We start from the raw sequence: 72089 nt of genomic DNA, 5'->3' as shown, positions 1-72089 counted from the left end.
AGACAGGCGGAGATGGACCGTCGTCAGAGGAGGCCATGGCAGCCATTGAAGCAGCCCTCCAGTTGGCTAGGAATCAGGCTGCACCTACCTCGCAGCTTGATCAACCCCCAAGTGGGCCACCTCAAAGAGGTCCCAATCCTAGCCCTCCGCTCCAGCCAACAAGCCCTCAAAGGCCAGAGCAACCACCGCTACATCAGGATGATGTCCCACCTAGGGGCCCTGAGACGCAGCCTCCGTCCCAAGCTGGTCAAGGAAATCCCCCGTACCCAAGGCATAATAGGGCCGGGCAACTGCCCCGCAGTTCTAGATGCTCAGGGGGTGAAGAGCCGCACCCACTGATCAGGGAGCAGTGTCCTTCTGCCAATAGAAGGAACTCAGAGGCAGGCTCTGCAGTCAGGGGCCCTCCACGGCATGACAATGCACGGGGACCCACAGGCCAGCGCAGGCCTCCCCCTAACGCTTGGGAAATTCCAGCCCAAGGAGGCAACAGAGGAAACAGTCGGTCCCACCATAGTCAGTCAAGGTTCAGAGATGGCCACGGATACAATGAGGCCGACTCAGGTAGAGGGAATGCTGGTCGGAGAAATGAGGAGAGAGGTGGAGGCAGGAGCCCCCCACCTAGAGAAGACCGACAAGCAGGACATAATGTTGGGGGGCAGCCCAGAAAAAACAACGTCTTTAGTCGGCTCGAAGCCAGTGAGCAGCGGCGAAGAGACGATGGCTTGAGGGATGTACTCATCGATCGCCGAGAAAGGCACGATGAGTACATTCCCCCGGCACCAGAAGCCCCAGCAATTTCGGAAGTTGTTTAGGTTCAAATCGATGCCCTGAACCAAGCTGTACAGCAGCAGGTCGGGGGGCGGACATCGTATATCGAGTACGATCGGAGGAGAGGCCCCCTTTTGTACAAAGGATTGCTGTGGAAAAAACCCCCAGCAAGTTCAAGATGCCGACCCTGCCAAACTTTGACGGGTATGGAGACCCGGTATCTCATGTAAACAAATTTGAGATACAAATGGATATTCAGAAATTCTTTGAAGGCGCTCGCTGCAGGATCTTCCCCGCGACCCTTTCTGATGCCGCTTAGGAGTGTTTCTTTAAGTTCCCTCCTGCAAGTATAGTATCTTGGGAAATGTTCGTGAAGGAGTTTTACGGACAATTCTATGTGGGTCGAGTGCACCCCACCGAGGCAAACCAACTGGTTGAGATACGCTAGAAAGAAGGGGAGCCTTTGAAGGAGTATGTTCAGAGCTTCATGCGAGCCGCAACAGGAGCCAAGACTGTGGGCGATGAAGGCAAGATGATGGCCCTAACTGCTGGAGTTAGGCACCATTCTCCTCTCTGTAGTAGCCTCAGGAAGCATGGGGTTAGCACTACCTAGGAGGTTTTAGATCGAGCTGATCGGTACATCAAGCTCGAGGACGCGATTGCCAACGAAGGCAAATCGCCAGCAAAAGACAAGGGGTCCAAAGAAGAACCCGCCAAGGCCGCCAACTGGTGTAAGCCCAATGGCAACGGCAAAGGCAACAGGAATGGCAACAGTAAAAATGGTGGAAAGCGGGCGAATGGCAAACCCTCGACCTCCGAGAATAAGCGGCCCAAAAATAATCAGTATGAACCAACATTCACCAATAACACCGCCCTTGTCGAAAGCTGAGCCGAGGTTTTCCAAGCGACCAGCTCGAGCGTGCCCTACAGGCGACCCACGCCTATAAGAAAAGATATCTCCAAGAGAGATTCAACAAAGATCTTTCGCTACCATAATGACTACGGGCACGACACCAATGAGTGTAACCAGATGAGGACGAGATTGAGTTCCTGAAAAGACAGGGACACTTGAGAAGATATGTACGAGCCGCGAGAGGTTCTCAGCTAGAGGCTCAAGGTGGCAATGAGTCGGCGCCTGCATGCCAGCGCTCGCCACCTTTACAACCAGCTCCCATTGCAGGTACCCTACTTACCATCTGCGAAGGCTCGCATCTTGCAGAAGATAGTGGAAAAAGCGAGGGAACGATACGCTCGAACCCTACACCATGACCAGGACATCGAGATGATGAGTGTTGAGGATTGTGCACCCAAAAAGGCTCGAACAGAGGAGGAACCGATCACCTTCTCTGATGACGACGCCCAGCATGTGCAATTCCCACACTCCGATCCACTGGTCGTGGATGTCCAAATCGCAAATATGATGGTGAAAAGGGTGTTGGTCGATACACGAAGTTCAGTCAACATCCTATATAATTCCTCGCTGGAAAGGATGAAATTTTCCATCAAGGACCTAGAGCCATGCAACCAAACAATTTATGGTTTTTCCAGAGAAGGGCTCGCCCCAGCAGGGTCAATTAGACTCCCAATCACAGCAGGTACCACGCCTGCTAACAGGACATTACTCACCACTTTTATAGTGGTTGTTTGTCCTTCGGCGTATAATGTCGTGATTGGGAGACCTGTCCTGGTTGACTTTCGAGCCGTCACTTCTGTATGGCACCTCGCCATGAAATTCCCAACAGACGCAGGAGTAGGATCCATACTGGGAAACCAGCGAGAGGTGAGAGAATGCTACAACGCCTCAATCACCAAGGAAAAAAAGGGTGTATCGAGGGATGCCGCCGGAAAAGAGTTGCAAATGGCATCTGATGTTCAAGCCTGCTCAGGTGATAATCTTAACAAATAGGGCATTGCCCAAAGTGAGGATAGAGACTTAGATCCTCTCTTTGGGGATTTCGAAGAAGAAGTAGGCCCCATCGAGGACCTTGAAGAAGTCCAACTCGATGAGGGAAATCTGACTAGAGTTGTGAAAGTCGGTAAAAACTTAGAGACAACAACAAAACAAGCACTGGTGGAGTTCTTAAAAAAGAACCAGGACGTCTTTGCCTGGTCGCATAAAGACATGGTTGGGATAGATCCTGCAATCATCAGCCATGTCCTGAACATTGACAAAAGCTTTCCACCTGTGCAACAGAAAAGAAGGCTGCTCGATAAAGACCGATCGAAAGCTTTGAAGGAAGAAGTCGAGAAACTGAAGGAGAATGGGTTCATCAGGGTGGCGTTTTATCCATCATGGATTTCCAATCCCGTACTCGTGCCCAAGCCGAATGGAAAGTGGCGTACGTGCGTGGATTTTACACACCTCAATAAAGCCTGCCCCAAAGTTATTTCCCACCCCCGAGGATCGACCAGATGGTCGATGCCACTGCGGGACACGAGATCCTTTCATTCATGGATGCATACTCTGGGTATAATCAGATTAGTATGCATCCCCCTGATGAGGATCACACTTACTTTCGAACCGATACAGGGCTCTACTGTTACAAGGTGATGCCCTTTGGTTTGAAAAACGCTGGTGCGACTTACCAGAGGCTCGTCAACCTCATGTTTAAGGAGCTGATCAGGGCAAACACAGAGGTTTACGTCGACGACATACTGGTTAAGTCGAAGAAGGCAGAAGGGCATGTAAGGGATTTGCAGGAATGCTTCAACGTCCTTAATAAATATAGGATGAAGTTGAATCCCCTTAAATGTTCCTTCGGAGTTGGATCAGGGAAGTTCTTGGGATTCATAGTTAACTCAAGAGGAATTGAAGCTAATCCCGAGAAGATAAAAGCCATGATCGAGATGAAGTCGCTAGTGAAGATTAAAGATGTCCAAAGTTTGACCGGGAGAATTGCCACCCTTAGTAGATTTATTTCAAAATCAATGGATAAGTGTGTCCCATTTTTCAATCTACTCAGAGGCAATAAGAAATTTGAATGGACAGATGAGTGCAAACAGGCCTTTCAAGCACTAAAAACGCATATGGCGCAGCCTTCCATCCTATCGAAGTCGGTCGATAAAGAGACTCTGTTCATCTACCTGGCAATCACAGATTACGCTGCTAGTGCCATTCTGGTGAGAGAAGAGGAAGGTGTGCAGAAGGCTGTCTATTACATAAGCAAAAGGCTGATCTGAGCAGAATTTAGATATCCCCCCATTGAAAGGTTAGCCTACTGCTTAGTTTTGGCCTCTAGGGAGTTGCGACCTTACTTCCCAGCCCATTCGATTACGGTATTGACCAACCAGCCTCTTCGGCAAGTTCTGCAAAATCCAGAGGCTGCCGGAAGATTTCTAAAGTGGACAGTCGAGCTCGGGCAGTTCGACATATCTTACTTGCTGCGAACAACGATAAAGGGACAAGCCTTAGCTGACTTCATTGCCGAGTTCACATAACCGCAGGTGGCGAGTAGATCGAGGACCCTAGCGAGCCTGGATGTCAAATCCAAGCACCCTTGGGAAATTGTTCACCGACGGATCATCTAACGAATCTCACGCAGGAGCAGGAAAGACATTGATAACGCTGGAAGGGCATCGATTTCACTGTGCAATAAGATTTGACTTCACTACTTCTAACAATGAGGCTGAATATGAAGCACTGCTCGCTGGACTGCGGTTAGCCAAGGATATGAACATAAAAGTGCTTGACATTTATAGTGATTTTTAGCTGGTCGTGAATTAGATCTTGGGAGAGTATCAAGCGTGAGGAATAAATATGGTCACCTATCTGAACAAAGAAAAGGATCTGTTAGCCCAGTTTGGCAGATACACTCTCCATCAAGTACCTCGTAATCAGAATTCCAATGCAGATGCTTTGGAAAAGTTGGCAAGTGTAAAAGATGCTGATACTCTGAACATAGTGCCAGTCGAGCGACTACCCGGACCTAGCATCCAAGCAACAGAATCCACTTTATTCGTCCAGATGACGGATACATGGATGGCACCATATGTAGAGTATCTATCAAGCGGTGTGCTACCAGCGGACAAAAACAAAGCTAGGACCCTTCAGCGGAAAGCTGCTAGGTATATCCTGGTCGATGGAATCCTATACCGAAGGGGATACTCACTGCCACTCCTGAGGTGTATTACAAAGGAGAAAGCCAAAGAGTTGATGAAGGAGGTACACGAAGGTTTTTGCGGGGACCACGCTGGGGGGCAACGCCTGTCAAAAAAGATCCTAAGGCAGGGATATTTCTGGCCAACAATGAATGAAGACTCCATGGAGTTTATGCGTAAATGTGACAAGTGCCAAAGGTTTTCCAAAATCCCGCGAGCAGCTCCCAATGAGTTAAAGCAGCTGCAGAGTCCATGGCCCTTTGCCGTTTGGGGAAAAGATCTAATCAGATCTTTGCCTACGGGGAAAGGTGGTGTAAAGTACGCAGTGGTTGTCGTCGACTACTTCACCAAATGGGCCGAAGCTGAGCCACTCGCGACCATAACGACGAAGAAAGTGCTTGACTTCGTAGTAAAAAACATCATCTATCGCTATGGATTTCCAAAGAAGATAGTCTCAGATAACGGCACCCTGTTCGACAGTGATCTATTCACAGACTTCTGCAAACGTCACGACATTATTAAAAGCTTTTCTTCAGTCGCTCATCCCCAAGAAAATGGACAAGTCGAGGCGGTCAACAAAACGCTGAAGGATACACTGAAGAAAAGACTTAAAGAAGCTAAGGGAGCATGGCCAGAACAGTTGCCTGAAGTCCTCTGGTTGTACAGAACTTCCCACCGAACAGCAACAGGTCATACCCCGTTTTCCTTGGAATACGAGTATGAGGCCATGTTTCCTGTTGAGTTGGATCCACCCTCTTACCGCAAATTAACATACAACCAGGATTCTAACAACCAGCTACTGATGGAATCCTTGGACTCAATTGATGAAAGGCGTGAACAAGCCCAGCTCCGAGTAGCTGCATACCAGCAGAAGGTCGCCCGGTATTTCAACTCCAAAGTTCAAGAAATAAAGTTCAATATTGGAGACCTTGTGCTCCAAAGAGTTTTTCTTAACACCCGCGACCAAGCTGCTGGAGTACTCGGCCCAAACTGGGAAGGGCCTTACCAGATTGATGAAGTCCTTCACCCAAGCACTTATAAACTTGCACGCTTAAACAGAGATCTCGTTCCTCGATATTGGAATGGAGAACACCTGCGCAAGTATTATCAATGAACAATTCTTCTTAAAAAATTGGCTTGTATAAATTTTACTTTTTACAAGTTTTGTGTAAGATCTTATTGTTCACTCGTAAAGACATGTTTAGTCCATTTACTACGAGAATAAAAGGGAGTGTGCTTAGCCAGTCATTTCTTGCCAACTATTGTATTTATGACAAGTATTTGCTCCTTACGTGTGTTGTTTTGTTGTATTATAATTCTAATCGCATTGCTACAAGCAGTAACGTTCGGGCAGGTTCTAGTCAAGGCAAGTGACCGAGGACCTAAAGCTCCCCGATCACTTGGGGGGCATACAAGGTACAAGTAAGCAAAGCATATCGTTAAAAGGTATGTAAACACATGAGCAAAATAAGTGAAAGCATGCTAGGGCACTTAGAGTATTTTTCAAAATTTTGATATTTTGTTAAATTAAACCAAAGTGCTATGCTAAGTTCGGTCATGCGAACAATTAGATGTTATAATAATATGCAAACATATTATAATATCAAAGCGATCCTTTTACACCGCAAGCAGTAACTGCTTGGATGTAATTGTTCAAAATAAAAGTAAAAGTTGCCCGTGCACCAAACCAAAGAAAAATTATATTGTCTTTACATCACAACCCGTAGGCTGTGTAATTAAAAAAGAAATATAAAAGATAAAAAACTAAGGAGCTTGAGGAGCTAGAGGATCCTAGGGAAGGTTCTGGTTGATAGCTTCATTGTCTGCACCCTCCATCTCGGCGGCCAGCGAGATTTCGGGGGAAGCAGGAACCCTCGATCCTTCTTCTTCAGCCAGTTGAGCCGCGCAGTGTCACGAGCCGGCTATTTGGGTACTCCAACTAGACGGAACGTGCGGCACTTGCAGACTCTTCAAGCTAGCAAGTCAGCCTACAACACACACCTACAGGCAAACAAACTCAGCGGTTAGCCACATACACATCTCGGACATGCAACGGGCAATAACGAAGTATGAGCAAGCACAAAGCAAGTCATTCCTAGGAACGTCCACACAACACAAAGCACACAACAAGGCAAGTGGCACGCAATGGCCCAACGAAGGTAGCAAACAAGTAACACATAAGCAACAAGGTAGCACACAGGGGCAAGTATGGATAAATGTTATTTCATTAATATATAGCCTTGATAGGGCAAGGGAGTACACAACTTTGGCCCCTATCTGCTGATGGCCACGGTGCTTCCCTAAGTCACCAGGTCACCCCCCCCTAAGTAGCCTTCTAGGGAAATAAAGTCTTCCTAGGAACATATATGATTTTTGTCTGGGAGACATATGCAATATTACAAAACTGCCACTACCCTATCCCATGAGGTTGCTTGGTGCAAGACTTGACTAATGATCAAGCACCAAGGCATGCTCATTAACAAAATGGCCCCATGTGGGTGTGCCAAAGGGGCAGCATGCTACACGCAGCGGGCCAGCTTAGCTTCCCTCGCGTTCTCAGGAAGATAGTCAAAATTGGCACCCTGATTGTGCTTCCAGAAATCATAGAAGCACCTCAGGGTGGCATTTTTGTACCTCTCTAAGTTGGCAGCGTTAGTATTCTCCAAGTCCTTAACTCGGTCCTCCAAGTCCCTGGTCTCTAGCCTGCTCGCGATCAAGTCTAGCTCGAGCTGCTTAGCCACTTTATAGTTAGAGCGATTGGTCTCCTTGTAATTGTCCCTCAGCTCGCGGGCTTTTTCCAGAGAGTTCTGCTTCTCCTCCAACTCCTTAGCAAGTTGGGCCTTCTCCGCAGTCATTGCCGCCAGCTGATTAGCATGTCTAGCCTCAACAACTTTCAGTTCGTCCTCGTGTTGTTGATCCGAGGTCCTGGCCTACTCGGTGACAGCACATAGGCGGATGCGGCCGGCAGTAAGGGTTAGCATGGCCTGTATTCAGAACAAAAATTAGACAAACAGTAAATTACCGAAGACCTGATTTCACAAAAGGAGACAACTTACACTAGTGAACTCATTCAGGGCTCGGTTCAGAATTGGGTCTATGCCCATCGTCACTGTAGTCGCCATTGCCTCTCGGCAGCGTTCGTGCTTCACGATTTTGGTGACCCTTTCCTTGATCAGCTTAAAGGCGCGACCAACCATCAAGTTCTCAGTTGAGGCAGGGTCCTCCCGCTGAGGTTGGTCAGATGGGACACCGAGAGAAGGAGTCGACCCGGCCACAACAGATGGAGTCTGTTGCTCGCAGGGGGAAGGCGGAGTCGCGATGGCAGAGGGCCCGTCCTCCGAAGGGCCTGCATTCTGGGCCTTCTTCGCCTGAGGCTCTTTGCTGCTCTCCCCAGTATGTTTCTTACTGGTTTTCTTCTTGCTTGGAGGGGCAGCAGCAGCCTCTGGGGTGCTGTAAAGGTCGAACACGTTGGTGGAGTCCATGCCTGAAAAACAAGAACAAAGTCAAACAATGAGATAGCATGGATAGCCAAACACATTACATCAGAAAAAGAAACAAAAAAGGATTGCAAAGTCCAATACCCGAGCTATTATTACTGGTCGCAACACTACAGACTCTACTAGTCTTACACTCATTCTTTGACACGAAGAAGTCTGGCCCTAAGTGTGGAGCATATTTAAAATTGCCGTCCCCGTCGAATAGATGATAGGGAATGGGAAAATTGTTTAAAAGTGAAATTACTATATCGTTGTCATCCGATGAGTCGTCAGAGATGTCGGCAGGCTCGGTGGCCTTCCGCTTTCCTTTCCCTAAGGGGACCGAGGGTCTCTCTTCTCGAGGAGTGATAGCAGGTTCCCTGATCGTGACCCCAGTTGGCCTTCTCCATGGAGGAGACACTTGAGGTTGCCGCTCGGGTTCCTCTTCGGTGCGAGCACTCCCTGCCGAAGGCTCCCTCGTATCCGTTTGAGAGGCAGAGGCCAACCAACCTAAGGTTAGCCTCTGTAATCAGATTCTTGACACTCTTCTCAGCATCTGACATGCTGGCTAAGAGTGTCGATCTTGACCCCATTCTTGGAGTTGGGTTTGGTCGCAGCCACGGGCCTGGAAGACATCAAAAGTTTAAGACATTGTGGAGGAAAATACTAAGTGAAGAAGTCAGTTAGTGATACGAAAGTTTTACATCCTCGTGCGAAGGCCAGGTTGTCCGTGACCAGGTTAGCCGTAAGGAAATACTCTTGGTAGTACCTCCCCACGTTTGAGATGTGGGTAGTGTCAGTCAGGAAAGTGCGTCCAGTTTCCTGATGACAAAGGTGGAAGAACCCCGTGCCTTCATGGTTGGAGTTAGATTTGAGGTCGAACAGGTAGTTGACCTCATGAGGCGACGGCGCGGGCCATTTTTTCTGGCTGTACAGGATATAGAGTGCAGCAAACATCCTATATCCATTTGGGGTTATTTGAAAGAGGGAAACTCCAAAATAGTTGACCACCCCCTGAAAGAATGGGTGAAGAGGCAAGGTGGCCCCTGCCTTAATATGAAACCGCGACCAGGCGCTATAGACGCCCCCAGGCAGATTAGCCCTTTGGTCTGGGTTGGGGTTGAGTAGGGTCACCCCTGGCAGACTATATTTCCTTAAGTACTTGGCGATCATTCTGACCGTCACCCTACTTTCAGAGACTACATGCCACTCGACATCCGGCTGAATAGCGTGTCGAGGACGGGCATGTATTTGGATGTTTGGATCGGGAGCATTTTCGTCTCAACCACTGGTCGAGGGAGCATCAGCTGTAGCAGCAGGTTGATGGGAAGTGTCGTGGTTTTTTCCTTTCTGGGCCTTGGTTTTGGTGTGAGCCATGTTTCGGGTCAAGACTGGGGAAGTGTTTTGATTAATACGAGAAAATGGAATATCGGGTATTAATGTCGAGGGTTGTTCTTCGTCCTCAAGTAGTTGAGCTAGCAGATCGTCGTCGATGGGTCTTTCTCCTCCCCACGGGTCTTGCAAATAAACTGCAAACAGACAAAGGAGGAGATATGACGCACAGCCTGGAAGCTTATGTTGAAAGTTGGAATAACGTTGCTCACATCTATCGACCAGCAGCATTCTAACCGAAACACTAAGCTTTTTCAACTCCAAAGGGGCGGGAAAAACCTAGTTTTTCAGCTTGCCTAAAAATCAAATTTTTACTTCGATTTTACGCCCTAAACCCATGATCCTGACTATCAAACTGATTCCTAACTTATATAGAGAAAAAGTACACTACCCTATCAAGCATCAAACGGTATATACAAAATCTCCACAAATTTCTACCCAAGAACACAAAAAGATCCAGAGCAAAGAAGCAACATGCATGGCATCTCGAAGGGTTAAATGTCGGAGAAAATTTACCTGAATGAAGATTGGAGATCCTGAAAAGGAGAAGCTTTGGGTTTGCAGGGGAGAGATCCTCGGCAAAGTGTCTGAAAACTTTAAAGTCCTGGGCTATGGAATATAGTTCTTGGGAGTTCTTAGCAAAAGGATGGCGTGTAAAGATTTAAAAGAAGAATGTGGGGATTATTTATAGAACTGAGGTGTGCCGAAAAAGGGTAATCATGAGTTACCTTTTTCAAGGCATGGGGGAGTGTAACAGTCGTTGGAATGATTGGACATGATTAGGTCACTGTTTTCAAGAACGCATGAGGGCTCTTACAGATTTCGTGGGGCATACGAAAAGTTATTTTCCTAAGTTTACTTATTGCTGGTCGCAATAAATAAACTTGGGGGAAAATGTTTAGCTATAAATCAGTTGCTGATGACGTGGCAATGATTCTCGACATGTGGCGTCACGTAGCAAAGATACGGCTCGCCTATCGACCAACATTATTTTTACACGAAGAGATCAAGTTCTATATACGACCAGCTTGGTCGTATATTTCGTTTATTTATGTAAAGATCTGTATAGTTGTGATGATATCCGAGAATAACTCTTCATTATGACCTGAAGATCCGACCATAAAGGATAGATATTATTTCCTAATTCATGTAACTCTTCCTGAGCCTATAAATACACAAGAGATAGCTCAAGGAAAGGGATTGATCTTTTTTCTTGGAGAATTATATTACTATTATCCATCGTTGTACTATTTTCTTCTTCGAAGGTCCGTGAAACTCAGGAACCCTAGTTCTTTGATCACACCTTGGGAGCTCAATATTAATAATAGTATCAAGTGGACGTAGGTCATTTCCAATCAATGGGGTCAAACCACTATAAATCTATGTGTTCTTTATCTTTCCATTAGATTACTTTCAAGCTCTATATCATTTTCTTGTCGTTTCCTAAACTACGTGTCATTGACCAAAATCAGGGTCAACACGTAATAAGAAAATGATACTTAAAAATACTAGAAACGAAATATCAAGAACACTCGTTCCTTTTTACGTGGTTTGGAGGTTAAAATCCCCCTAGTCCACGAGTCTGTATTATTACTATATATTTCTCTATATTTTGATAGAGTATTTGCATTACAGAAAAAAAAAAACCAACCCCTCCCCCTAGTCTTGGTATTTATAGAAAAAACAATCCCTAGGTAGGCATAGGGGTCTTCACGTGAATACAAATCTCTCATGTGACCTGTCTCGCACTAATGATGAATATTACAATTTATATTAAGGTATGGTCTAATCATTAGTTAAAACTGACCTTGGGTCATCTGGCATAATCGGACATGTGATGTCTGATCATGCACGATTATATTATGTGTTCGGGAATTCAGGGATAAACGGACATATGATATCTGATCACACATGTTTAGATAACGTATCCAGGTTTATAAAGATCCATGGACATGGCAGATCTTTAGCGTACCCCGAGCTGAGCGTAGCATCAACTCGTGTCTCGAATGTTTTGCTTCATAAGTGTTTTCAGATCGTGCCTATTGCTTTGTATTCATCGCCTCATGTTATTTACCTGGGGAATCGCGCTGCCCTTACAGAGGAAATATGAGCTTATGGATCATCCATTACAGTCCTTGGCTAGCCCACTGTACCCGAGTTGTCTAAAAGACTCGTGCTGAATTTCAGGACGTACATTCGCCCCCCAAGTCCTTGCTCGTGTTCTATGACGTCATTTTCTGACTTACACGACGGAGACTTTTAAACCTCTAGCGCGATTATTCAGGTTTTTCCCATTACTTGAGTACTGGACACGTGGAATGCTGCGATTGGCGTCTGTTCGGGTTTCGAGGATTGCATTAATGGCCTAGCCAACTTTTTGCCGCCGCTTCGTCTTTTGAAACACTATCCTTAGATCTTGCACTAGTTTGATCGAACGGTCCACGTCGCTTTAGGCCTTTTACGTATAAATAAGGTTGGCAAATTCCAGGATTCACCACCTTTCATTCAAAATCTTTTCACATTTTCTCTCTTCTGCATTTCCAACCGTTCTTCTTTCTCAGAAGAATCCAAAAACCATCTGTTGCAAAAAACCTTAGAAACCCAGTCGCTCAGAAGTCTTCCAGGAACTCTCCCCAGCAAAGTCTACTTCCCTTAACTGAAGAACATACTGTAAGTCTTTTGGTTTTTAAGAAACTCTTATTTTACTGGTTTCTGGTTTTATATATATATATACCATGCCTATCCGCACTTCTCCGTAGTGCATATTAGATTATTCCCCAAATGTTTTTGGCACACAGGCTTCAGCTTAGTTTTTACTAAGTAGGTCTTAAAAATACCTCTAGAACTGTGATATCCATAAAGCTAGGTAATTTCTGTGATACCACGAGCTGGAAATCGCTATAGCATTGGATGGCCCTGGCCTTCAATTCCTTCGCCATTCTAAGCCCGACCAATAAAGCTTCGTATTCAGCTTCGTTGTTGGACGCCTCGAACCCAAACCGTAGCGTGGAGTGGAACCGATGGCCTTCCGGAGAGATCAATATGATCCCAGCTCTAGACTCGTTCTCGTTAGATGAACTATCCACGAATATCCTCCACAATGCCTGTACTGGTTCTCTCAAATGCTCCTCTTGAAACCCAGTGCATTCAGCCATGAAATCAGCCAGGGCTTGACTCTTGATCATAGTCTATGGTACGTATAGTATTTCGAACTGGCTGAGCTAGATTGCCCATTTTAAGAGACGTCCCGATGCTTCAGGTTTTTGTAACACCTGCCTTAAAGGTTGGTCGGTCATGACGTGGATTGAATGGGATTAGAAATACGGCCTAAGCTTCTTGGAGGCTATAATAAGGTAGAACACCATCTTTTCCATTAAGGGATACCTCGATTCAACTCCGAGAAGTCTTTTGCTTATATAATATACCGGTTTTTGAATCCGGTCCTCTTCCCGGACTAGCACGGCATTGGGACTTAGGCTAGTTAGGTTGTACCCAGACGGCTTTGTTTTTGGGACTTCGCAGGCACGCTCTTATCCAAGTTTAGGGTATGCATGATCACACTCGGACTTATCCCAACCATGTCTTCATGAGACCAGGCGAATACATCAAGATTTTCTTGTAAAAATTTTATCATCTCTGCCTTCGTCTCATCGTCCAGATTTTTCCCGAGTTTAACGATTCTTGAAGCATCTTTGGGATTGATGTTTACTTCTTAGAGCTCTTCAATAGCTCGGAGCTCAAATCTATCTTTGCCTACTCGCGGATCGATATCATCAGTCGGGGTAATATTCGCACCACTGGCTTATAGAGGTTCTTCCATTCCAGGAGCAGTCCTTACTTCCTGGGATTCCTCGCCTTCGTCCTGTATGGCCATCGTTTGCTGCCGAGGTTGTGATTTTCCCTTCATGGAAATGCTGTAGCATTCCCTGGCAGCAAGCTGATCGCCTCGAACGGTGCATATTCTCGCAGATGAGGGGAACTTGATCACAAGGTGGCGGACAGATGTTATGGCTTTGAACGCCATTAACGTAGGTCGACCCAAGATTGCATTATACGTGGTTGGACAATCAACGACCACAAACTCGAAAAGCTTGGAAACAGTTCGCAGTCCTTCACCCAGGGTTATCACTAACTCGATTGTTCCGATAGCTGCCGATCCCTCGCCGAAAACCCATACAGCATCATGAAGGTTGCCTTCAACTCAGTCACAGACAATCCCATTTTTTCCAGTGTGGACCTGAATAGTAGGTTCACAGAACTTCCATTATCCACTAGTGTCCTAACTCTCTGATTGGCGAGCTGGACGGTTATGAATAGAGGATCGTTATGCAGGAATTGGACATGACTAGCTTCTTCTTCAGTAAAACTGATTGGTTGTTTCTCCAATCGTTGTTGCTTAGACAAATGCTACCCCAGGACAAACTCAACTCCGTTGTGAGACCTCAACTCATTGATATACCTCTTCTGGGCACCTCTGCTCCTGTCTGCCATATGAGGGCCTCCGAAGATGGTTGTTATCTCTCCCCCTATTATCGGAGGAGGGGTATCCTGATTCACCTGAGCTTCGGTCTGATTCGCCGAGGCCTCCGGAGTTGATGGAATATTTTGTTTAGCGAGCTAACTGGGAGTTATTCGATTCTGGGCATACTGAGCCAAAGGTCCAACCCTAATGAGTGTTTCATTCTTATCCTTCAAGTGTCTGCAATCATCAGTGTTGTGACCTGTGTCATGGTGGAATCGACAAAATTTTGAAGGATCTCTCTTCGCCCTTTGATTTTTTAAAGGATCCGGCTTTTTCCATGGGAGGCGGGCATAATTCGCCAAGAAAATGCGCTCTCTAGTATCCGTGAGGTCGGCATAAGTCGTATAGATCAACTTGAACTTCTCCACAAGCTTGTTTTTCTTCGAACCGCTCTGGCCGCCCTCACAATTTCCTTTCCTCTTGCTACTTCCCCCTTGGTTATTCTGGGTAACGGCTTGATACGTAGCTGCAACATCCATTACCGCTCCAATGAGCTGGGCAGGGACTTGGCTGAATCCTACGATCGAAGCTCATGCCTCTTCCAAGTTGATCCACCTTTGAGTCCTGTTCAAGAACTCATCCACGGTGTTGACCCCCTTTCTTTGGATTTCCTTCCATAGGTCACCCCCAACAAGAATTCCTATTCTCATCGCCATGAGCCTAGTACTTTCATCCGCGTCTCTAGCTCACGCAACAGTATTAGCGACTCTACTTAGGTATGCTTTCAGAGGCTCTCCGGGCTGCTGCTTTACATTTGCAAGGGAGTCCGCCTTGATGCTAGCTGCCTGAGAAGCCCAGAATGCCCTTTTGAAGTTAGTGGAGAAACTCTTCCACGAGCTGATAGAATGCTTTTTGTATTGCTTGAACCATTGCCTAGCCGGCCCGACCAGAGTCGAGGGGAATACCAGGCACCTCAGCTCGGGTCCAATATTTTGGGCCATCATCAGGGTGTTGAACATTCCCAAGTGGTCGGACAGATCTCCATCTCCATTGAACTTTGACAAATGGGGCATCCTGAAACCCAGCGAGTATGTTGTTGCTGCGATGTTAGGGGCGAAAATTTCAAGCTCATCCCTTGAGTCATATTCGTCTTTTTCCTTCTCTGATATGAGTCTTTTCATCAGCTCCTCCATCTGGGCTAACCTCTCGAGGGTTTTGTCCTTCGTTCCCTGGGGCTGTTCAACAGCTCTCATTCGGCCGTACGCATTTGGCAGGTTATTGTCCCTCCAAGCTCAAGCTTGGTTTGGTGGGACATTTCCATTATCACGTACTTCAGAAGGACTTCCCTCGTGGTGAGTGCCACTGACTCCACCACGAGCTGGATTTTTCTTTTGTGAATTCAGGCGATCTCGTAGATCAGTCTGTGGATCAACTCGAGGGCTCTGAGCCGAACTCAGCTGATTTCTCAAATCTGCACCAGTCCTACCACTTCGATGGCCCTCCATCCAATAACTTCCATTAGAGAAACTTAGAGCTTGTGGTTGAGGATGAGGATCTGGGACATTTCCGCATGCTCATGGGGCATATGCAGAGGCAGCGGGAGGAGGATTTCTCCTGCTGTCCCCATAGGTAGGAACGTTTTGAGTGAAATAAGGTTGTGTTAGATGTCTTATGGGCGACGGGGGATGTCTAATTGGTGAGGCAATTCTTATCCTGTTAGGACGTACCAAATTTGCCCCCGGTCGCTCTACTTTGCCATTTATGACTCTCTGTTTCTGGCGATCTGATCGTGGCATAGGGAGGTCGGTTGGAACATGCCGTCTTTGCGAGTTTCCCCTAGACCTTCTTTGTGGATTGCTGTGGGCATTTCCAGGTGCATTCGACGGTGTTACTAAACTTGGGGTCGAGGTTCTAACCGACCGACTGATTTGCTGATGATCCCTGGTAAAGCCATCAAACGGGATTTCTTGGTGATCTTGCACCATGGGCGCATAACTCGAGGTTGAGGTTTTAACTGACCGACTTGGCCTGGGTCGACCATTCCAGCAGGACTAATGAGTCCCACCTTGCCTCTTTCCGACGTTAACATTGGTTGCAAGAGGGGGTAGCCGATCCAAAACCTCCTCGATTTGTTTGTTTGCTTTGGCTAAATGGCTCCTTAACTTCATGTTTTCCAACTCTACCACAGTCAGGTAATTCAGGTTCGGATTCGGCGGCAATGATGCTGAACTCCCGGTGTCGCCGTGGCCCATCGGTTGTTTTCCCGACCGTTGCTGGATCTCAGGGTTTTGTTCATCAGAAACAGTGGTATGGTGAGCCGCCTGCCCACCAGGCTGATCCGTCTCAATACCATGTCTCGAGCAAGTAACCACCATGATGAACTTTGAGCTGAATCTTCCACAATAACACTAATCTCCAGCTCTCAATGAAAGCACCAATCTGTTGACCCAGTTTTTCTCCAACAGTGAATTACGTAAATAGTTGGGATGGATTAGTGCTTAAGGATAAACCGTAATAAGAAAATGATACTTAAAAATACTAGAAACGAAATATCAAGAACACTCGTTCCTTTTTACGTGGTTCGGAGGTTAAAATCCCCCTAGTCCACGAGTCTGTATTATTACTATTTATCTCTCTATATTTTGACAGAGTATTTGCATTACAGAAAAAAAAAAAAAAAAAAAGCAAACCCCTCACCCTATCCAAGGTCTTGGTATTTATAGAAAAAATAATCCTTGGGTAGGCATGTGGGTCATCACGTGAATACAAATCCCTCATGTGACCTATCTCGCACTAATGATGAATGTTACAATTTATATTAAGGTATGGTCTAATCATTAGGTAAACTGATCATGGGTCATCTGGCATAATCAGACATGTGATGTCTGATCATGCACAATTCTATTACGTGTTCGGGAATTCAGGGATAAACGGACATGTGATGTCTGATCACGCACCTTTAGATAACGTATCCAGGTTTATAAAGATCCATGGACATGGCAGATCTTTAGCGTACCCCGAGTTGAGCGTAGCATCAACTCGTGTCTCGGATGCGTTGCTTCATAAGTGTTTTTAGATCGTGCCTATTACTTTGTATTCATCACCTCGTGCTATTTAACAGGGGAATTGCACTGCCCTTACAGAGGAAATACGAACTTGTGGATCATCCATTACAGCCCTTGGCTAGCTCACTGTACCCGAGTTGTCTAAAAGGCCCGTGCTGAATTTCAGGACGTACATATATATTTATATATATATATATACTAGACTAGGTAGAAGTAACGTGCAATGTATGTTTGCTTAGTTTTAAAATTGTAAACATTGTCTATAATTTTAATAAAAATTGGTTAACTGTTTTTAAATATATATATATCGAATAGAATGAATTATATGACATTTAAACACAACGTTAACATAAATATATATTTACATGGCTACATGACATATATATATAATAAAATAATATTTAAAACGAAATTAATAATAGAATTAAAATAAGAATAGAAAAAGTCAAAGTATAGAAGTAGTATATACGCCTCAATTATTTTTAGTTTCTAATATATCTCGCAATGTCATTTAGTGAATTTGATGAAGAAAAAGAGCTTCAATCACTTGATAAAAAACAACTATCACACAAATTTATAGGATAAAAAAATGATATGTGTGTATTTATTATTTTTAAATAAATATGATTTAACTATTTAAATTATCATAAAATATCTTAAAAATATCATATTTTAATTCATTTATTTACTTTTGTTTAAGTTTATATTTGTTCTAGTTTTTTAATTAGATAGTGACAACAAAAGATTATATATTATATGTTTAATATAATATTAAATTAAATTAAATTTTATTTAAGTTATAAAATGTATGGTTTTATTATTTTTAAATAATTATCATTGTAAAATATCTAAAAAATATCATATTTTAATTTTTTAATTAATTATTTATTTAATATTAATTAAGTTTAAGTCATGTTTACACTCTACTGTTAAATATAAGAATATTACATTAAAGTTGACGGGAAAAAATAAAAAACTGTTAAAACCAAAATTTTTCGTTATCTACACACTTTTTATACAGAAGAGATACAAGCAACGTACAATGAACGTTTGTTTGGTTTTATTTATAGAATTTATTAATTATTTTTATTAAATTTGTATCATTGTTATATAAATGTTAAATAAATAATATTATATATAAAAGAATGACATAAATATATTAAATAAAAAATTAAACATAAACATTGTTTATAATTTTTAAAATATATATAATATGATAACCTTTTTAGTCATAAATGATAATTTTTTTAATAAAAAAATTAAACATAAATTAATTACACACTCACGACACACACAATAATATATATAGACACACACACACACACATATATATATACTAAGTAGAAACAACGTGCAATGCACGTTTACTTAATTTTAAAGTTATAAACATACTTATTCAAACATGTGTTTTTTTAATTATTATATAAATTTTAAATAAATAAACAATATCATAAAAATAAATAAAATATGTTTGATATAATGTATAACACAAATTTATTAAAGAAATTAGGAGAAAACATTATATATAATTTTAATAAAAATTAGTTCACTTTTTTTTAATATATATAATAGAATGAATTACATTTCTATAGTATATATAAATATTTATATCAATAATCTCTACATATATGACATATAAATAAAACAATGACATATATATATATATATATATTTACATGGCTACATAACATATGTATAAATTACAATAATATTTAAAAATAAATTAATAATATAATAAAATAAGAATAGAAAGAGTATCATATAGTGTAGAGTAGTATTACATGCATCAACTATTTTTAGTTTCTAATGAAGAAAAAGAGTTTCATTGACTTCATAAGAAATAAATATCACACAAATTTATAAGATAAAAAAATTGCAACGCCTTACTGCCTTAGAGCTATTACTAAGTGAGTTTTAAACGTGCTATTAACTCGCTAATCGAGATTTTAGGTTAAAAGTGTAATTAAACCATAACAAAAGTCACATAATTTGAAAATGTAGTCATTCATTAAAAATTATAAAGAGTTAAACATTTGGGATCCCAAAGTACTGTATAGAAATATTTACAACTCAAAAATATAATTAAAGTTGACTAAACGACAAAATTAAGTTTAATACAAACATCTCCCAAAAATACCCCTGGCCGTGATAGCCGGACAGGCCAAACATGTACACGTCGCTTCATGCTCTCCACACTCATGGTTGGTCAATCTTCCCCTTGTCCTTACCTGCACCATAGAGCACCTGTGAGCCGAAGCCCAGCAAGAAAACTCCACACAAGCAATCAACATATGCATATCTATCAATCAGCATATAATAAAATCGACAACAGGCTAAACATATAAAGACCATGCCGTTCCAAGCGCTTTACCAGGCCCTGGGTTCACGGTCTACACCATGAGGATATCCCAGGTATCCTATAGAGGTCTCACCCTGGCAACTCGCACTCCACGTGCTTAATGCTGCTCCCGGCCCTTGTCGTACTCGGCCTTGCCGTTCTCGGCCTTCGTCGTTCCTGGCTCTTGTTGTTCATTCACATATATGCACACATAGCATAATTAAAAAAATACTTAAACACATATAAACATAATCAATGGGGGGCTACGCCCTGCAACACAATCATATAGGGTCGTGTCCTGTAACACAAACTATAGGGCCTCGCCCTACTCTACGGGTACAACTGTTTTCTTACCTGTGTCCCGAGCATTCCGAGCACCGATATCCTGAGCACAGTTCCCTAGTCCGAGCCTTGCTGAAAACCTAGTCACAACACATCAACAACATCCATCCATAAAGTTCTAATCCATTAAACAGCTTTGGGTTATAATTCTAGTCTTCGGGACCTTGAATTTTATTAATCCTGGTGATAAAATCCATCTCGAGCCTTAACTTTTGGGTTCTCGAGCCTAAAACCTCCTTGGAGTCCAAAAATTCACTAAGCGTCGCGGCCCCAAGAACCCATGCCGCGGCCCGCATCAACCAGAAACCCCAACCCCCAAAACAAGGCATGCGCGCCGCAGCCCAATCCATGGTGTGCCGCAGCCCGCCCTTCTTCTTGTCCTCCAAAGTGTTCTACATGGCCGCGACTCAGCAAGAACAATGCCGCGGCCCGACCCTTCGAACCTAGAAAAATCTTCCATTTTCACCACCAAAACCAAGCCAATTTACCCCAAAATCATTCCAACAATTCAATTCAATCACCACAGAAGTTCTATTATGGTCTCAGCAGCAAAACCTAACAAGAAGCTAGCTTAAAACTTCATCAAATCCCAAACTAAATCTTCAATCCTCAAAGACTTAATAAAACTAAAACCCAGCCAATAAGTTACATAATTTAATGGTTAGAATCACAGTTAAGAGCTTACCTTAGCCTCTGCTTGAATCCACAAGTTGAATTCACCTAAACATGCATTTCTAATCGCATACTCAACAAATTCACATATTAACATAACAAAATCACTTATTGCCCTCCAGGCACACTAATCAAGGCCCTAAGCCTTATTAGCAAATTTGGGACGCTACAACTATCCCCTCCTTACAGAAGTTTCATCCTCGAAATTACCTTAACAACTTGGGATACCGCTCCCGCAAAACTGATTCAAGTTCCCACGTCGCCTCCTCAACCTTGCTGTTCCTCCACAGCACTTTCACTAAGGCGATGGTCTTGCTTCGCAAGACTTTATCCTTCCGGTCAAGAATCTGAACTGGCTTCTCCTCATATGATAAATCCTAGTCCAGCTCCAAGTTCTCATAACTTAATACATGCGTAGAATCTGATACATACTTCTGGAGCACGGACACGTGAAAAACATCATGAACCCTTGATAGAGCTGGAGGCATCGCCAATTCGTAGGCTACCTCTCCAACCTGTTCCAGAACCTCAAAGGAGCCAAAAAACCTAGGGCTCAACTTGCCCTGAACACCAAACTGGTTTAATCCTCTCAAATGTGAAACCTTAAGGAACACATGGTCACTGACCTGAAACTCTACGCTCCTGCGTTTCAAGTCTGAGTAACTCTTTTGGCGACTTGTGAACGAGAAGGTTATAGCTTATGCATAATGACAGCTGAAGGAGTATGAGCAGTGGTATCCTACCTATGATTTGGAGTTACCAGCGGTGGTATTTGCGCTGAAGGTTTGGCGGCATTATCTGTACGGGGAAAAGTGTGAGATATACACCGATCACAAGATTTGAAGTACCTTTTCACGCAGAAGGACCTGAACATGAGGCAGAGACGTTAGCTGGAGTTGGTGAAAGACTATGACTGTGATATTCTTTATCATCCAGGGAAAGCCAACGTAGTGGCGGATGCGTTGAGCAGGAGGGGCCCGGGTCAGTTATATAGTTCCACCAAGATTTCGAGAGAGTTAGCTGAATAGATGGCCAGAGCAGGGATATAATTGGTGGTGGGCCGGTTGGCCAACATTACTCTGCAGTCGACTCTATTAGAGCGGATTGAGGAAGGTCAGCGTAACGCCCTAAACTCCAGGGACCGTTACGGTGCACATTAGAAACAATGCTAAACTCGCTAATCGAGTCATTTGGCCATAAACGTGTAACTAAGTATGATTAGCGGTTTAGGGATTAAATTTTTTGGTTAAGATATAATGTTTCACTAGAACATTTAATGTATACATTGGGATCCCAAAAATATAATTTAAAAGTCCATTACAAGAAAATATTTACAACCAGCCGATCTAAGCGGCAAAACAGGGTTTAACCCTAGTTCCTCTCCTTCAAACCTCGGCCGTGGCGGTCGAGCAGCTGCATATGTACACATTGTCACCTAAGCTCTCCAACTCAAGGATGGTCCAGCTTTCTTTTGCCTTTACCTGCACCACAAAGCACCCGTGAGCCGAAGTCCAGCAAGAAAATGCTCATGAACAGTCATATCATGATATCAAATCATATCTAGCATGCCTAGCAAACATAGCTCTATTCAAGCATGCAAATAAACTCAGATAATACTGGGGAATCAAGGATAAGAAATCCTGCCCTCTTGATTGGATGACTATCAAGTCAATCCTAATCAGATGAGTGTTTCAACACTTGAGGTTCTGGTAAACCATAGTGAGTGACCAACAAGCAAGTCACTACGGGGCTCAGTACCCAAAGCCATGCAAATGATGATCATAATGATCATACAGAGCTCATAGCTCTGAACAGATGAGTGAATATCACTTGGAGGTTCTGTTAACCATACTGGGTGACTGATAAGCAAGTCACTATGGGGCTCGGTGCCTATAGCCGTGTAATGAAACCGTTACCTGGGCTTTCCTGCAATGGCTCTAATCAGATGGGAGACTGATGGGTAGTCACTAGCTTTAACAGATGAGTGACTGATGGGTAGTCACTAACTTAAACAAATGAGTGATTGCTGGGTAAGTCACACAAGCGTTTTTAGTTTTCATCGAACTTGAGGTCGGTCCGGCATTAATGCACTTGTTGAGTCATCTAATGCAGATGTCGATTAGATCTAATCTTTGTTGGCTTACGTTGAACACGCTAAGGCCGTCCTGACTTATAAGTCAGCACTGTGTGACTAGTGCTTAGTACCACTGTCGAACTTGACTAATAAGTCCCAGCTTCACAGTTGATACTGGCACCTTTGCCAAATCTGACTAATTAGTCAGTACCATGCATAGTAAGCAATGCTACCAAGCATATGTCATATGTCGAATATTTAAACGTAGGGCATTCAGCATGGTTACTTAACAGTTGCTAGCACAACTATGATCATGCACAAACACAGAGACTCAAGCTCTGATCAACCTCATAGTCAATATTCATGGCATGCCATAATCACATGTTTCTCGTGCATCACATGCATCACACTTAATCATCCAGCATGCCTCAATAATAACCATATGCAAATGAGCAAGATTGCTAAGCATTCAATATGCTATCAATGTTTACATTTAAACATCCAACATGCATCAAGAATAACCATGCATGTCACATATGGCGTGCAGTTTTCTTACCTTTGGTCCAAGCACAGGTTACCAATAAACGAGCCACAAGCACAATCCCGATTCCAAGCCTCTAGTGATAACCTAGTCACAACCACAAATGGTGATCCATAAAGTTCAAGTTCTAAAACCAATTCTGGAACCAAAACCTAACCTCCAAGACATCAAATCCCACTAAACCGGGTAGCAGGAATGATCCTGAGGCCTAAGGTTTGAGTTCCCAAGCTTAAGACATCATTTCGGTCTTAAATACCCTCAAGCGCCGCGGCCCTAACTCCCAAGCGCCGCGACCTACCTCCAAACAGAGGCAGAACCCTTTTCTGCCTGAGCCTAGCAACGTGGCGCTCCTCCTTGCGCTGCGGCCCTAACTGCCCTGACAGCAAGCCACCTCCTTCATCAAGCCTAGGTCGCGATGCCCTAGAATAGAGTCGCGGCCCTACCACGATCCCAGCCAAAAACCTCATTTTCTCCCTTTAAAAACCTTCTAAAAACCTATCCAAACATCCCCAAATCCCAAGATCAAAGTTCCCAAACATCCCCATGATCGAAAACCAACAAAACCCAAGTCTCAAATCTATCAAAAACTCATCAAAACACAAAATACAAGTCAAGCTTAAAAACTTTTAAAAAAAACTTAGAACTTAAAACTTGAATTACCTCTGATTGAGTTGTTCCCAACTAAATCCTTCAGCTAATAAGCTTCTAATCTTCCCTAGGATCTCTATGCCTCGATCCTCACTTGAATCCGAGTCCTAAAACTCAAGTTATCTTCGAAAATGGGATCGGGAGACGAAAATGGAACCTTGAGGGAGAGATAACTTCTTGAACGTTCTTTTTATTTCTTGAAAATGGAATCTCGTTGTGACTTTCCCAATAGCTTACCTCCTAGGATAGTCTTGTGCTGAGTAATCCTAGCATAACCAAACAATAATAAAGCACCACACACATATCACATATATGCCAAATATGCCCGAAATGGCCAAAATATGAAAATCACCCAATTACTCAGAAATGAGCTCACATGCATATTTAATACACCTAAACATGTATATTATCATTTAATAACACAATAAATCAATTATGGCCCTCCCGGCCTCCTAATCAAGGTCCTAAACCTTATTAGGAAATTTGGGCATTACAGTCAGTTGGTAGACGCTCAATTATAGGAGGTTAGAGAGAATGTCTTAGCGAGAGTAGCTAAGGACTATTCTATCTCTGAGGTTGGTTTGTTACGGTATGAGGGGCATATTTGTGTCCCAGCTGATGTGGGGATCAGACAAGAGATATTGGATGAGTTGCATACTACGACGTACTCACTTCATCCGGGTACCACGAAGATGTATCAGGATCTACTGACGTTATATTGGTGGCCCAGGATGAAGAAGGATGTGGTGGAGTACGTGGCCAGATGTTTAACCTGTCAGCAAGTGAAAGCTGAGCATCAGCGACCAGCAGGGTTGCTTCATCCTTTGGGTATTCCCAAGTGGAAATGGGAGGATATTACAATGGACTTTGTGGGAGGTCTACCCAGGATTGCAGGGCTTCATGACTCGGTGTGGGTGATAGTGGACAGATACACCAAATCAACTCATTTCTTTCCAGTGAAGACGACATATACGATGGATTAGTATGCAGAATTATATGTGAGGGAGATCATACGTCTCCATGGGGTTCCTAAGTCCATAGTGTCAGACTGGGATCCTATTTTTACCTCCAAGTTTTGGGGTAGTTTGCAGAAGGCTATGGGGACTCAGTTGAAGTTTGACATGACCTTTCATCCTCAGACTAATCGATAGTCTGAGAGGAAGATCCAGGTGTTGGAGGATATGCTTAGGGCATGCGTTATCGATTTCGAGGGATCGTGGAGTAAGTATCTCCCATGGATTGAGTTTTCATACAACAACAGTTACCAATCAACGATTGGAGTGGCTCCCTATGAGATGTTATATGGGAGGAGATGTAGATCACCCATTCATTGGGACGAGATGGGTGAGAGGAAGTATTTGGGACCAGACATGGTTCAGAAGACAAATGAAGCTATTGAGAAAATCCGAGCTAGGATGCTCGCCTCACAGAGCAGATAGAAAAGCTACGCTGATCCCAAGCGTAGAAACGTGGAGTTCCAGGTTGGGGACCACGTGTTTTTGCGAGTTTCACCACTGCGAGGGGTGAGAAGATTTGGGAAGAAGGGCCAGCTGATCCCTAGATTCATCGGACCTTTTGAGATCCTGGAAAGGATCGAACAGGTGGCTTACAGGTTAGCTTTGCCACCATCGTTGTCAGGAGTTCATGACGTATTCCATGTTTCTATGCTCTAGAAGTACGTCTCAGATACGACACATGTGCTGAATAAGAAGACTTGAAATTGCAGATAGATTTATCCTATGAGGAGCGACCGGTTCAGGTTTTGGATCGAAAGGATAAAGTCCTACGGAATAAGACGATTCCTCTGGTTAAAGTGTTATGGAGGAATAGTAGGGTTGAGGAGGCAACCTGGGACCTTGAGTCAGCGATGCGGGATCAATATCCCGAGTTGTTCTGGTAAATTTCGAGGATGAAATTCTCATTAGGGGGGATAGTTGTAACGACCCAAAATTACTAATAAGGCTTAAAGGCCTTGATTAGTGTGCTGGGAGGGCAAAACTGGATTATGTGTGATTTAAATGATTAAATGCATGATTATGTGATAAGCATGCTTATATGATTATTTGGATATATGAGATGCATGATTATGTGTATTTGTATGCATGTAGGCCCTGATTAGATTAAAAGGGCATATTCGTAATTTTGGCCCGTTAAGGGCATAAATGTAATTATTTGTGATAAAATTTTGAGACCGCATTATTATGTGGATATATTTGTAGCTTGTGACTTGAGGCGATCCTAGTGAGCGGTTTAGCGAAAAAGTCACAGTGGGGATTTATTCCCGGCTTGGGGGAGCCTAAGGGTATTTTTGGGAATTCGGGAAATATATTGGAGACTATTTGACATTGAGGGAAATAGTTGGTGATTAGCTATGTTGGGGTTTTATGCTCTAATTAAAACCCAAATTCTTTGTAATCTCATTTTATTATCAATAAAAGAATAGAAATCATTTTTTGACTTGGTCAATCACTTTGCTCACATGTTTTATTTTCATGATTATTTGTTTAATATAAACTTCTATTAAATCCAGAGCATATAGCTAATTTTATTTATAGTGACGTAATCACAGTGGAATATAAATATGATTATATGTTCAAAAATAAGTTAGTCCTAAGATTAGTCAGTGCACCGGATTTACACTGACTTGCCAATCTACGATATGATCTACTTACACATTACAGTGTTATGTTCTTTCCAGAACATTAGCAAAGTAGATAAGATCGGATGTATTTGTTACATCGGACAGGACCGATATTGACAGCTGATAAGATGAGTAAACATATCGTTATTATCTATTCTATTCATATCATATAGTTGACCATAGGTCAATTCAATCTCAATTCTGAGTGGTTAGTATTCTAACTTATTGTATTATTTGAGTTCTTTGACTTGTTCGTTACCAGCTTACCCTACGGACTAGCCCATACTTACATCTTGGGAACTCGGTAGTATAATTGAGTGGGAGTGTTAATCATAGATATGAACATCTATAGCTTATGTTGAAGAAGTGAAACGATGGTTTCCTTTTAGTTTGGTTCAAGGTGATAAATGATAGAGATCTCATTTCAGTAATTAAATTAGTTTACTGAAATATCATTTACAAGGAACTAAGTGTTTTAAGGATAAAATACAATGAGGGGTAAAACAGTATTTTAGTCCTGTCTCATTGTAGACCGTCTATAGAGGATTGAGTGACAATTATGGTTGTAACAATGGATAATTAATAGCGTATCTATATTTGTTATAGAGTGTTCTATGAATTCAAGAGTGCAATTCCAAGTCTATAGTGGAGTCACGAGGAATTAATAAGTTAGTAAATTTATTTGTTAGATTTATGATAACTTATTGGAGCTTGATTTCATAGGCCCATGGTCCCCAATGTACCTTGGATAAAATCATCTAGATAGTCTCAATTAATTGATTTAATTATCAATTAGAATTATCAAAGTTGACCAGGTCAATTTTGGATAGTTTCACAGAGTTGTGTAATTTTGAGAAGAAAAGAGAAATTATGGCAGATTTATTAATTAAGATAAATTGGTATCTAAATTAATAAATAAATTTAAATCAAGGTTCAAATTATAAATAATTAATTTGATAAAGGATTTAAATAATTATTTAATTAATTAAATCAATAGAAAATAATACAGGCCTTGATTTTAAGTCCAATGGGCTTATAATCAAATGGGAAATTTCACGGGCCTATAGCCCATGATAATTTTGACCTAGGGCTTCAAAATGGCTGTTATTTTATTGATTTTTTAATTAAATTAAATGGCCTAATTGAGTCTATAAAAGGAGTGCTTAGAGAGAAGATTTTAGAGACAACAGATAAGTCACAAGTCAGATTTTCTGATAGTTTTATATTCTCTCTAAACACAAGTCCTTTTCTAAGCCACTTTGTTATTTTCTCTTCTTCTCTCTATATCTATCTCATGTGTTGAGAATTGCCCACACTAGTCTAGGTGGTTCTAAGGATACATTGGAAGATCGTGAAGAAAATAGAAGATCGGTTCAGTTTCTTGATAATACTCTGCGACAGAGAGGATACAAGAGTTAGAAAAACTGAAGGAAGGACTCTTTAATTCCGCTGCATATACTGTAAGTATTCTATTCTTTGTTTCTCTTGAATTCAATTTTAGAAACATGTTTTAGGCTATCTCGTATTAATTTGTTTAATATTAGATATACATGAAAATAAATAAAGATCCTGTATAAGCTTTTCTAACAAGCTAGGTGTCGGTGTAATGACCCGAATTTGCTAATCGGGCTTAGGGCCTTGATTAGTGTGCCTAGAGGGCAATAAGTGATTTAATATGTGTTAATATGTGGATTTATGTGTGTATATATGATAATGATGCATGTTTAATTGAGTTAAATGTGCATGTGGGCCCCGTCTGGATATTAGGGGTATAAATGTGATCAAAGTTATATATGTGATATGTCTGTGCATCACGATCCGAGACAGTCCTGGGAAGCGGTTAGCCAGGAAGTCACAACGGGGTTGAGAATCCGACTCGGGGCGAGTCGAGGGGTAGTTTGGGCATTAGTTATTATATGGGGTTATCGGGTTATGAAAATAAATATTTGGAGATATATTTGAGGATATAATGTTTAGGAGGGAATATTGGGGAAATTTACCATTTTGCCCTCGGCGACATTTTGGTACCCCGAGCCTTGAGGTAACCCTTTAGACTTAAGTTAAGTAAAACAAAAAGGAGGAATTATTGAGAAGTTTTAGAAACTGACATTAGTTTTTCTCCCAGCTGAAGGCAACTCTTATATCTTTCTCTCTAAGCAAGTGGATATCTTCTCTTTGGAAGCCTAGGGAGAAACTTGGAGGAATTGGCTAGAAACTAGAAGGATTTCAGCTGAGAAATCTTGGGAGCTTGGAGCTTGAGAATTAAGGATCAACTTTAGAGTTTGAATTCAGCAAAGGTAAGCTTTAATTATAAAGGTTATGCTGAGAATTGTAGTTGGTTTGTTAGAGTATGCATGTTAGTCAAGCTTGATCTGTGTTTGAGTATTTTAGTTGGGTTTTGGAGCAGATTTTTATGGGTTTTGATGCTGATATTGAGCTAAAATGATTGTGTTGATTAACTAGGATTGTTAGCTAAGTTTTGGGTGAATTGGCTTGAGGAAAAGTGTAGAAAGAAGGTGAGGAAATCTAGGTTTGGAGGAGAGGGCCGCGGCCCTAGAAGGGACGCGCCGTGGCCCGTGTGCGCGCGCGGCCATGGGAGGCCGAGAAGTTCATGCGCGCCGCGGCGCTTGGTGTGCGTTCGGCGGCCCGTGTAGGGGTCAGTGAGGTGCTAGCCTCTGTTTTGAGGCTAGCCGCGACGCTTGAGGGTGGGGCCGCGGCTCTTAGTGCCAGTTTGTGTTTTTAAGGGTGTTTAAGCTTGGAAATTCAATGGTTAAGGCTTGGGATGGATTTTGTCACCCGGATTGATAGAATTCAAGGTCTTGGAGGTTAGGGTTATGACTCAAAGATATTTATTGGATTAGAACTTGATGGATGGATATTGTTAATGTGTTGTGACTAGGGTTTCGACAAGGCTCCAGTTAGAGGACTGTGCTCAGGGCATCGGTGCTCGGAAAGCTCGGGACTCAGGTAAGAAAACCCTTGTTCCCATAGAGCTTGTATGCAGGGCTGGGCCCATTGTGTCTGAATAGAACTGATATTCAGGGCTGGGGCCAATGTGTTTAAACTGCAGGGCGTAGCCCTTTGATTGAATTAGCTAGTATTCTGTAATTGCTTGTTATGCTATGAATGCTATTGTGTGAATGATCGGCAAGAGCCGGGAACGGTGTTGACCGAGAACGGCGAAGGGCCGGGAACAGCGTTGGGCACGCTGAGTGCAAGGCCGAGGATGGAAAGGGGCCGGGAGCAGCGTTGAGCACGTGGAGTGCGAGTTGCCAGGGCGAGTCCCTAAAAGGATACATGGGATATCCTCACGGCGTGGTCCGCAAACCCAGGGCTTGGTAAACGCCTGGGACGGCTAGGCCGTATGTGTTTAGCCAATTGGTGGCCTGTTTATATGCTTGATATATGTGTTGCATATGTTATCTGTTTGTGGGTTTTCTTGCTGGGCTTCGGCTCACAGATGCTCTGTGGTGCAGGTAAGGGTAAAGAGAAGATCAGCCAACCATGAGTGTAGCAGGCGTGAGGCGGTGTGTACATGTTGGGCCAGCCTGGCCGCCACGGCCAGTGGATTTTGGGAGATGTTTGTAAATAAACCTAAATTTTGTCGTTTAGTCGACTTGGTTCAGTTTATGTATTGTAAATGTTTCTAAATTGTATTTTGGGATCCCAGATGTCAAACTTTTATGGTTTTCAATGAAATGGAATTATTTCTAAAGTGTTTCCTCTGTTTATGGCTTAATTACACTGTTTATTCTAAAACCTCGATTAGCGAGCTGATCCCACGTCTTTAAACTCACTTAGTAACGACTCTAAGGGAGTAGGGCGTTACAGTCGGGGTTAAGCGATAATTATTAGGGACACTCGAGGAATTAGCGGGAATTGGGAACAAATGACCAAAATGCCCTTAAAATGTTTTAAGACTTAGGTTTTAATGGGAGGGCAAAATGGTCTTTTAGGTGGCTAAAAGAAGATAAGTGATATTCTGCCTTTATAGACTTAGTGGAATTTTTAGAAAGTAGTAGAGGCTGAAGGAAGAAAAAGGAAAAAAGAAAGAGGAAAAACAAAGACTCTTTTTCCCTCTCCCTATCGATCACATGTTCTCTCACTCTCCTTGAAGATTTTTGAGGCTGTAACTCAGAGGAAGCTTAGGCTGGAGCTTGGGGCAAGGGACCTTAGTGAAGCTAGAGGGTTTAGCAGGAATGAGTTTTCCGAGCTTTGTTAGAGATGATTTTTGAACTTGGGTTTTGGATGAAAGTTAAAGGAATTAAGCTTTGGGAACTGAGGAGTTAAAGGCTGGAAAGGCTTGGAGGACAACCTAGGGTCGAATTCCCCATCAAAGGTAAGGAATTCTGAGCTTGATCATCTGAGTTGCTGGGTTATCTCTAGTTTTTCTTAAGTGTTGGGTTTAATTCTTGTTTTCTTTGTTTGATGGTGCATGTGGCTAAATTTGAGATTGTTGGGCCATGTGGGATGAGATGTGGTGAATGGTAGGCTTGTTTTGAAGTGTAGTTGAGGTTTGGAGGGGTTCTAGGGAGTTTTGGCTTGGGGAAATTCGAAGAAGAAACTCAGTGTGCTGAAGGTGCTGTATGTAGCGCTGTAGCGCTACCCTACCTTCAGAAATGGGTTTTTGGGTATTTTCTTAGGGTTTTTGCCCAGGGGCTTGGGGTTTGATTCCACTACCTCGTTTGGTGGAATTAGGGCTTCCCGAGGTTAGGTTACGGAATTGAAGTTTAATGATGGGTCTATTTCATGGTCGTGACTAGGTGTACGTGTAGATGTGATTTTCTACAATTGATTAGACGGGCACCAACAACCTATCAAGAACAAAGAGAGAGAGACGAGATTGGGAGCACCGGTGAGGTGTGAGCCAAACCAACTCCGACGCTCAAGTTTTTTGGGCTGTGACAAAAGATGATTGAAAGCAATAAAACTAAGATGTAAATAATGAAGTAGTAACTGATGGATGAGTAATGGAATGGTTGGAGTGATGGTGGTGATGACGGGGGGACTGAACGGCTGGGTTAAGTCCGGTGAGGTCAGATCAGACTAACTAATTGGACCTGCGTGACTGGATCGTCCAGAGAGAGAATAGCTTCATTTTAATAAGAAAGTAAAAAGATAGTCAAGTGATTGTTCACTCCCCCCTTCTTAACCCCTGAGGGTCTTCTTTATAGTCGTTTTCTTCTTTTCGTTCTCCCTTCGTCTATCTCGCTCATCCGACTCATTCTTAGTGGTTGCATTTTGACTGCTTCAATGTCCCTGACTGACTGAATGCACCTGGGCTTGGGTCTGAGTACCAGCTAACTTGTTTTGGATGGCTAAGCCCATTTACATAGGTTTTGGGCCTTGATTGCTTATTGGGCCTGGCAAGCTAGTCTGGCTGACTAGATGGGCTTTAATTATAGACAATTTTTGTCCCCTACAGTTTGTCCCTCACTCTCTAGTTAGAATTAATTCTAGCTAGAGAGTTTATAATGTCGAATTATATGCACCATGGGACCTTAAGGCTTTTTGGCCAAACGGGGTGAGTGTCTATGTAGCCAGGTGGATGAGTGGCCGAATAGGCCAAGCGGCTAGGTGCCAGATGTCTGAGTGGACGAGTGGGCAGGTGGCCGAGTGGATGAGTGTCAGATGGCTGAGTGGTCGAGTAGGCTGAGTGGCCTATGGGCGAGTGGCTAGGTGCCAGATGGCTGAGTGGCCGAGTGGATGAGTGGCCATGAAAGACGGCCGAGTGGCTGAGTGCTCATTCGGGATGGCCGAGTGCTCCGCCGGGGTGGCCGAGTGCTCCTCTGGGATGGCCGAGTGCTCCTCTGGGATGGCCGAGTGCTCTTTCGGGGTGGCCGAGTGCTCCGTCGGGGTGGCCGAGTGACTCGTGTGCTTGGGCTGAGTGGGCCGAGTGCTTCTCTGGGATGGTTGAGTGCTCCGCCGGAGTGGCCGAGTGGCTCGTGTGCTTTGGCCGAATGGCCTGTCGATGAGGCTGTGTGCCCGGGGGAGATGGCCGAGTGGGCCAAGTGCACCTCCGGGATGGCCGAGTGGCCAGGAGAGATGGACGAATGGCTGATTGCTCATCCGGGATGGTCGAGTGCTCTGCTAGGGTGGTCGAGTGCTCCTCTGGGTGGCCGAGTGCTCCTTCGGGATGGGCGAGTGCTCTGCCAGGGTGGCCGAGTGAATCGTGTGCTTGGGCTGAGTGGCCTACCGATGAGGCTGTGTGCCCGGGGGAGATGGTTGAGTGGGTCGAGTGCTCCTCCGGGATGGTCGAGTGCTCTGCCGGGGTGGCCGAGTGACTCGTGTGCTTGGGCCGAGTGGCCTGCCGATGAGGCTGTGTGCCCAGGGGAGATGGCTGAGTGGGCCAAGTGCTCCTCCAGGATGGCCAAGTGGCCTACTTCTCATGAACTTCATTTGTCTTTGAGACTTTTTAGGTGTTTCCTAGGGAAAATTGAGGACCTTTTGGTAGGGCCTCTTGATGGTTGACCACTTCTTTTTTCACCCTTACATTCATGGCCTTATATGACCAATCAGGGAGTTTCTGTTTGATCTTTTTGTGATGGTGATAAATGTAATTTTTTTTGTTTTAGTTACTTTAGGATAGTATTCTGATCCATATAGTTCTTTTTTCTGAATTAGTGGTCTGTCTGACTAACTAGTAAAGACCTAATTTATTCAATAGGCATATCTTGCTTTAAGGGTACTTTCAGATTGACTGGTTGACTAACTGGTCATTTTGTAATTTAATTGGTATAATAGTCTATCTGTTTGTTTAACACGAAATCTTTGCCGTGTATATCTTTGATGTTAGGTTTGTCTATCTGACTAATTGTTGATAACTTGTTTTTCTTAATTGTGCCTTAATGAATGGTTCATCTGACTGATTGTTGAGTCGCTTGGTGGTTCTTACTTGTGTGTCTAGTTGAATGTGTTGAAAGCTGAGGTAGCTTCGTTGGAGAATCGAATGTTAGTGATTGGGCTAGAAGCTGAGATCGAGTGTCGTGGCATAATGGCCAGTGGATGGAAAACTTTGAGGAATTGGAGAAGATGATGGCTGAAGAGACGACCCGTGCCGAAGAGTTAGTCACTTCTTTTGGTGTCATGATTGCTCATGATCTAGTTGCAGATGATTGATTCCTCCTTTGTTCAAGTTCTCTGTTGGGGGATGACTGAGTTTGTCTCATCTTATGTATTTTTAGTTGTTGTATGGACTTTTTCTTATGTAGTATTGTATCCTGACCTAACTGACCTAGTTTTGTTGTATTCTGACTGGTTGTAGCTTGTGTTAGTGTTCTTTAAGTTGTTGTATTGAATGCCGGATGGCTACATGATTTATGAAGTATTAGTATCTTATTCCCCCAATCTAAGTACGAAGTTACTCAGTCAATTTATACTTAGATTTGTTATTGATCTATTCGTTGTATATGTAGAATCACGAAAAAAAATGGTTGTGATAGGGGGATGTGCTCCGTGGAGCTGCCTACATACCCTTTGCAGGGATCAAGCCCGAATGTAGTTCTGACACTTCCTGCATGATAGTGTTAGTATGTTGCTTGAATGAAGATCCCGTGAGATCATTGATGAAAGAAAATGAAAGAAGAATGGATTGAGTTAAAAGTGATACTGTTTTAAGTGGATAGCGTTCCAACTGTTGTTAATTTCGCATCCTTCTTTAGTTTGTAGCATGTATGCCCCATGTCCGACTACCTTCGTGATCAGGTAGGGACCTTCCCATGTTGGGGCGAGCTTACCTGCTCCTGCTTCCTTTGTGTTCTGGAACACTTTTCGTAGTACCCAATCTCCTACTTTGAATGTCCGAGTGCAGATGTTCTTGTTGTAATGTTTGGCTATGCTTTGTTGATAGACTAAGACTCTTAAGAGTGGTTTGTCCCTTCTTTCGTTGATGGTGCGAGTTCGTAGCACATGTTTTCCCAATTCACTTCGTCTGTTGTCAGCTCATATCTGGCTGTCGGAACTCCACTCTCGGTAGGGATGACTGCCTCCATCCTGTAGGCTAACAAGAAAGGTGTCTCTCCCGTTGAAGTCCTTGCTGTGGTTCGGTAGGAACAAAGGACACCTAGCAACTCGTCAGCCCATCTTCCCTTAGCTTTTTCAAGGCGCTTCTTGATGTTGTTCATGATAGTCTTGTTGGATGACTCTGCTTGTCCATTTGTTTGGGGATATCTTGGCGTGGAGAAGCTGAGCTTGATATTCTAGAATTTGCAGAAGTCTTGGAAGTCAAAACTGATGATTTGAGAGCCATTGTTCGTTACGATCTTTTTCGGTACTCCATACCTGCAAATTACATTCTTCCAAATGAAGCCCTTTACTTCTTTGTCTCTGACTTGGTGGAACGAGTCTGGTTCAATCCACTTGTTGAAGTAGTCAGTTACTACAATAATGTACACCTTCTGTCCTGGTGCGGTTGGAAGCATGCCAACTATGTCCATCCCTCATTTCATGAATGGCCAAGGGGATGTGATTGAGATGAGACGCTCCAGAGGTTGGTGGGATATTTGAATGAACCGTTGGCATATTTCGCATCGTCTTGCATAGTCGGAGGAGACGGCTCGCATAGTTGGCCAGTAGTAGCCTTGTGTTAGGGCGCAGTGCGCCAAGCTTCGTACCCCAGAGTGGTTGCTGCACTCTCCTTCATGCAACTCAGCCAGTATGTATTTGGCCTCTGCAGGGTTAATGCATTTCAAATATGGACCAGAAAAGGAACATTTATAGAGTTTACCTCGTATAATAGTGAAGCAGGCTGATTGAGCCTTGACCCGACGTTCTTCGTTCTTATCTTTGGGAAGTATGTCCTGCTCCAAGTACTCGACTATTGGAGCCATCCATGTTTGGTTGTTGGAGATGTCACTAACTTACTCTTCTTCATCTTTCCAGACAACTGTCATTGGAGATATACTACAGGTATTGTCTTGGGATCGGTTGTTTGGATGGAGGATCCAAGGTTTGCTAATGCATTTGCATGACTGTTCTCCCCTCTTGGTACTTGGTTGATAGTGAACTCATCGAAAACCGACTGCAACTCTTTAGTCTTGTTGAGGTAGGCTATCATCTTGTTATCCCGGGCCTGGTAGCTACCTTGCATTTGGTTGACTACCAATTGAGAATCACTGAAGACCACGATCCTTTTGACTCCCATGTCTTTGGCTAGTCCGAGTCCAGCTATCATTGCTTCGTATTCAACTTCATTGTTGGTAGCTTTGAACCCGCATCGAACTGCTTGTTCGTTTACGTCACCTTTGGGTGAAGTCAGGACGAGTCCGAGTCCGCTTCCTTTAGTGTTACTTGAGCCGTCTACTTGCAACTTCCAGATTTCGGCTGACTGTCCCTCGGTCAGACAACAAAGTTCTTTTTCTGCTTGCACATGCATGTAAGGTGTAAAATCTGCAATGAAGTCTGCTAATACCTGAGATTTGAGGGAAGTCTGTGGCTTGTATGTTACTTCATACTCGCTGAGCGCTACCGCCCACTTGGTAAGTCTACCTGATAGTTTCGGTTTATGGAGGATTGTTTTGAGTGGGAAGATGGTCAGGACCGTTATTGGATGGCACTGGAAGTATGGGCGTAGCTTCCTTGCTGCCTGGATGAGTGCTAGTGCAAGCTTCTCCAACTGGCTATATTGGGTTTCTGCATCAAGCAAGGCTTTGCTTACATAGTAGACTGGAGATTGCTTGCCTTCCTCTTCTCGGACTAGGACCGCGCTAACTGCCGCCTCGGATACTGCTAGACAGATGAATAATGTTTCATTGTCATTTGGCTTTGAAGGGAGAGGCGGGCTGGTCAGGTACTATTTTATTTAGGCTAGTGCCTCTTCACATTCAGCTGTCCACTCAAAGGTTTTTTATTTCCTTAGTGTGTTAAAGAAGAGGTGACATCGTTCTGATGACTTTGAGATGAATTGGCTGAGTGCTGCGATGCGTCCAGTTAACTTCTGTACGTCTTTTATGCACGTTGGGGAAGGAATCCTTTGGATTGAATCTATCTGTGCTAGGTTAGCCTTGATTTCCCTTTGAGTTACTAGGTACCCAAGGAACTTTCCTGAAGTCACACCAAAAGAACATTTAGTTGGATTCAGTTTCATGTTATATTTCCTAAGAATGTCAAAAGATTATTTTAAATGGCTGATATGGTCCTCTGCAATGAGGGATTTGACGAGCATGTCATCAATGTGACTTCCATCGTCTTCCCCAGCAAGTCGACAAACATCTTGTTGACTAATCTCTGGTAAGTTGCTCTTGCGTTCTTCAATCCGAATGGCATGACCTTGTAGCAGAATATGCCCAAGTTGGTCATGAAGGCTGTCTTTTCCTGGTCGTCTGGATGCATCAAGATCTGGTTGTATCCTGAGTATGCATCCATGAAGCTTAGGAGTTCATGACCAGCTATGGCGTCTACCAGCATGTCTATGTGTGGTAATGGGAATGAGTCTTTTGGACATGCCTTGTTGAGGTCTGTGAAGTCGATGCAGACTCGTCATTTGCCATTCTTCTTCTTTACAATGACTACTGAAAAACCTAAGTTTTTTCCTATCTTTCCAATTTTACAATATTCATCTAGATTTTATCTTGATTTATGCTTGAACATTAACAATAAAATCATAAGAGTCAACACGCAAAATTACAAGCTTCGTCTGCACTGAAAACTTATTCCAGCTGACTAGTGCTTGGGTTCCTTGAACCAGGGTAATAATTCTCACTATATCAAGAAGTAATTTTACAATAACCAGTTCAAGAATCAACCTGTAAAACTATACAATCTATCTCAAAATACAGTGAAGCTTTTTACCCTAAATAACCAAATCTCTTGGCTATAGATGCAAGATCCCCTTGCTTCAATGTTAAACTCCCTTTAACAGTATCTCATATCCGAACACCTTCAGATCTATGGCATTAAGACCCAGCTGAACTCTTTCAGCAATCATGGCTTGACTTCAGAACTTGCACATAAACCTTCAACCACCATCAATGGAGTTTCTTGCAAGAACCTGCAAAAATTAACAGAAGAAAGAGAAGAGAAAATACAAACACAATATCCAATCGTCCGATCTAAGAGAATTGGTTGTAACTAATTAACCAGGCCAATATATATACTTAGCTGCAATTAGGTATAAACCAGAAACAACCAACAACTGTTAATCACTAACAACATTGCTGTACACACAGGCTGGCGTGGTCACTTACTAAAAACGAACAAACTCCAGACATAACATAAGACCATTCCAGACACGACTAGACCTAATTTTTCATACTGAAAATATTGGTCCTTACAACTACGTTGGCCAACCAGTCGGAATAATGCACCTCCCTCACGAACCCATTATCAATGAGCTTTTGATCTTCTTCGTTAATGGCTTTGTTCCTTTCAGGGGCAAATTTTCTTCTTTTTTGCTTCTTTAGTGGGTAGTCTGGATCAACCTGCAATTTATGGACAATCACTTCGGGGTCAATTCTGGTCATGTCTGCATGGGACCAAGCAAAACAATCATAATGGACAGAAAGAAAATCAATGAGTTTAGTTTTGATGTCAGGGTCCAATCGTGATCCGATTTGGACTTTGTGATCTGGGATGTCTGGATGTATCTGAACTTCGTCCAACTTCTCCATGTCTAGTTGGTTCATCTGGGAGTCAGTCTGTCTGTCTTCCTGTAATTGCTATAACTGAGCGGGTTTGGCCTTTATGGTAGTCTGGTAACATGCTCTTGAATCTTTCTGTTGGCCTTTGATTTCTTTTACTCCCCATTTAGTTAGGAACCTTAGAACTTGGTGGTATGTTGAAGGGACTGCCTCCATTTCATATATCCATGGTCGACCTAGTATCATGTTGTAAGCAGACAGAGAGTCTACTTTAGAAAAAACAAAGAGATGGAGATGAGTAAACACAAACTTTAAGTATTTTTACTGCAATTTCATTTTTAGAAAAAAAAAAAAGATGGAGAAGAGTAATATGCCCTTTTATAGTTTTATTGACTTTATAACATGACCAATCAATAAGTTTGTGAAGAAATTTAAGCATTTAGAAAATGATTGACTAACAACTAACAAAATTATTAGCTTGGAAAGTTCAAGTGGGGTTTAGCTTTGAATTTTCAAGTGGAGCTTCTTTAGCTAATTAAAATATAAGGAAATTTTATTTTCTCATAGCGATGGAATAAAGTTGAAAATTACTTAACTAAGTAGAAATTTAAACATTTAAAGAGTAAAATTACGTAATGGATATCAACTTCATGATGGTGTGTATAAATATAGAATATGATCGATAAACTTCACGAGAATATTGAAGAAAATCGTCAATATTTTATAGCTTTCAATAATTCACTTACAATACAATATTCTTTATTCTTTATCTTTTATGCTATAATATTAATACGTTGCATATATATACTTCGATTTAAGCACATTTCTATAACATAGAGTTATGAAATATTATATTAATCTATTTTTAAGTGTAATAATATTAGTATTAGCGCATTTATTACACACAAAATATAATTACTGCATATTTTTTAAATACTCGTAAAAATAATGTGCTCCTATACCTAAATATTTAGAGTCCCACAACATGTGTAATTTAAAAAATATATATATACACACATAAATATGTATTTACAATTTGTGTGAAAAAAATGTGATGATATTATTTTTCTAATTATTGACATATTAATGAAATAAAGAGGGGTGACTTTTAAAAGTAAACATGTATATATTGATCAACTACAACTACTTCTTAATCACAATTTATAGAAGAGTCATTATGCAAAAACTTCTATTTTTCAAAGTGCTTTTGCACTTTAGCTCAGTTTTAATAAATATTTTCAAAATAGTTTTTAATAATTTAGACAACTAGTCGAAAATTTAAACAGGTAGTGAAAAAATTCAAATAGCCGATCGAAAATTTTAGACAGTTAGTCGAAAAATTTAGACAACGGATCGAATTTTAGACAAATACTATTTTGCGAAAAATGATCAAAACAACATGAAAGTTCAAAATAAAAATAAAAAAAAAATCAATTTTCAATAATATCTCTGTATAAAAACAAAAGTTTGGTAAAGATTCGTGATAAAATTCCAAATGCATGAAAGCACAAATGTGGAAACACAGTAAAGCAAACTCAAAGTCTCTCTCTATATATAGATATATGTTGGTGAATATTGATCAAAACTCACACTCTCTCTCTCGCTTTAATTAGATATATCTTCTCTATTAATTGGTACAATACAACCAAGAAAAATGGGAATGAAAAATCCAATGATATTTATTATCTTTTTCATGCTTTTCTCTCTGTCTTCTTTTTCTCCTTTCTCTTTAGCCAAACCATTAGAAAACAACAACAATAAGAAGCCTTATTACAAGCCATGCAAAACCCTAATGCTCTACTTCCACGACATCATCTACAACGGTCAAAACGCCGCCAACGCCACGTCTGCCATAGTGGCGGCGCCTCAAGGAGCCAACTTGACCATCCTGGCCGGCCAGTTCCACTTCGGAAACGTCGTCGTTTTCGATGACCCCATAACCCTCGACAACAAACTCCGGTCCGGGCCGGTGGGTAGGGCTCAGGGGTTCTACATCTACGACACCAAGAACACCTACACGGCCTGGCTGGGCTTCACCTTCGTCCTCAACAACACCGAAGTGGGTCGGGGCACCATCGGCTTTGCCGGAGCCGACCCCACCATGGTCAAGGCTAGGGACATCTCGGTCGTCGGTGGCACCGGAGATTTCTTCATGCACCGTGGGATTGCCACTATCACCACTGATTCTTTTGAGGGTGCAGTTTACTTTCGTCTTAGGGTTGATATCAAGTTCTACGAGTGTTGGTGATCATTTGATGACTTTTATCAACACCAACTTTGTCATTATATATATATATATGTATTTTTCTGTTTTCGTTTGATTCGTTTGCGTCAACTACAGTTAGTTTAGTGCCAGAGATATTTGTATGGATCTTTCCATATTGATGTTTCTAGTTTGTGTTTAATAAATGAATAAAATGAACTGTTTGGATTTTTGAAGTATATTATAATGGGCTATATTCTTACTTTTTTTTTTACTTTCTTTGTACGTACATGTACCAATTATTATTATTATTTTAGTATAAAGTTTGCCATTATTTAATTTGATCATGGTTATACCATCTAAGTTAGTTTATTTGACTGAAAAAGTTATTTTAATATATATATATATCACAAAATTAATTAATAAAATGTGAAATTATTAATTATCATGAGTTGACGTGGATTTTTCTTTTTGTTTTTTTTTTTGGTTCTTTGTTTACGGTCAAGACAGATTATTGCCATATCCATACATAGTTTTTTTTTTTGATGAATAAGCCATTGTATTACTCAAAAACAAACCAATACAACCACCACTTGTGCACCCAATACATATACAAGAACCCACAGTAGTCAACCGGGATAACAGACCCAACCAATCATCCCTAATATCTGACTAATACAGATCAAAGCAACCTGGTAAAAAAATCTCTATCTTTCCTAGAAGCTTTACAAGGAAATATACTAAGCAATCGAAATTTACAATCTCTTTGAATTCTACTAACTGTATGATGCACTTGCCACAATTTTTGATTCCAAAGTACATCATTTCTTACTCTCCAAAGATGGTATACTGTTGCAGCAAGACAGGAGAAGAATATACTTTTATATGTACTCGACACATGCTTGGCATGATAAATGCAATGCAGGAGCCTGTGGAGATTGATGGACTGTGCATTCCAATGAAGCCAGCCTTTGATAGCTTCTAAACATCTCTTGCTGTATGTACACTTGAAAAAAAGATGTTCTATGTCTTCATTCTCTGCTCCACACAGCAGACAAACCAGATCCATATTAGTATTATATCTAGCAATTCGATTCTTTGTGTGCAACCGATCCCACATGACTAACCACATGATAAAACGATGTTTGGGAGTGATAAATCTATCCCAAACAAATTTCCTCCATGGTACTCGGACTTCAGGAGAAACCAGCAGATTTACACCAAGTTGAATATGATACCTCTGTGATAAGAAAGAAACAGCAGAGATTTTGGCTTTAAAGCAGTCCTTCACAGCTACTAAGCGCTTCCAGTACCAACTACAATCTAAGGGACACTTGTAATCCCACCAATTCTTTTCCATCAGGTACACGCTATTAATCCACTTAACAAACAGGTTATCTTTCTTTTTGGCAATTGCCCAAACATACTTCCCCATGGCAGCTAAATTCCAATCATGTAATCGCCGAAATCCTAATCCACCAGCCGCCCTTGATGCACAAGTATACTCCCAAGCAATCAATCCTGGTAAATGGGATTCTGAGATGCCTTTCCAAAGAAAAGCCCTACAAATTGCTTCAACATCTTTTATCAATTTCTTTGGTAGAATCATTATTTGAGCCCAATATGAATGCATTGAGATGAGGACTGAATTGATCAAGGTCACTCCCCCCATATAAGATAGATTTCGAGTGCTCCATGAACGAATCCTACTAGTCATCTTCTCCACGATGCATTGACAATCTGCTGCAGAAATTTGTTTAGAACATATAGGTATCCCGAGGTACCTGAACGGCAGGTAACTTCGAGTGAAACCAGAAGCCGCCAGCACTCTCTCTACAACAGTATCAGAGATTCCATGACAGTATATAGCAGTTTTCTCAGCATTAGGAAGCAAACCCGAAGAAGAAGAAAATAGCTTCAAACCTCTCAACATAAGCATTATTGAAACAAAGTCTCCATTGCAAAAGATAAGAAGGTCGTCCGCAAAACATAAATGATTCAACTTCATATTTGAACATTTAGTATGGAACTTGAACCCAGGTAATGACCCCACCTTACTCATAATTCGAGACAAGTACTCCAACCCAAGCACAAACAATAAGGGGGAAATGGGGTCTCCTTGTCTAAGTCCTCTTTTTGATGCAAAGAACCCATGTAAAGATCCATTGAGAAGCAATGAGAACTTGGGAGTTGTGACACATGCCATTATTAAATCTGAAAAAGATTGAGGAAATTCAAAAGCCTTAAGCATCTCTTCAATGAACCCCCACTCTATTGTGTCATACGCTTTCCTTAAGTCAATTTTTATCATACAGCTAGGTTTGCAATTGCTACGCCCATATAGTCTCACCAGATCCTGACACACCATGATATTATGAGCAATATATCTTCCATGTACAAAACCCCCCTGGTTCTCAGCAATTAAGTCAGGCAAAATTTGTCTCAATCTCGCGCAAATCACTTTCGATGCAGCCTTATATATCACATTGCAACATGAGATAGGCCGAAAATCACTCACACTTCGCGGACAACTGCTCTTAGGAATAAGAGTAATGGTGGTTGTGTTAATGGCCTTAAGAATTTTTCCTGATCTCAAAAATGATAGAATAGCAGATACCACTTCTGAACCAACCAATGCCCAATTATCTTGATAGAAACAACTTCCAAAACCATCCGGACCTGGAGCCTTCAAACCAGGAATAGAGAAAATAGCTTCTTTGATCTCCTGAGGTGTGTACTCGGTTTTAAGTAAGCTGGAATGCACCTCAGAAAGTTTAGGCCCAAGGTTGATGATATAATTCTTCACCCGATGCCTGTTCTGCATCTCAGATCCAAGGAGCTGATGATAGTATTGTAAAAAGGCTTCCTGAACAGCAAGAGGAGTATCACACCAGACCCCCTGCGCATCCTCTATTGAAAAAATCCTGTTCTGAATTCTCCTTGCCTTTAGTGACGCATGGAATATTGCTGAGTTTTCATCTCCATTTTTAGCCCAAGAAACTTTGGCTTTCTGAGCTAAAAAGAGAGAATAAGCCTTAAAAACTTTAGCATATTTGCCCCGAGCCACTTGTTCCTCATGCTGTAAACGAGAGTTGTGGGGATCTTTATTCACTTCTTCCTGCAAAACCAGTAATTCCTCCTTTGCTATCATTTCTGCTTTGTGAATCTCATGGAAACCTTCCTTATTAATGCTCTTAAGAATTTGTTTTAGGCGTTTAAGTTTAACTGTCAACTGGTACATCTCCGTGCCCTCCACTCCTTCCTGCCAACACTTAGCAATTCGCTCACCAAAATCATCTGCATCCTTCCACATTCGAAAGTAGTGAAATGGCTTCTTGCCACTAATCACATCCTGATATATCGAGACTAAAATGGGACTGTGATCAAAGCTTCCCTCAGGTAAAAAGTTAGCTTCCGAAAACTGAAAACAATCTGTCCATTGAGGATTAACTAAGGCTCTATCTAACTTAGAGAAAACTCGATCCTCTGGTTTCTGCTTATTATTCTAGGTGTAAAAAATCCCAGAGTATTTCAGATCATCCAAGCTACACTTTGCCACACAATCTCGAAAATCTTGAGTAGGACTTTTAGTAGATCCTCTTCCCACTCTTTCATTGCTAAACAGAATATCATTAAAGTCCCCCATAACTATCCAAGGCCCCTGAATTTGCAGTGAAATCTCTTCCAAGTCCATCCAAAGCTGGCCTCTCTTCTTATCTTCATTAAATCCATACACGAAAGTAACCTCAAATCTGTCTTATTTCTGTCTTGGGTGCACAACACAGTGAATTACTTGAGCTGTACATAAGCTAATATTAACAGTAAACAAACTTGGCAGCCATGCAACAACTATCCTCCCTTTATCAAGCCAAGGATTATTATTTGTAAAACACCAATTCAAAAAAAGATTAGAATATAGAGAACCCATGATTTTATTCTTAACCTTCGTCTCAAGGAGACTCACTAGCCCAGCTCTTATTGAATAAATCAATTGCTTGATTTCTCGATGTTTTTGATGGCTATTGATCCCCCTAACATTCCAACACAATATCTTATCCATTAGAAGTAGAGGGTACTCCCCCCTCTCCCCTAAGACAAATGACAGTCTCCTGCTCTTGACTATTCAGTATATCAAACCTATTCGCCACCTGAGTCTTAACTGGAATAACTTCTTTTTCTATTCTTTTCCCTTTCTCAACTTTTTGAAAGCCCTCCTTATCTACACTTGGTACCAATTTCTCCATGTTATTCACTTTTACTTTAGGCACCCATTGTTGCTTCTCTGCTTCCTTATCTGTGATCTTCTTCCTACACTGCTTAGTCTCATGCCCCAAACCTGAACAGCTATAACAAGCAAGGGGTAGCCATTCATATTTCACTTCCAACTCAATATCCCTATCAAACTCATCTGTAAATGAGATTGAGTTAGGGAATTCCTGAGCAAACTCAACCTCTATTAGCACACGAGGATACAGCAATCTATCCATGTGCTTGGTTATATTATCAACTTGTAAAGGTTTACCAATCTGCCCTACTATCTTGAATAAGGATTTCTCACCCCAATACTTGATGTCCAACCCCTGTAATATAAGTCGACTTATCGCCAACGAAATATTATTTTTGGTAATAGTAACATAAAAGAATTGTTGATAATTGACATTTTAAGATCTCATGCACCACATGAGATATTATATCACAGGTTAGCGATATTTCATAATATTTATTAAATTCAAATATGTAGGACTCGATATTAAATTACATAAATATCGATACCTCACATCTTTGGATTGTTGGGCATCAGTGGAGTCGCCTAGAAATTCTCAGCAGAAAAATAATATATTACTAAACATACAATCTATCTCAAAATACAGTGAAGTTTTTTACCCTAAATAACCAAATCCCTTGGCTATATATAGATGCAAGATCCCATTGCTTCAATGTTGAACTCCCTTTAACAATATCTCATATCCGAACACCTTTGGATCTATGGCATCAAGACCGAGCTGAACTCTTTCAGCAATCATGGCTTGACTTCAGAACTTGCACAGAAACCTTCAACCACCATCAATGGAGTTTCTTGCAAGAACCTGCAAAAATCAACAGAAGAAAGAGAAGAGAAAATACAAACACAATATCCAATCGCCCGATCTAAGAGAGTTGGTTGTAACTAATTAACCAGGACAATATATATACTTAGCTGCAATTAGGTATAAACCAGAAACAACCAACAACTGTTAATCACTAACAACATTGCTGTACACACAGGCTGACGTGGTTACTTACTAAAAACGAACAAACTCCAGACATAGCATAAGACCATTCCAGACACGACTGGACCTAATTTTTCATACTGAAAATATTGGTCCTTACAACTACGTTGGCCAACCAGTCGGAATAATGCACCTCCCTCACGAACCCATTATCAATGAGCTTTTGAACCTCTTCGTTAATGGCTTTGTTCCTTTCAGGGGAAAATTTTCTTCTTTTTTGCTTCCTTGGTGGGTAGTCTGGATCAACCTGCAATTTATGGACAATCACTTTGGGGTCAATTCCGGTCATGTCCGCATAGGACCAAGCAAAACAATCATAATGGACAAAAAGAAAATCAATGAGTTTAGTTCTGATGTCAGGGTCCAATCGTGATCTGATTTGGACTTTGTGATCTGGGATGTCTGGATGTATCTGAACTTCGTCCAACTCCTCCATATCTGGTTGGTTCATCTGGGAGTCAGTCAGTCAGTCTTCCTGTAATTTCTATAACTGAGCGGGCTTGGCCTTTATGGTAGTCTGGTAACATGCTCTTGAATCTTTCTATTGGCCTTTGATTTCTTTTACTCCCTATTTAGTTAGGAACCTTAGAACTTGGTGGTATGTTGAAGGGACTGCCTCCATTTCATGTATCCATGGTCGACCTAGTATCACGTTGTAAGCACACAGAGAGTCTACTTTAGAAAAAACAAAGAGATGGAGATGAGTAAACACAAATTTTAAATATTTTAGCTACAATTTCATTTTTAGAAAAAAAAAAGATGGAGAAGAGTAATTTGTCCTTTTATAGTTTTATTGACTTTATAACATGACCAATCAATAAGTTTGTGAAGAAATTTAAACATTTAGAAAATGATTGACTAACTACTAACAAAATCATTAGCTTGGAATGTTCAAGTGGGGTTTAGCTTTGAATTTTCAAGTGGAGTTTCTTTAGCTAATTAAAAATAAGGAAATTTTATTTTATTTTCTCATAGCGATGGAATAAAGTTGAAAATTACTTAACTAAGTAGAAATTTAAACATTTAAAGAGTAAAATTACGTAATGGATATCAACTTCATGATGGTGTGTAATAAATATAGAATATGATCGATAAACTTCACGAGAATATTGAAGAAAATCGTCAATATTTTATAGCTTTCAATAATTCACTTACAATACAATATTCTTTATTCTTTATCTTTTATGCTATAATATTAATACGTTGCATATATATACTTCGATTTAAGCACATTTCTATAACATAGAGTTATGAAATATTATATTAATCTATTTTTAAGTGTAATAATATTAGTATTAGCGCATTTATTACACACAAAATATAATTACTGCATATTTTTTAAATACTCGTAAAAATAATGTGCTCCCATATATACCTAAATATTTAGATAGTCCCACAACATGTGTAATTTAAAAAAAATATATATACACACATAAATATGTATTTACAATTTGTGTAAAAAAAATGTGATGATATTATTTTTCTAATTATTGACATATTAATGAAATAACGAGGGGTGACCTTTAAAAGTAAACATGTATATATTGATCAACTACAACTACTTCTTAATCACAATATATAGAAGAGTCACTATGCAAAAACTTCTATTTTTCAAAGTCATTTTGTATTTTAGGCCAGTTTTAATAAATATTTTCAAAATGGTCTCTAATAATTTAGATAATTAGTCGAAAATTTAGACAGATAGTGAAAAAATTCAAATAGTCGGTCGAAAATTTTAGATAGTTGGTTGAAAAATTTAGACAACGGATCGAATTTTAGACAGATGCATTTTTGCAAAAAATTATCAAAACAATGTGAGAGTTCAAAATAAAAATAAAAATAAGTCAATTTTCAATAATTTCTCTGTATAAAAACAAAAGTTTGGTAAAGATTCGTGATAAAATTCCAAATGCATGAAAGCACAAATGTGGAAACACAGTAAAGCAAACTCGAAGTCTCTCTATATATATAGATATATATTGGTGAATATTGATCAAAACTCACACTCTCTCTATCTCTTTCATTAGATATATCTTCTCTATTAATTGGTACAATACTACCAAGAAAAATGGGAATGAAAAATCCAATGATATTTATTATCTTTTCATTGCTTTTCTCTCTGTCTTCTTTTTCTCCTTTCTCTTTAGCCAAATCATTAGAAAACAACAACAATAAGAAGCCTTATTACAAGCCATGCAAAACCCTAATGCTCTACTTCCACGACATCATCTACAACGGTCAAAACGCCGCCAACGCCACGTCGGCCATAGTGGCGGCGCCTCAAGGAGCCAACTTGACCATCCTGGCCGGCCAGTTCCACTTCGGAAACGTCGTCGTTTTCGATGACCCCATAACCCTCGACAACAATCTCCGGTCCGAGCGGGTGGGTAGGGCTCAGGGGTTCTACATCTACGACACCAAGAACACCTACACGGCCTGGCTGGGCTTCACCTTCGTCCTCAACAACACTGAAGTGGGGCGGGGCACCATCAGCTTTGCCGGAGCCGACCCCATCATGGTCAAGTCTAGGGACATCTCGGTCGTCGGTGGCACCGGAGATTTCTTCATGCACCGTGGGATTGCCACTATTACCACTGATTCTTTTGAGGGTGAAGTTTACTTTCGTCTTAGGGTTGATATCAAGTTCTACGAGTGTTGGTGATCATTTGATGACTTTTATCAACACCAACTTTGTCATTATATATACATATATATATATGTATTTTTCTGTTTCGTCGTTTGATTCGTTTGTGTCAACTACAGTTAGTTTAGTGCCAGAGATATTTGTATGGATCTTTCCACAGTGATGTTTCTAGTTCGTGTTTAATAAATGAATAAAATGAACTGTTTGGATTTTTGAAGTATATTATAATGGGCTATATTCTTACTTTTTTTTTTACTTTCTTTGTACGTACATGTACCAATTATTATTATTATTTTAGTATAAAGTTTGCCATTATTTAATTTGATCATGGTTATACCATCTAAGTTAGTTTATTTGACTGAAAAAGTTATTTTAATATATATATATATATCACAAAATTAATTAATAAAATGTGAAATTATTAATTATCATGAGTTGACGTGGATTTTTCTTTTTGTTTTTTTTTTGGTTCTTTGTTTACGGTCAAGATAGATTATTGCCATATCCACACATAGTTACTATGTAGTTAAGATAAGTCGACTTATCGCCAACGAAATATTATTTTTGGTAATAGTAACATAAAAGAATTGTTGATAATTGACATCTTAAGATCTCATCCACCACATGAGATATTCTATGACATGTTAGTAATATTTCATAATATTTATTAAATTTAAATATGTAGAACTCGATATTAAATTACATCAATATCGATACCTCACTTCCTTGGGTTGTTGGGCATCAGTGGAGTCGCCTAGAAATTCTCAGCAGAAAAGTAATATATTGCTAAACATGACAAGACTTTGATGACAATGCTAAAAACGACAATTAACAAGATAAATGACATCATATCAATTGCCGATCTATACTAGGACAACGACAAATTATGACAACAATAGTCTTGAAGATAACCACCTAACATAACAGTGATAACAATTTATAAAACGACAATATTGTACGTACGTAATTAAACAGAAACATTGTGTCAAGAACAACGATATAATTGTTGTACGCTAATTTTAGCCCGAGTGCATTCACTCGGCTTGGGCACAACTGGCAAATAAGTATACGGGGAAATAACCAAGGGAATGGTTTATGCTTATTATCCACGTGGACAGCTTGAAGGCGTCCTGTGAAGCGCGAGCTTAGAACATCGAAGCAGCTGTCCAAACATGAGCTGGGAGGAAATATTCAGCTCGTGGTAGTTCCAGTATAATGCATACTCGCAAATCCTAAGAGATTCTGGCCCCCTTTATATGTATATTTATGATCAAGCTGTCATAATTAATATCCCATATATTCGAAGTACATTTACCTTGTGATCAAATCATATCCCAATATAAATGGGAATAATTTGTATTAAATGTAATAAATATGTAAATGTGCGATTGACTCACGCGGTTACCCAAACTTGTCCATGGAATTTCCTTATAAATACTGAGAATATTGGATAAGAAGGGGGACCATTATTTTGTAATACTGAAACTCTGCCAAAATAGAAAGTGAAACAACAATAATATTGACTCGTGGACTAGGTGGATTTTAACCACTGAACCACGTAAAAATCATGTGTTCTTGAGTGAATTCATTTTATTTTTCATAACGATTTATTAAGCACTAATCTACCTTATTATTTCTTAATACAGTGTTAGCGAAAAACCTGTCAATAGTTTGGTGCTTTCATTGAGAGGGAAATTAGTGCTTCATCAAGATCCCAAACGAATATCATCATGGTGCTTACTCGCTCGCACGATAATGAGACAGAACAGCCTAGTAGGCAGGAGGCCCATCATATCGCTATCTCGATTGAACATGCCCCTGAGATCCAACAGCGTCCGGGAAAACAACCGGCGGGTCATGGCGATACTGGGAGTTCAGCGTCATTACCACCGAATCCAAATCCAGACTACCTGACGGTCGTTGAATTGGAAAACATGCAATTGAGAAGCCATCTGGCTAAGGAAAACAGGCAGATTGAGGAAGTTTTGGCTCGGTTACCTCATCTTCCGACCGACGTTAATGTCAGAAAGAGGCAAAGTGGGTCACATAAGTCCCACAGGAATAATCGATCCAAACCAACTCGATCAGTTAGGACTGTGTAACGACCCAAATTTGCTAATAAGGGTTAGGGTCTTGATTAGCGTGCCTGAAGGGCAATAAATGATTTAATATGTTAATACGTGAATATATGTGATATATATCTATGTAGCACGATCCAAGACAGTTCTAGAGAGCAGTTAGCCAGAAAGTCACAACGGGGTTGAGAATCCGACTCAGGGCGAGTCGAGGGGTATTAGATGTATTATGGGGTTATCGGGTTATGGAAATAAATATTTTGAGATATATTTGAGGTTAGAGTGTCTAGGAGGGAATATTGGGGAAATTTACCATTTTTCCCTCGGGGACGTTTTTGGCACCCCGAGCCTTGAGGTAACCTTAAAGCTTAAGTTAAATAAAACAAAGTCTAGGAAGCTTTTGGAGACTTAGAAACCGACATTCACTTTCCCTTCTCAGCTGAAGATAGTTTCAATTCTCTCTCATCTTTACTCTCTAGGACAACTCAAGGAAAATAGTCAAGAACTAAAGATTGGAGCTGAGCTTGGGAGATTCTAACCAGAAAACTAAGGCTTGGAGCTTGAGGAATTGAAGTTGGGAATTTAGGGGATCAACTCTGAATCATAACTCAGCAAGGGTAAGTTATAACTTTGAGAATTATGGTTGATTTCTACTGTTTTCTTAGGAAATGCATGTGAGTAGGATTTGATCTGTTCTAGGGTATTTAGCTGAGTTTGTGGAGCAGGTTTTTGATAGGTTTTGATGTTGAAACTGGGCTAGAACCTTTGTGATGATTATCTGGAATTGTTAGTTTGATTTTGGATGAGATGGTTTGAAGAAAATGCAGAAAAAGATGGAAATTTCTGGGTTTGGAGGCGAGGATTGCGGCCCTAGGAGGGGCATGCCGTGGCCCGTGTGCGTGCGCGGCCTTGGGAGGCCATGGTGCTTGAGGCGCGCCGCGGCACTTGGTCCAGTGCGCCGCGGCCTGTGCGTGCTTCAGGGAGGTGCTAGCCTCTATTTCGAGTCTAGCCGCGGCGCTTGTGGGGGTGGGGCCGCGGCTCTTAGTGCCATTTTGTGTTTTTAAGTGTGTTTAGGCTTGGGAACTCAAAGGTTAAGGCTCGGGATGGATTTTATCACCCGGATTGATAGAATTCAAGGTCCCGGAGATTAGAGTTATGGCTCAAAGTTATTTAATGGATTAGAAATTGATGGATGAATTAATGCGTTGTGACTAGGGTTTTGGCGAGGCTCAAGTTAGGGGACTATGCTCGGGAAGCTTAGGACGCAGGTAAGAAAACCATTGTTCCCATAGAGCTTGTATGCAGGGCTGAGCCCCAATATGTTTGAATTGCAGGGCGTAGCCTTTGATTGAATTTGTTGGTGTTCTGTATATGTTTCTTATGCTATGAATGCTATTGTGTAAATGTTTAGCAAGGGTCGGGAACGTTGCAGGACGAGGTCGGCAGGGGCCGGGAACGGCAAAGGACCAGGAACGGTGTTGGGCACGTTGAGTGCAAGGCCGAGTACAGCAAGGGGCCGGGAGCAGCGTTGAGCACGTGGACTGCGAGTTGCCAGGGCGAGACCCTAAAGGATACCTGGGATACCCTCACGGTGTGGACCGCGAACCCAGGGCCTGGTAAAGCGCCTGGGACGGCTTGGCCGTAAGTGTTTAGCCTATTGATGGCCTGTTATATATGCTATGTGTTTGTTGTGCATATGTTATCTGTTTGTGAGTTTTCTTGCTGGGCTTCGGCTCACGGGTGCTCTGTGGCGCAGGTAAGGGCAAGGAGAAAGCCAACCAATCATGAGTATGGCAAGCATGAAGCGGCGTGTACATGTTTGGCCTGCCTGAATGTCATAGTCAGAAGAATCTTGGGAGATGAATGTATAAAATTGGATTTTGTCGTTTTGTCGACTATGTACCTATTTTTTAGTTTTAAATATTTCTAAAATTGTATTTTGGGATCCCAGCTGTTAAACTTTTATGATTTTCAATGAAATAGAGTCATTTCTAAAGATTTTACTCTGTTTATGATTTAATTACACTTTTGCTCTAAAAGCCTCGATTAGCGAGTGATTGCACGTTTTAAAACTCACTTAGTAACAGCTCTAAGGTAGTAGGGCGTTACAGACTGCCACCCCAAGTTCTGTACCTACAAGGCGTGATCGCCAGAATGCTCAACTCAGTAGCCCTTATAGGGGTCACCAGCGTGTCAGTCGATCGGTCAGAACCGTAACCCCAAGTTCAGTGCGTCCTGCACAGGTCCCTGGAAATGTCCCTAGCAATCCACGAGAAGAGACTGGGATAGGCTCACAAAGACAAAATGTTCCTACAAAGTCTCCTACGTCACGATCGAATCGTCAGGCGCAGAAAACTAGAGACAATGGAGTAGAACATAGACGAGCTAATTTAGTCCGCCTTGTTGGAACAAGGATTGCTTCACCAATAAGGCATCCCTTGTCACCCATAAGACATCCGATGCCACATCTTCCTACACAGAACATTCCAGCTTATGGAGACAGTACGAGAAATCCTCCCCCATCTGCCAATACTTACATCCCACGAACACGTGTTGGGAATCCAGAACCTCGGCACCAACCGTGAGTTGTAAGCTTCGCCAATAGGAGTTACTAAACTAAAATTCATCGCAGTGGTAGGTCCGAGGGTGACCTAAGAAATTAGTTAAGTTCAACTCAAAGCCCTTGGTATGAGACACAACCCGATCTGCATGATCACCTAAATTTGCAAAGAAGAAATCCAGATCGAAATGAAGATGTTAGTTATACTCTTCGACAAGAGGGAGGTCCATCCATAGTACATCATAATGGAAATGCCCCACCAAACCAAGCTCGAGCTTGGAGGGACAATAACCCAACAAACACATACGATAGGATGGGAGCTGCTGAACAGCCCCCAGGTAACCTAGGGACCAGATACCAATCCCTTGAGAGGCTAGCTCTGATGGAAGAACAAATGAAGAGGCTGTTGTCTGGAAAAGACAAAGACGATTGTGACTCAAAGGATAAGGTCGAGCCTTTCACCCCAAATATTGCGACGGCCCCATATCCGGTAGGCTTCAGAATGCCACACTTGTCAAAATTTGATGGAAATGGAGATCCGTCAGACCACCTCGGAATGTTTAACACCATGATGATGGCCCATAATGTTGGACTCGATCTAAGGTGTATTTTATTCCCTGCAACTCTGGTCGGGCCAGCCGGGCAGTGGTTTAAGAAATACAAGAGACATTCCATAACCTCATGGAAGAAGTTTTCCTCTTATTTCAAAAAAGCATTTTGGGCTTCACAAGCAGCTCGAGTTGATACTGATTCATTGACAAGCGTAAAGCAGCAACCCGATGAGATGTTGAAGGCATATCTTAGTAGGTTTGCCAATGTCGATGAATAACCTAAGGATGTTGATGACAGCTCCAAGCCCATGGCACTGAGGATAGGAACCCTTGTAGGGGCGATTTGTGGCAAGAATTACAGAGAAAAGGAGTTAAGAGTGTGGACGAATTCCTGGCCCAAGCTCAAGAGTGGATTAACATGGAGGAGGCGCGAGCTTCCATCATGGGAACCAGCCAAACCCCCGTCCAGCCTGTTGGAGCGGTAACGGATGATGTAGCTAAGACTCAAACCGTTACCCAAAATAACCAAAGGAGAAATAACAAAAGGAAGGGAAATGGCGACGGCGACCAGAGTGGGACGAAGAAAAATAAGCCTGGGGAGAAATTCAAACCTATTTACGCTACTTATACCGACCTAACAGACACTAAGGAGCGCATCTTCCTAGCAAATTCAACTCACCTCCCGTGGAAGAAGCCAGAACCATTGAAGAACCAGAGGGCGAAGAGAGATCCTTCAAAGTTCTGTCGATTCCATAATGACATCGGGCATAACACTGATGACTATCGACAACTGAAGGATGAGAATGAAACTCTCATTAGAGTAGAACCTTTGGCCTAGTACGCCCGATATCGGGTGGTCCCTAATCAGCCCGCTGGACAAACCCTCCGTCAGTCCCCGAAGCTCTAGTGAGTCAAACTGGAGCTCAAGAAAATCAGGTCGACCCTCCTCCAATAATATGGGGAGATATAACTACCATTTCAGGAGGTCCTCATTTAGCAGGCACGAGCAGCGGGGCCCAAAAGAGGTACATTAACGAACTAAAGTCCCATAACGGGGTGGAGTTCGTCCCTGAACAACGGTTGTCAAAAACAATAGCGATTGGAAAAGCAACCAATCACTTTCACAGAAGAGGATGCCAACCACGTTCAATTCCCGCATAACGATCCCTTGGTCATAAACGTTCAGCTCGCCAATCGGAGGGTCTGGAGGACATTGGTAGATAACGGAAGTTCTGTGAATCTACTCTTCAGGTCCACCTTGAAAAAAATGGGGGTTGTCTGTAACTGATTTGAAGGCAACCTCAATGACTCTGTACGGGTTTTCTGGTGAAGGGTCAGCAGCCATCGGAACAATTGAATTAGTGGTAACATTGGGAGAGGACTCACAAATTGTCTCCAAGTTACTTGAGTTCGTAGTAATTGACTGTCCATGTAACAACCCAAAATTACTAATAAGGCTTAAGGGCCTTGACTAGTGTGCTGGGAGGGCATAACTTGATTATGTGGGATTTAAATGATTAAATGCATGATTATGTGATAAGCATGCTTATATGATTATTTTGATATATGAGATGCATGATTATGTGTATTAGTATACATGTATGCCCTGATTAGGTTATAAGGGCATATTCGTAATTTTGGCCTGTTGATGGCATAAATGTAAATATTTGTGATAAATTGTTGAGACCACATTATTATGTGGATATATCTGTAGCTTGTGACTCGAGGAGATCCTAGTGAGCGGTTTAGCGGAAAAGTCACGGTGGGGACTTATACCTGGCTCGGGGGAGTTTAGGGGTATTTCTAAGAATTTGGGAAATATATTGGAGGCTATTTGATATTGAGGAATATAATTGATGATTAGTTAGGTGTCGGGATGCAAGCGGTAATTATTAGGGACACTCGAGGAATTAGCGGGAATTGGGAATTAATGACCAAAATGCCCTTAGAATGTTTAAAGACTTGTTTATAATTGGGAGGGAAATATGGTCTTTTGGAGTTTAAAAACAGAGATAAGTATTAATCTGCCTTTATACACTTAGTGGAATATTTAGAAAGCAGTAGAAGCTGAAGGAAGGAAAAGGAAGAAAGAAAGAAAGAAAAACAGAACACATAAGTTAACCTTTTTCTCTCTCTCAGTTTAGGCCATTCTTCACCATTTCTCGAGGACTTTTGGAGCTGTAATTCAGAGGAGGCTTAGGCTAAGGCTTAGCACTTAGATCCTTGGCGAAGCTAGGAAGTTCCACTGGAATTAAGCTCAATTGAGGTAAGGTCTACAAAATTCTGATGAGTTTTTTCTGGATTTTGTTGAGGTGATTTCTAAGCTTGAGTTTTTGGATGGAAGTTAGGGGAATTGAGCTTGAAGAAATGAGGAGCTAAGGGCTAGAAGGGTATAGAAATAACCTAAGGTTGAATTTCCCCATTGAAGGTAACAATTTCTGACTTTGAGGTCTTGAATTTTTGAGTTTCTTGTTGAGTTCTTGAATTCTGAGTTCATTGCTTGTTTTCTTGGTTTGATGGTGCATGTGGCTAAGTTTTGTGTTGTTGGGTTATGTGGGGTGAGATGTATGGGATGGTAGGCTCAATTTGGTGTGTGGTTGAGGTTTGGAGGAGTTTTGGCTCGAGGAAAATCGAAGGAGAAAACCAGAGTGCTGAGAGTGCTGTGACTAGCGCCGTAGCGCTAGCCTTAGGGCGCTACAGCGTTAGGCTTGAGTTTTTGGGGGATTTTTGGCTCTGTTTGTAGCGCTATAGCACCCACTTTACGGTGTTGCAGTGCTACCCTGCCTTTAGAAGTGGATTTTTGGGTTATTTCTTAGGGTTTTTGCCCGGGGGCTCGGGGTTTGATTCCACCACCCTGTTTGGTGGAATTAGGGCTTCCCGAGGGCTCGGGATTGGTCTCAAGGTTAGGCTTTGGAATTGAAGTTTAGTGATGGTTCTAACTTATGGCTGTGACTAGGTGTACGCTAGGGCTCGGACGGGATCGTGGTTAAGGGTCGGTTTCACTAATCAAAGCTATCGGAATCAAAGGTAGGAAACTGCACCCGGTTACGTGGTTATGTTGGGACTAAGAGTTCCCTTTACTTGTATATGATGTCATAGAAGGTATTATGCCATGGGGACATATGATAAACGACCTAAGATTGCCGAAATCGATATTTGCGCACAGGGCGCAGCTCGGCCACTGGTAGCTGAAGACAGCTTAATATTCACTGAGCTTGGTTTAAGCAGGCCGGAGTCAGTGGGATAAATAGGGGATGCGACCTAAGGGTGTCAACCCTGTTTAATATATGAATTGGTTATTAATGTTAATTTGATGAACTTAGTATGTTGAATGCCTGATTATGTGAATATTATGGATTGTTGAATATATGACTATGCTTTATGAGTTATCTGGTTGATTGATTAATGATTATGCTTTGTATTATAGTTTTCTTGCTGGGTCTTGGCTCACGGGTGCTACGTGGTGCAGGTAAAGGCAAGGGCAAGGTGGACCAGTCCTGAGTTGGAGACCTTTGAGGCTGAATGTACATAGTCAGCTGATCGGCCGCCACGGCAGAGGAGTGGTACAAGACGGGAAAAAGGCTAAATGTCTGTTTTGCCCTTAGAGTGGCCAGTACATATTTATAACCTAGAATTTTCGTAAACTGTCTTTTAAACCCTATTTCTTTTGGGATCCCATGTACAAAAAGTTTAATTATATGAAATGTAACTTTTGTAACCAAAATCTTTTTTGACCCTAGTTCAATTATAGTTTCAGTGGCACGTTTTTAACTCAATGACTTGATTAGCAAGTCTTGCACCTTTATAAACACACAGTGTAATGGTCTTGGTTTTCCAGGGTGTTACAACTTGGTATCAAAGCGTCCTAGATTTAAGGGTTCCTGAAGACTGGCTGGACATGTACATTCGCTGATAAATTTGGATTATCACACAAATTTATAAGATAAAAAAATGATATGTATGCCTTTATTATTTTTAAATAAATATGATTTGATTATTTAAATTATCATAAAATATCTTAAAAATATCATATTTTAATTAATTTATTTTTGTTTAAGTTTATGTTTGTTCTAGTTTTTAATTGGACAATGACAACAAAAGATTATATATTATATGTTTAATATAATATTAAGTTTAATTGAATTTTATTTAAGATATAAAATGTATGGTTTTATTATTTTTAAATAATTATCATTGTAAAATATCTCAAAAATATCATATTTTAATTTGTTTAATTATTTATTTATTTAATATTATTTAAGTTGAAGTCATGTTTACACTCTACTGTTAAATATAAGAATATTATATTAAATATAATAATATTCCGTTAAAGTTAACGGGAAAAAAAATAAAAAACTGTTAAAGCCAAGAATTTCCATTATCTACACTTTTTATATAGAAGAGATACAAGCAATGTACAATGCACGTTTATTTGGTTTTATTTATAGAATTTATTAATTATTTTTATTAAATTTGTATCATTGTTATATAAATTTTAAATAAATAAATAATATTATATATAAAATAATGAAATAAATATATTAAATAAAAAAATAAACCAAAATATTATTTATAATTTTTAAAATATATATAATATGATAACCTTTTTAAACATAAATGATAATTTTTTTAATAAAAAATTAAACATAAATTAATTAATTACATACTAACGGCACACACAATAATATGTCTTTTTTAAGTAGAAACAATGTGCAATGTACGTTTACTTAATTTTAAAGTTATAAATGTTTATTCAAACATGTGTCTTTTTTAATTATCATATAAATTTTAAATAAATAAACAATATCATAAAAATAAATAAAATATGTTTAATATAATATATGACATAAATTTATTACAAAAATTATGGCAAAATATTGTCTATAATTTTAATAAAAATCAATTATTTTTTTTAAAAATATATAATAGAATGAATTACAGTTTTATAGTATATATAAATATTATTCTATCAATAATCTCTATATATATGACATCTAAACAAAAGAGTGACATATATATATGGGTGCACTCTTAATGGTTACTACTCATGGATGATTACTTTAATATTAACTATTGGATTAAGATCAATGATCCATATTTATAGTTGTTAATTAATATTTCTAAAAATAATTTTTATTTTTTGAATTTTTTTGAAGGGTTATCTGATGAAAAACATGTATTTATTAGGAAAATATTATATTGTAAACTTTTCATTTTTCAAATGCATGTCAATTTCTAAATATAGCTAGTGTTTCTCATTAGTTGGAAGCATCATTAATTATGGCAAAAAAAAAATAACTAAATTCGAAATTAATGTAGAAAAAAAATATTTATTTGTTGGTGACTTGCTATACCAAGTCACTATGCTGCCACATCATCATAATTGTTAGTACGCATCTATGAGTAGTAACCATTGAGAAGTCTTCTATATATATATATATATATATATGGCTACATAATATATATATAAATTACAATAATATTTAAAAATAAATTAATAATAGAATAAAATAAGAATAGAAATAGTCATATAGTGTAGAGTAGTATTACATGAATCAACTAATTTAGTTTCTAATGAAGAAAAAGAGTTTCAATGACTTCATAAGAAATAAACTATCACACAAATTTATAAAATAAAAAAATGACATGTATGACTTTATTATTTTTAAATAAATATAATTTAATTATTTAAATTATCATAAAATATCTTTAAAGTATCCTATTTTAATTTATTTATTTATTTATTTTTGTATATGTTTATGTTTGTTGTAGTTTTTGAATTTGGCTGTGACAACAAGAGATTATATATTGTATGTTTAATATAATATTAATATTATACTTGAATTTTAAATTTAAGTTTTTTGCTAGTTGATAGTAGATTATATTATATTATATATTTAATATGATATTATTGAAGTTTAAGTTTAAGGTTAATTAAATTTTATTTAAGTTATAAAACTTATGGTTTTATTATTTTTAAATAATTATTATTCTAAAATATCTCAAAAGTATCATATTTTAATTTGTTTAATTATTTATTTAAGTTTAAATTAGGTTCACAATCTACCGTTAAATATAATAATATTTTGTTATATATAGAATATTTCGTTAAAGTTAACGGAAAAAAATAAAAAATTGTTAAAACCAAGAATTTTTGTTATGAACACACTTTTTATATAGAAAAGATATATCTATATATAAAAAATATATAATAATTATTAAAAAAATAAAGAAAAACTGAAATATATATATAAATGCTTACTGTGTGGTGTAGATCTGATGGTGGTGGTGGCAGTGGTCCGATCAGCTCGGGGTCGGCGTGGTGATGGTCCGATCATCTTGTGGTCGGTGTGGTGGAGGTCAGATTGTCTCGTGGTTGAACTTTTGGGGAAGATAGGAATGGTGAGGGAGAGAGAAATGAGGGAAGGGTTTTCAACAATAAGACAGAGAGATAGAGGGGATGTGTTTGTGAGGGAGAAGGATTGAGAGAGAGAGAGAGAAAGGGGAAAGGGAAAGAGATTTCGACAGAGAGGGAGAGAGAGAAGAAAGGGGCGTCAGGTTTCTAGGATTTTAGGGAAGATGGGAATGGTGAGGGAGATAGAATAGCTAGCTATATAAAAATTTTAGGGGTGACGGGTAAAGATATTAGGGGCGACGCGTCGCCCCTAATATTGAAACGCATTGTTTGAGAAAATTTTCTTTCTCAGTAGTGGTCAAAATTTGTCAACTATCAAGGGCGATGTATTTATATATTAGGAGTGACACGTATTATAGGTGACTCACAACGTATCACCACTAATATTGTCGCCTCTAAAACTGATTTTTGTTGTAGTGAAAGCTTTGATATTCAACTATAAGTGAACACCAAATTTAGATATTTTAGCCACAAATTTCTTGAATAAAAAGTAAGACTTAATGGTTGGTACATACGTAATAAGAGTAAAAGTAGCATTTTGGTAGTTTTAACGATGAAAATAAAATTTTGGTATTTATCTATAAGTAAACACAAATTTTAAGTATTTTAGCTGTTATTTCATCTTTAGAAAAAAAAATAGAGAAGAGTAATTTGTCCTTTTATAGTTTTATTGACCTTATAACATGACCAATCAATAAGTTTGTGAAGAAATTTAAGCATTTAGAAAATGAAGTAGAAAATGATTGACTAACTACTAACAAAATTATTAGCTTGGAATGTTCAAGTGGGGTTTAGCTTTGAATTTTCAAGTGGATCAAGTGGGGTTTAGCTTTGAATTTTCAAGTGGAGTTGCTTTAATTAAAATAATATAAGGAAAATTTATTTTATTTTCTAATAGCGATGGAATAAAGTTGAAAATTATTACTTAACTAAGTAGAAATTGAAACATTTAAAGAGTAAAATTACGTGATGGATATCAACTTCATGATGGTGTAATAAATATAGAAAATGATCGATAACAACTTCACGAGAATATTGAAGAAAATCGTCAATATTTTATAGCTTTCAATAATTTACTTAAAATACAATATTCTTTATATATATTATATATATAATTTTTTTTATTAAAATACCTTAAAATAAAATTGATGATTTATTTTCATGTTATAGTAGTATATACGGATCTTTTATGCTATAATATTAATACGTTGCATATATATACTTCGATTTAAGCACATTTCTATAACATAGTAGTACGTTATTTGATGAGTTGAGTTATGAAATGTTATATTAATCTATTTTTAAGTGTGATAATATTAGTGTTTGCGCATTTATTACACACAAAATATAATTACTGCATATTTTTTAAATACTCATAAAAATAATGTGCTCCTACCTAAATATTTAGATAGTCGCACATGTGTAATTTTAAAAAAATACACACACATAAATATGTATTTACAATTTGTGTAAAAAAAATTGTGATGATATTATTTTTCTAATTATTGACATATTAATGAAATAAAGAGGGGTGACTTTTAAAAGTAAACATGTATATTGTTGGGCCCAAAATATTCGGCCCAAAGACCTCCATTTTTAGTATGCTAAAAACAGGTCGTTTTGATCTGCAGAGGCTCCGAAGACAAAAGCTGCGGGTCAAATAATCGTGGTTATATCGATTTTGTTTATGCAACATTCTTAATTCAAGGTATAAGAACCTCTGTGTATTTAATTGAAACCAATGCATCTTGGGGGGAAATTCAGTTATTTCCCTCGCCAATCAGGGGTTCAGTTTAACCAACTAACCACCTCACATTTCTGTTCTATAAATACTGAACTCTTATTCAAATAAAGGGATCGAAAAATCTGACTTAGGCATCGTAGTGTCTTTCTTGCAGGTACCCCCGACGAAGCAAAATTGTCAAAGCGATCATCACCATCGGAGAAGGATCGGAAGATTAGCATTCATCGGCAGAAACCTCCAAATATAGAAAGGCAAAGTTGTTGCTTCAACAAATTGGCGCCGTCTGTGGGAACCATGTTCCCTTTTCAACCACATCGTCAAATCAAGAACTCTTTCCTTGTAATCAAGATCTACTTGAAACCTTGGAGCCATGCCGCCTAATAACAATGGAGCACCGGGCACCGTCGCCCAGGTCGTCCCACCAACGGATGTGGGCAACCAAATCGACAGGATGTATCACCTGCTGGAGGCTAGCCAGCAGCGGTCCGACGAAGCCATTAGGACGCTGACCAAAGCTCAGGCCAGGCTCGAAGCAAAGATCGTCGAATTGCGAAAGTCCAACGAAGATACGCGCAGGACCCAAGACAACCAGAATCTCGACCTTGGTAGACCTGAAGCTCCAATCGTTCAGATCGGCTCCCCTCGGAGAAGCACACACCATGTTAGAGAAGGGTCCCAGGGTCCCCTACCATCCTCCCTGACCCGTCTTCACCAGGGGGTCGAGGAGAGATGGACGGTACATTGTGAGACACATGCGCGAGCCGGTGCAGAGCCCACAAGAACAACCCAACCAGCCGCTGAGAGTGGGCCCCAGCAGACCCCACAACGGGTCGCGCAAGACTCACCAGCCGAGGACCGTACCCCCTCCATCCGGTTCTTGGACAATTGGAAAGAAGAGATGATGCGAGAAATGATACAGAAGTTTTCGGATGGAAGGTCTGCTCACGCTACTGAGCACATGGATTTGGTATCAAGAACCACTGAGAGGTCGCCCTTTGCAGAGTGGATTCAGAACGAGCCCAAACCACGGGACTTCATAATCCCTCCTCTACCCGCGTTTAATGGAAAGGGAGACCCGCTCAACCACCTGTTCCAGTTTCAACAGAAGATGGCCCTAGAAGCCAACAATGAAGCCATACAGTGCAAAGTTTTCTCCACAACTTTCTCTGGGCTAGCCCTGCTATGGTTAAGGCAGTTGAAACCTGGTTCTGTCAACAGTTTCGGTGATCTCCGCAGAGCCTTTCTCCAACAGTATAATGCTAACCACGAGGCACCAAGAACGATGGCACCACCAATAGTAGACCCCCTGCATATGGCCACCACGAGCTCATAAGAGCCTCTCAAGCAAATCCCCATGATACACGGGATCGTGGAGCTCACCGAGGAACGAGAGCAGGCAACCAAAATTCATAGGAGGATGGAAGAACGGGTGAAGCAATACAGATCATTAGGCCACACAGTCAACCTTGTCACTTCGGAGGATAGATGCTATCCAGCCTCTGCAATCACCTTCACCGAAGATGACTTACGGGGAGTGCACCTGCCCCATGACGACCCTCTAGTCATTTCGCTACAGGTCGACCATTGCCAGCTGGGAAGAGTTTTAGTCGATGGGGGCAGTGGGGTTGATATTCTCTTCTGGGAAGCCTTTCAGAAAATGGGACTCGAAGAAAATCAGATCAGGACCTCTACTGCACCAATTTTGGGATTTAACAACCAGAGGGTATACCCGAAGGGCGTTGTTCGATTAAACGTGGTAGCCGCAGAACACACCTTGCATGTGGACTTCCTCATCGTGGAATCTGTCATAAGCTACAACGCCATCATGGGAAGAAGTTAGATCCACAGAATGCAGGGAGTGGTCTCAACTTTGCACCAAGTTATGTGGTGCCACTCACCCAACGTGCGGTATACAATCGACATAAAAGGGTGTTCGAAGCAGGCCAAGAAATGCTTCCTTACCCTGAAAGAAATAAATGATTCTGGCACCTCCTCTCCTGACGACAACCTCATCAAATAGCAATCACAGCATGACTTACCAGCGTCTCAAAGGCATAGATCTAGAGGAAGATCGCGAAAAACCCCAGACCACCCTCGATGATCTAGAGGAAATCTGTATAGATGATGCTGACCCATCCAAAATAGTGCTGGTAAGTACCAAACTTCCTGAAAAAGAAAAGCAGACCCTAATCCAATTCCTCAAAACCAGAATTGGAACCTTCGCCTGGTCTCCACATGATATACTAGGAATAGACTGAATCACAGCCTCAACATATCGAACAGCTTCCCACCCGTCAAGTAGAGTCAGAGGAGGTTTGCTCCCGAAATCAACCAGGCCATCCAAGAAGAGGTACAATGGCTTCTAAGCATAGGAGCAATCGAAGAATGCTTGTATCCTAGTTGGCTAGCCAACCCTGTAGTGGTCCCAACGAAAAATGGGAAAAATAGAGTGTGCATAGACTACACCAACTTAAACAAAGCATGTCCTAAGGATAGCTACCCTCTCCCGAAGATTGATCAAATGATAGACACCACGACATGTTTCGAAAGAATGAGCTTCCTCGATGCCTACTCAGGATACAATCAGATCCCAATGAAGGCAGAAGATCGAATCCATACAGCTTTCATAACAGAATGCGGCTTGTACTGTTGCAAAGTTATGCCCTTCGGACTAAAGAATGTAGGAGCAACATACCAGAGGCTGATGCACAAACTGTTTTCCTCATTGCTTGTGAGAAACATGGAAGTATATATAGATGACATGGTCATCAAATCTCGACAAAGTTCTTCACATGTGGACGATTTAACCGAATGCTTTGACATCCTCAACACCTATAAAATGAAACTAAATCCAACTAAGTGTGCTTTTGGGGTGTCCTCTAGCCAGTTCTTAGGATATGTGGTCAGCCAGAGGGGCATCGAGGCCAATCCAACCCAGATTGCATCGCTCTCAGAGGTCAAGGAACCCAGAACCGTCCGAGACATCCAGGCTCTGACAGGAAAAATTGTAGCATTAAGCCGGTTTATATCACGCATTTCCGATTGTTGCCAGCCTTTCCTGCAATGCATCAAGAAGTCTACCAACACCACCTGGGGGACAGAACAAAATAAAGCGCTCGAAGAATTGAAAGCCTATCTGAGCTCTCCCCTATATTAAGTTCTCCCATCCCCAACGAAGACTTGTTCCTGTACTTGTCTGTTTCTCACTTTGCCGTGAGTTTTGTGCTCTTTCGGGAAGACGTGAGCCGACAGAAGCCAGTGTTCTACTGCAGTAAGATGCTCCTAGACACTGAAACCCGCTACAGCATGATGGAAAAATTGGCACTCGCACTCATTACAGCAAAGAAGAAGCTACGACAGTATTTTGAAAGCCATACCATCATTGTATATACGGACTACCCACTGAAACAGGTCTTGAACAAACCCGATCTTTCCGATAGATTATCCAAATGGGCAATTGAACTCGGGACGTATGATATATGGTTCTTGCCACGAAAAGCAAAGAAAGGCCAAGTACTTGCTGATTTCCTAATCGAGATACAATCTTTTACCCCAGATACCTTACCTGAACTGCTGGAATCAGAAGTTGAATGGGTGTGGACAATGCATAGGGACGGAGCCTCCAATTCTCAAGGAGCTGGGATTGGCATCGTATTGGAAGCACCCTCCAGACTAAAAATTAAGGAAGCCATTCGGTTAAAATAATTTTTCACGAATAACGAGGCTGAGTATGAGGCTCTGATTTACGGCTTAGAACTAGCACGAGACATGGGCATTAGACGATTGAAAGTCAGAGGAGATTCAAAGCTCATGATAGAACAAGTGGTCGGGAATTTCGACACCAAGGCACCCCACCTGACTAGCCTATTGCAAAAGGTAACCGAATTACAGTCACAATTCCATCAGTTTGAACTCGTACAAGTACCGAGGGAACAAAATTAGAAGGTCGATGCCCTCGCCAAATTAGCCTCTACAGGGGAATGTTCTCGGCACTCCGCCATATCCACAAGCCAATCACCAAAAGCTTTGGAAGTTTTTTCAACCTCATCAGAACCTGAGTGCTGGATGGATCCAATCATTTGCTATTTGTCCAAGTCTGAACTGCCAGCCCATGCAAAAGACACAAAGCTTCTACGTCTTTAAGCTCAATGCTACTCAACCATCCATGGAATGTTGTACCGCAAGTCCTTTAATGGCCCCTATCTTTGATGTTTACGTCCATCAGAAGCTAAAAAATTATTAGAGGAGATCCACGAAAGAGCATGTGGAAACCACACTGGGGGCCGAAGTTTGGCACACAAAGCACTTACAACAGGGTACTACTGGCCATACATGATGACAGAAGCACGTGAATATGCAAGAAAGTGTGACAAATGCCAACGATTTGCACCCACCATCCATCAGCTCGCTCAAGATTTACACTCTATCATTGCACCATGGCCTTTTGCAAAGTGGGGGATGGACGTGGTAGGGGAACTGCCCAAAGCTGCTGGAGGGAAATGGTACGCTTTGATAGCTATCGATTACTTCACTAAATGGGTCGTAGCAGAGGCATACGTCACGGTCAGCAAAACAGACACCATGAGCTTCGTGTGGAAGCACATCATCTGTCAATTTGGGATACCATGGGAGATAGTCGTTGACAACGGAACCCCATTCCAAAACGCCAAAGTACAGGATCTGTGTGACACATACAAGATAAAATTGAGTTTTGCTTTTGTCACCTACCCACAAGGCAACGACCAAGCAGAAGCTTCCAACAAATTCATTTTTGACAACATCAAGAAAAACTTGGAAGATAAAAAAGGCGCGTGGGAAGAAGAGTTACCAAAGGTGTTGTGAGCATATAGGACAACAAAAAGGTCATCTACGGGCAAATCTCCCTACGCCATGGTGTATGGAACAGAGGCTATCATCCCAACAAAGGTGGGCCTACCTACGCTTCGAACAAAGATAGCTTCTGATCTGACCACAAACAACATACAGTTGACACACAACCTCGACCTCCTGGAAGAGTTGCGAGCGACAGCACAAATAAGACACGAAAATTACCAAAAGGCTGCAGAACGCTACTACAATAAAAGTGTCCATTCACGCACGTTTAAGAAGGGAGACTGGGTTCTGCGTAAAGTCACTGGCAACCCAAAGAAGCTAGAGCCAAGCTGGGATGGACCCTTTGAAATCATAGAAGTACTAGGGCGAGGGTCTTATACTCTTAAAAATGTACGTAGTGGGAAAATTGTACCTCGTACTTGGAATTCAATGTCTTTGAAACAATATTATTGTTGATAGTTGTACTGTATAATTCAAAAGTAATACAACAACTTTCCATTTTACATTGTTTTAGTATATTTTACGTACTCAGCTTTTGCTGACACAATTTTGCATACGGAATCCTTACTGTCATAACATAAAGAGGACACACATGTGACAACTATCAGTTTACTCACTCCATACTGAGAGCTACTAGTAAGCACATATGTTAATATATCCTTACCTACCCATACAAGAAACAACATTATTCACGTGCACTTAAAACCACCTACCACTCCTGCTATAAATAGTGACCATCGGGACACTTGTGGTTATCAGTTTTTCATCCGTTTAAACATTCAGCTGAAATACAACAAGAATCTTTAATTTCAATGTAGCCATTTTCTAACCTTAAGGGTTCCTTAGAACAAAGAGAATGTTTACTAGCATACAAAAAGTAGTACATGGTAAGATGCAAACGTTCACTTCACACACGCATGATACATGCACAGGCGTGTTACCTCTGCCACTACGCTCGATATCCTGCCCACAAAATTTTGGCCTTCACCTAAAGGCCTTCTAATCTGACTTGACTAAGCTAATGGGGAGCTAAGGCCAGCCATTTCATAGTCTAATCTAGCCTGACTATGCGGATTTGGTTGTCCATCCAGGGTACACTTCACCAACTACCATGCCCTCTTACCTTGCTGCGAGGGGCTCCGCCGTGCAGTATAATCTGCCTTGACTACTACAGCAGAACCATCAGACGCACCACCACGGGTTCACCCTCAGTGTACACTAACTGGTTTAGCAATCCAAGGATGGGAGGAACTTTTCCCGCAGTCGCACTCACGTCTTGTACAACGGCTGCCTCTGTCGGATTGAGAACCTACCCAAGCAAGCCTTGCCACATACACCTTGGTATGGGTGCATTGGAAATATGCCTGATTCGTGGTTCTGCCTCTCTCCACTCTGCCTCGACGCCCAGCCTCGCATGCTACGTTCTGCATCCGAGTTGAACCTCGTCGTCCCCTCTGGCAAATGGTAAAGCATCAACCTTACTTTTTCATGAACCCAATGGGACGACTTAGTTCTAATAAGATGCCAACACGGCTCTCTCAAGGCAAATAGGTTCAACGCAAAACAACAGAGTAGGCTTTGCAAAATACGAAACTTTCATGATTGTGATCCGGTTCAACAGATGATAAGCGGGGGACTACCTACACACTCGATTCTCTTAGCCATAACGCACGAAAACAATGTAAACCTTGTAGATCATATAGTTAGAAGCCCACAGATAGTCAATGAAAGAAATTAATCAGAAGCTGTTATTTACAAACTATGTTGTATTCATAATGATTCCCATTTATATACAAAATATTACTTTATTTACTATATACCCCTTTGGGACGCACATAACATAATTTACAAAACATACATCTTGGGAGTATCTAATCCCATTCAATACGACGCGTATACTCTGCCATCGCACTCTCTAGCTTCGGATGGCCTAATCCATAACGATCGCATGATATGTAATAAGGAATTCCACTTCTTACTAACTCATCCAATGCCCACGTCGAGTATAACCAATGTGGCTTATCAAAGATCCACCTAAAAAATGGCACGTTTACCCACTCACGATGTTCACCTGCAACAGAAATGTCATCAGCACCAACCAATCACCTCAACATTAAGCTAAATCGTTCATACAACACTTAACTGGGCATTCCTTCCCACCATCTGTACAGGCTCTTACTATATCTCACATGCAATGGCCTAAAGGGTCTATGAAGCCTCTTATCAGAATACGTCAAATGACTCTCACCTGCTGCAATATTTTAATTAATATAGTACCAAGAAAAACACACAACTAGGCAACTAACGTGAACGAATTTCTACATGTTGTATTGATAATTAGCACATTACATCTACAATTGTCCAAGATTTAACAAACAAAGAAGACAAAGAATGCATATACAAGCACCAAAAAACTGTGTCGATCATTCTATGGCACCTCTTTCGCCAGATGGTCTTGCCTTTGCCATTGGAGCAGGCTCTATCACCATCTGTTCAGAAGTCTCTACCACAGTAATAGATGACACCTGCCCTGTGACATCACCTTCTTCCACAGGTTCCCCACTGGCATTGTAAACTGAGGCCAAAGCGTCGCCCTTCAGCTTCAGTTTTTCAAGATGATTTGCAGATCCCCGAGCGCATTAAGATATTTATCGATGTTATAGTCCCCCACTTTTCATGTCGATGCTTTTGCAGTACATCTCCAATTTAGCCCATTTCTATTTTTTAGTGTCCACCACGGCAATCCTCACGAACTTGCGTTCGGTAATCTCACGATCTCGGATGTGCTGCCTCATGGCTTCCATTGCCGCCTCTTCTGCTTTCTGCAAAACAAATCCACCACTTCATCAAAACATGCAACGTATCACTCAACCATAATGTCATTATACCAATGAATACAGAAAAAATGCATACCTCAGCCATTTCTTTTAACTGTCTCTCGATTTTCGTGACGACCTCCTCTTTCTCCTTCAACTTCTTTTTTAACTGGAGTTCCACCTCCAACTTCTGCTTCCGTGCATCTGCAATGCCCATTTCCAGTACCCCCACTTTCTGATGTAGCTCTTTCTTTTCTTTCTCCAAAATCTCTTTATCCGTCTGCAGAGATACTACATCTTCCTGCAAATTGTTTATCATGTTGTTGAGCTTCTCCATTCGGGCTTCGTCCTGTGCACAGAATTGGCTCTTCTCCATCCATTTATTAGTCATCGCCACTAGGTCCGCTTTCAGTTTGTCACGTTCCACATTGAGTCCAACAGAACTTACTAGCTTCTCCTCTGTGGCTACAACCTTCTCTTTCGCCTCTGCCAGCTGTGTTTCTAACTTCTTGATGGCCTCCACAAGCACATCTCAGTTTACCTCGGCCATCCTTCTCCCTGCATGCTCTTCTTCTGGCATGACCGCCTACTCCGCCATCTTCGTGCTGTTCTGGACAGCCGCTACATACTCCCTTATAGCAGCAGAAGCACATACGTAGCTCTGCGAAACATTAACAACATTTGTCACCCATCAAACAAGACACACACCACACGATATTCACTCTATTACATACTTGGCAACCATGCTCATTTTAAACAAACTTACCATCCATATATGGTCCGACACTTGTTGCAGCAAGTCACCTTGCCCACTCAATGACCCGATAGCTTCTGCAGAAAGATGAGGTCTACTTATGCGCAGCATTTCCTCCATCACCTCTGTTGATGCAGAAGACACATATTCGGGCATATCTCCCACTCTGTCACTTGCTTCTCTTCCTGCTAACGTAGCAACAAAAGCAACGGGGTCAACCGGCTCCCCACCTCCCGCTAGCGTTGACACCATAATACTATCAAATGTCAAAGTGGTTGTTCCCACTCCAGAAAGATATGGCATGGAAGGACGTACAAGCAACCCATCCCCAACGTCTTCGCCCAAGTCACTTGGTAGATACAATGGCGTCTGCACTGCAGAGGACGTCAGTTGCTCCAAAAAAGCACTGGGACACACAAAATTACCTGTACCCTTCAGGGATACGATGATGACCTCTCCTAAATGAGAACTAGAAGCCGCAGGTGATGTTACATGAATGTCAACACCTAAAATATGATCACCTGCGACCTCGGTAGTCCCTAATTTTTAACATACAGAGAAAGTCTCCAGAGTAACGACCTAGCTTGCGTCAACTGGCCGAGAAGGACTGCTCATAGATTCAAAACCACCCTTGAAAGCATCCTCCAAAAGACGGTTCTTACAAGAGGCAGAAGAAGGGTGTCTCCCCTCTGACCCTTGCCTGTGACCAATGTCAAAACCCCCAGCCAAGGCAGAAGCAGAGGGAAACGCCTCTGATGACCTCGTACAGGCGCTAGAGGATCTCGCCTCAACTGGCAAGTCACCCTGCACCCCAGTAACAGTCGTTGCCTCTGACGGTTTGGAGGATGTAGGAGACAGAGCCGTAACATGCGCAACGCCTTGCGAACCCTCCCCCAGAGAGGATCCAAGTGCAAGTGAAGATAAGGATGATGTAGGTAAAGAACCAACGGGGGCAAACCCCCGAGGCTTCTTGCACAATGACAGAGCTTGCCCAGTTGGTAACTTCCCTAGAGTAAGCCTAGGGATTGTTAGAGAAGAGCCCCTAGTGGCAGAAGCAGACCCCCTCGAGATCCGAAGCTTGGACAAAATGCATTTCCCATCATCCGAGTCTTCATCAGAGGACTCCTCTCGCGACTTCCTCTTCCCCAGAGCGTCCTTTGGCAGAGGCACCTGTTGGAGAGGTTGGATCTGTAAAGCGTCAGAAGATGTAGTAGATCATCCGTGTATACGAGAAGACCTGCGTGCCAAAGCAGATTTATCAGGAGACGATTCTGCGACAGGGCTAAGTTAGATCCATCTCTCTTCTTGTTATCAGGGATCCCTGGGCACTTGTGTTGACGCAGTTCTTCGATAACAGGTAATTATATGAGTAAATGGGATGGATTAGTGCTGCTTAGTGAACCGTAATATATATATAATGGCTATGTTTTAGATTGGGGAAAATAATATATGGGAAGATGATCACTCCTTTCTTTTTAGGTGGTTCGAAGGTTAAAATCCCTCTAGTCCATCAGGCAATATTATTGATATATCTTTAGTATTTCTTACAGAGTGTTTTCTTACAAAAATAAGCCCCAACCCTTTGCAATGCCCAAGGTCATGGTATTTATAGGGAGAGGATACCTAGGTTGGCAAAGGGGGTCATCCCATGACTGCTTTATCCCTCACGTCATCTCTGTGACATTGATGATTAATTCCTAAAACCTGACAGTGAAGTGTGGTCTAATCAATAGGTAAGGAGGGATAATGGGCCGCCTGGCCCAAACAAATCATGGGATGCTGAATACGCACGTTTATACTGCGTGCCTGAGAATTCAGGAATGGAAAAGACACGTGATGTCTGGGAAGTGCACGTTTATATTGCGTGGTTGACTTTACAAATAGTCGGGGTGTCAGGCCTCTGAGGCACTCTGAGCTAAAGGTGGTACCAGCTCGTGGCCCTCACCAAGTCGATACGATGGCTCCGAGGAATAGCCAAATGGTTTAACCAGCTAGGGCTGGTTAAATTAGGGGACGGTAATAAACGACCTCGGACGGGCTGCTGACACGTGGCAGATCGAGTTAGGCCCTTATCCAGCCCGCCAGAGTGTGCGGATATTCAGGGCGTACATTTTCCCCTCAAGCCCCTGCT

At 41.2% G+C, this 72089-nt stretch overlaps 3 protein-coding genes across 3 annotated transcripts; 2 read left to right on the top strand and 1 right to left on the bottom strand.

The window, feature by feature from the left end:
• Positions 1-34376: 34376 nt before the first annotated feature.
• On the bottom strand, positions 34377-34952 carry LOC133780170 (uncharacterized). The gene is made up of 2 exons (XM_062220042.1): positions 34809-34952; positions 34377-34715 (listed from the first exon to the last, which is right to left on the bottom strand). The coding sequence occupies exons 1-2, from the start codon at positions 34950-34952 to the stop codon at positions 34377-34379; spliced, it is 483 nt and encodes a 160-aa protein (XP_062076026.1).
• Positions 34953-39468: 4516 nt separating this feature from the next.
• On the top strand, positions 39469-40535 carry LOC133834097 (disease resistance response protein 206-like). The gene has a single exon (XM_062263599.1). It carries the CDS (start codon positions 39748-39750, stop codon positions 40339-40341), a length of 594 nt encoding a protein of 197 aa, XP_062119583.1. The 5' UTR covers positions 39469-39747; the 3' UTR covers positions 40342-40535.
• A 7039-nt stretch (positions 40536-47574) lies between these two features.
• LOC133834096 (disease resistance response protein 206-like) lies at positions 47575-48430 on the top strand. The gene has a single exon (XM_062263598.1). It carries the CDS (start codon positions 47635-47637, stop codon positions 48226-48228), a length of 594 nt encoding a protein of 197 aa, XP_062119582.1. The 5' UTR covers positions 47575-47634; the 3' UTR covers positions 48229-48430.
• The last annotated feature ends 23659 nt before the right edge of the window (positions 48431-72089 follow it).

Source organism: Humulus lupulus, chromosome 5 (genome assembly GCF_963169125.1).
Source record: "Humulus lupulus chromosome 5, drHumLupu1.1, whole genome shotgun sequence".
NCBI lineage: Eukaryota > Viridiplantae > Streptophyta > Magnoliopsida > Rosales > Cannabaceae > Humulus > Humulus lupulus.
Note: the sequence above shows the minus strand (reverse complement) of the source record. Positions and strands in the feature narration are given on the sequence as shown.

Excerpts from the sequence above, each read along its gene's own strand:
- LOC133780170 (XM_062220042.1), bottom strand. The coding sequence starts at position 34,952 with ATGGACATAGTTGGCATGCTTCCAACCGCACCAGGACAGAAGGTGTAC. Across the intron at positions 34,716-34,808 it reads AGGGCTTCATTTGGAAGAAT|AATATCAAGCTCAGCTTCTC; the intron begins GTAATTTGCAGG and ends TGCAAATTCTAG.
- LOC133834097 (XM_062263599.1), top strand. The coding sequence starts at position 39,748 with ATGGGAATGAAAAATCCAATGATATTTATTATCTTTTTCATGCTTTTC.
- LOC133834096 (XM_062263598.1), top strand. The coding sequence starts at position 47,635 with ATGGGAATGAAAAATCCAATGATATTTATTATCTTTTCATTGCTTTTC.